Source organism: Eleginops maclovinus, chromosome 14, assembly GCF_036324505.1.
Source record: "Eleginops maclovinus isolate JMC-PN-2008 ecotype Puerto Natales chromosome 14, JC_Emac_rtc_rv5, whole genome shotgun sequence".
Taxonomy (NCBI): Eukaryota; Metazoa; Chordata; class Actinopteri; order Perciformes; family Eleginopidae; genus Eleginops; species Eleginops maclovinus.
The window spans coordinates 14741524-14813612 of NC_086362.1; the positions used below are offsets into that span (position 1 = coordinate 14741524).

General features: G+C 42.3%; 1 protein-coding gene across 2 annotated transcripts; it reads right to left on the minus strand.

Moving 5' to 3' along the window:
* Nucleotides 1-10400: 10400 nt before the first annotated feature.
* lrch4 (leucine-rich repeats and calponin homology (CH) domain containing 4) lies at nucleotides 10401-59484 on the minus strand. 2 transcript variants are annotated; one of them, XM_063900430.1, is made up of 18 exons: nucleotides 59107-59484; nucleotides 30278-30422; nucleotides 28934-29063; nucleotides 28288-28393; nucleotides 26962-27208; nucleotides 25739-25835; nucleotides 23766-23889; nucleotides 23593-23690; nucleotides 23453-23505; nucleotides 20890-21045; nucleotides 20549-20617; nucleotides 20326-20380; nucleotides 20174-20237; nucleotides 19415-19501; nucleotides 19234-19325; nucleotides 18923-19060; nucleotides 18240-18317; nucleotides 10401-10715 (listed from the first exon to the last, which is right to left on the minus strand). In XM_063900430.1, exons 1-18 carry the CDS (start codon nucleotides 59276-59278, stop codon nucleotides 10617-10619), a joined length of 2010 nt encoding a protein of 669 aa, XP_063756500.1. In that variant the 5' UTR covers nucleotides 59279-59484; the 3' UTR covers nucleotides 10401-10616. The 2 variants fall into 2 exon arrangements, with proteins under 2 accessions (XP_063756500.1, XP_063756499.1); XM_063900429.1 differs by having other exon boundaries at nucleotides 10401-17873.
* Nucleotides 59485-72089: the final 12605 nt, after the last annotated feature.

The following is a 72089-nucleotide window of genomic DNA, read 5'->3' on the forward strand; positions in this document are numbered from 1 at the left end:
GTTTCAAGTCTGCTTAAAATCTCAGCCAACAGAATAAGTATGATAAGAGAAGCAACAACAACATCGCAGTGGAACTACATCAACACTAAACTGAATCCAGCAGATTATGCATCTCAGGGACAGCAGAATCATTCTTGGAAGTGTGAGACACGGATGAACGGTCCATTGTTCCTGAAACAACCTGAGGACAAATGGCCTGAGTTTCCGGACGCACTTAAAGTGGTTGATGACAGCTATCCCGATGATCCAGAAGTAAAGAAGGAAAAACTGACAGTAAACACAACCATTGCAACTTACCTCAATGCCACAAGCAAGCTAGTGCATCACTACTCTGATTGGAGGAAGCTGAAAAGAGCAGTTGCATGGCTCCTTCACATAAAACATCTCCTACTGCTTTTGAGTAAGAAGAGGAAGGAAGTATTTACTTCCACTCAAAATCAGACACAACGGATTGAGAAGGAGATGAGAGTGGTTAAAGACTCTATGAGACACTCACACTCTCTAAGGATAACCTGGATAAGGCTGAAGCAGCAGTGTTGTGTTTCTGTCAAAAACAGTCTTTTCCAGAGGAAGTGGAAACTTTGAAAAAGGGAAAACCTATCAAAGGAAATAGTACACTGTATAAATTGGATCCAGTGTACGAAAATGGACTTGTAAAGGTTGGAGGAAGGCTAAATAAAATAGCAATGCCTGAGGAAGCAAAGCACTCAGCCATTCTTAGAAAATCATACTTAGAGATATTCATCAACAAGTTGGTCACAGTGGAAGAAATCACATGTTATCCAGGTTAAGGCAAAAAATACTGGATACCATGTGCTAATGCATTATCCAGAAGTTGTTCATTCGTTCAATACAGATTCATGCATAAATGCCTGTCAACGTTTCATTAGCAGAAGAGGCCAAGTATTGGAGATCAGGTCAGACAATGGGACTAACTTGAAAGGGAGCTCAAGGAATCTAAAAGAGTGGAATCTAAGCCCTCCAGAAAAAGGATGTGAAGTGGACCTTTAATCTCCCTTATGGAGAACATCACGGTGGAGTATGGGATAGATCAATCCAGCTTGTAAAGAAAACTCTGCTATCCATCACAAAACAAGAAACACTTGATGATGAAAGCCTTGCAACAGTTCTGTGTGATGCTGAAGGAATTCTCAACAGCCGACCAATAACTACAGTGTCAAATGATCCAAATGACTTTGAACATCTCACCCCCAACCATTTGCTGCAGCTCAAGGTCAAACCTTCATTGCCCCAAGGCTTATTGCATCAGCAAGACATATACTCAAGACGCCGCTGGTGACAAGTGCAGTACATAGCAAATTTCTTTTGGACCAGATGATCAAAGAGTATCTACCACTTTTACAAGAAAGACAGCAATGGAATTGCGTTAAACGAAACTTCATACCTGGAGACATCGTATTAATTATGGATTCAAATCAACCTCGTAGATCCTGGTTAATGGGAAGATTTATGGAGACGCGACCTGGATCTGGAAGACTGATTCGGAGTGTTCTTCTTAAGACAAAAACCAACTCACTGGAAAGACCAATAAGCCAAATGTGCTTACTGGTGCCTGCCTTAGAATAGGAAAATAACTGAAGATAGGCAGTTAAGACCCCCTGTCTATAACAACTAGAACATGAAGACTGACTTTTGTCTGGCTCTTTTTGGATTTAGTTTATTGTTATTAAAGATGCCCATCGCAATAGGGGCAGGTGTGTTAGAGGCAGTATTTCAATTTTTTTATTTTATAAAAACACCTAATGGTGACATATGTAGTCCAAAAGCTATAAAAGGACTACAATTTCCACGGCGCCACTCTCTAAGCGGTAGATGGGCAATCTATGGAAAATACGCTGTGGAGGAAAAGTTTTTAAGCGTTCTATGTTTCGCAGTTATACTATCCTTTAAGTAGAAGAAGAGAAGGAAGGTGTTTATTATTTCATTAGAGTTTTGCTTCTTTAGTTTGATTGCTTTTTGACTATTGTAAAGGCCTGGTGTCTTTGTTATCTGTGTAAAAAGTTTGTTATTTTATTTGGAACAAACATCACGCAGATATCACCACAATCTGAGGCCAAAACAAGTCAACACAAATGTAAGTAAAATAAATACAAGGAAAGAAAAACGCGTTAGGAAATGTCTGCTTAAAACGTCTAGTGTCTTTAAAGAACAATGGAGCAGGAAGCCACGACAGAAAACATCGCCTTGTTCACCTCAATACTCAGTCCATGTTTAGAAAGATGTAGAGTGTGAGTGTTCCAATGTCATGGGAGTAAATGGGAGACTCCCCTAATGAACTTATCTCAATCGGCAATAAGACGTATAGCAGGTTAAATAAGACGTATAGCAGGTTAAATAAGACGTATAGCAGGTTAAATAAGACGTATAGCAGGTTAAATAAGACGTATAGCAGGTTAAATAAGACGTATAGCAGGTTAAATAAGGTGTATAGCAGGTTAAATAAGACGTATAGCAGGTTAAATAAGACGTATAGCAGGTTAAATAAGATGTATAGCAGGTTAAATAAGACGTATAGCAGGTTAAATAAGACGTATAGCAGGTTAAATAAGATGTATAGCAGGTTAAATAAGACGTATAGCAGGTTAAATAAGACGTATAGCAGGTTAAATAAGACGTATAGCAGGTTAAATAAGACGTATAGCAGGTTAAATAAGACGTATAGCAGGTTAAATAAGACGTATAGCAGGTTAAATAAGACGTATAGCAGGTTAAATAAGACGTATAGCAGGTTAAATAAGATGTATAGCAGGTTAAATAAGACGTATAGCAGGTTAAATAAGACGTATAGCAGGTAAAAAAAAAAAAAGATATTTTAGAATTAGAATTCTTTTGCCTTTTTAAGCGGTGCATCACACAACGATTCCAATCAAGAGGCTTGTTTAATGTTTCCGATGGGCAGAGATCCACACTCTTGTATACACTGTGTTATTTTTGATGTAATATCATTAATTGCATGCTGGTGATGAGCTCATGAATGCAAATGGTCCAGCTGCTAAAAAAAAGGATTGTTGTCTTTTTTTGTCCAGGTGGAGGGTTCAGGTTCCTTCCACATTCCCAGCAAGATGATCGCTGTATGAGGAGGCGGAGGAGGCTTAACTTCAGGAGTCACCAATACATGCACGGATGGTGAGCTACAGACACAGAAACCCATGACAGCAGGGAAGAGGGACTCTGGATTAAGTATTATCTGAGAGATGAACGCAGACGATGTGTATCTGTCGTGAGAGTGAGAACACTGATTAGGAAACAATGCAGATAAGGGTATGAGTATGGGTATGATGCCATCTCCCTCACCCTCCACACTGCCCTCTCCCACCTGGACCAGAGGAACACTTATGTGAGAATGCTGTTCATTGACTACAGTTCAGCATTCAACACCATTGTGCCCTCCAAGCTCATCATTAAGCTCAGGGACCTTGGGCTCAACAGCGCCCTCTGTGACTGGATCATGAGCTTCCTGACGGGCAGATCCCAGGCAGTGCGGATGGGGAACATCACATCCTCCACCTTGACCCTCAACACCGGAGCCCCTCAGGGTTGTGTGCTCAGCCCTCTCCTCTACTCCCTGTTCACGCACGACTGCGTGGCCACACACAGCTCCAACACCATCATCAAGTTTGCTGACGACACGACCGTCATCGGCCTGATCACAGACGGCGACGAGACGGCGTACAGAGAGGAGGTCAGAGCCCTGACATTTTGGTGCCAGGACAACAACCTCCATCTCAACGTCAGCAAAACAAAGGAGCTGATTGTGGACTACAGGAAGAGGCAGAGAGAAGCACACACACCCATCACCATCGACGGGACTCCTGTGGAGAGAGTCAGCAGCTTCAGGTTCCTCGGGGTTAACATCAGTGAGGACCTGACATGGACACATCACACCAGGGTCATATCCAAGACGGCTCGACAGCGGCTCTTCTTCCTCCGCAGGCTGCGGAAGTTCAACATGGACTCCAGGATACTCTGCAACTTCTACAGGTGCACCATCGAGAGTATCCTGACTGGCTGCATCACCGCCTGGTATGGCAGTTGCACCGCCCTCAACCGTAAGACTCTACAGAGGGTGGTGAAAACTGCTCAGCACATCACCAGGACGGAGTTGCCATCCATGGAGGACCTCTACACCCAGCGGTGTAGGAAGAAGGCCGGTAGGATATTAAAGGACCCCCATCACCCCAGCAACAATCTGTTCTGTCTGCTGCCGTCTGGCAGACGGTACCGCAGCATCCGGACCAAGACCACCAGACTCAGAGACAGTTTTATACCACAGGCTATAAGACTACTGAACTCCTGAGCTGTGTGAATGTCTACTCACATCTGTTTATAGTACACACATACATATATATATATATATATTATACACATCTGCCATACATATCTGTTTATAGTACACATATCTATATATTATACATATCTGCCATATACATCTGTTATACATAATATATGCATCTGTCCATACCTCCTCATTCAACAGTGTAAAGTATTTAAATACTCTCAATGTATTCCACATATGTATATATTTCACATCCTCAAATCTGTATTGTTGATATTGTAAATATTCTTCTCTCTTTTTTCACTATTTTATTTATCTTTTGCACCATGTATGTTGAGTTGTTGGAGGAGCATGCGACATAAGATTTTCATTGCCAACATATACGCTGTATCTGCTGTGCATATGACAAATAAAACCTTGAAACCTTGAAACCTTGAAACCTTGAGTGGAAATCGCAGGCTGTTTCTGGACGTCATGAGATTTTTAATTAAGAGTTTCTTGGAAGCACAGTATACCAGCATTAGAATACACGCATCAGTTTTTTCCCTCATCCAATCAAATCTAAATGTTAGATGATGGGATTCATTCATGATGTTTTTACACAAGACTGGCCATGATTAACTTTCTTGCATCCTGTCTGTGTTCACTAATAGGAAATACTCCGTGCCGTAGCACCTCACACACTGAGGCTGTTCGTCGCTACAGAGGGCTCCAGGTCTACGAAATCTAATCTACTGCTCTCCTTATCTAATGCCTCGATCTGTTTATGTCTGGTTATGTTTTTAAATAAAATGATCTGCTAAATACCAACGCTTTCTTACATTTTCAACCTCACACTATTGCTAATAAAGTTGTACAGCTTCCCGCAGTGAGGCGCTGATCATCAGAGCCCCCAGCTGCTGACGGGTCACAGTGAGCAGTGGTCCAGCCCACAGTGAGTCACAGCACTGACTCATGAGCCACCGGCTCACAGAGCATCAACAGACTTCACAATGTGAGCTGCTGTTTTATCAGTGGCTTCCCTATTTAACAGTTGCCTTACAAACCCCCTCTCACCCCCTCCCAGCCTCGTCTCAGCGCCCGCGGATCTGCTTCTTCCTGATATCCATCTCTGTCGGTGCGTGGGGGTTCATACCCATCCTCAATTACAGCCCATAAATGTCAGGCTGCCTCTTCAGACGGTTAGCGTGGGCCTCACAGGGGCAACGGCTCGGACGTGACGGGAATCTGACCGACGACATTTCCATACACAAGTGTGTGCATTCATTAGGTGTGTGTCTTATCAGGAAGTGAGACGATAAGCCGGCAGCAGACGGTCCTCTCAGGCGGAGCGGCGTACAGCTATTAGGATGATAGTCAATTAGGCCGCGCTGCTAATTGACTGTGATTACAGCCAGAGCTGATTATTAAAGCGAAGGCAGCGCTCTTCTCCTCTGCCTCATATCAGGCTGTATGCTGGGTAGGAGCAGATTAGAAGAACCATTACATGTGTAACAGTCAAATTGGCCTGACTCAGCATGTCCCTGCTCTGCAGCACATCAAAAAAACATCATCCCATGACTTTAAATACAAACAGAAACAACCAAACTCTCACTACACACACGTCACTAACGTGGAGTAAGCAGAATAGTTGATCAGATCAAAGTAGAGCATCAACTGTTTTGGGTCTAAAAGTAATAAAATACCCCAGCTACATCATTGGTGTTGTTCTGAAGAATCAGGATGTGATGTGCAAGGGGGGCGGTTGCCATGGATCTGATCAGCTTTCTAGTCTTGCTATTGGTTCAATGGTTCCTTCGTGGTGAGGGGCCACATTGGGGGACAGAAAGATATTGTTGGGGGAATAACTGCATAGAGTGTCAGAGACAGTGTGGTCGGTACATGTTATTATCGCAGAGTATAGTGGAGCCTTTTCCTTAAATGATCAATGAGGTTTTTCTGAGTAAGATATGATTCAAATAATATTTCAGAAGATATTTGTTGATTCTGGGAAGGTTTTTGAATGTGGGTGAATCACCATTTGAGAGACAGGTGGGAGGACGGGTTGTGTTTGACAAAATGTTGAAATGGTAATGAAACCCGAGAGACCAGCACAGCCTGCTTCATGTGGTGCACTCACTGAAAATAAATAAAATATCTTGTTTTCCACCCATCCTAGCAGTGTGTAACACTTTGCAACCGCCTTGCAACAGACCTGTTGGACGGATGAGTCAGAGGTGAGGTAAATTGCTCCTTTCAGACACCGACGCACATTGAATTAGAGCATTTCAGCTCTGTTAATTAAACCTTTTACTGTGTGTGTGTGTGTGTGTGTGTGTGTGTGTGTGTGTGTGTGTGTGTGTGTGTGTGTGTGTGTGTGTGTGTGTGTGTGTGTGTGTATCCATTCCCTGCTGCAGCACAGGATGTTTTAATTCAGCAGCCTGTATATTTAGGACGCTTTGCTGCCCTTTGATAGGGGGGGTGGATAATCATCAAGTTCAAAATTTCAACACACCCATTTGGGACTTGATTAACACTATCAATACAAGAACTTTGACACCAAAAGTAACTCTGTATCTTGAAAATAACCCCCCACCCCTTGAAAATGAAAAAAAGAACCCCAAAAGTGGCATTTTCTGCACATTCCGCCTGGTATGCATAAGCTGTTCTTACTGTTTGCCTATATACTGTTGAATAAATGCTTTCAAACCCATTTGATATTTAATAAACACTATTAATAGAAGAACTGTTACACCTCAAAGTGACCCTGTATCTTGAAAATAATCCCTCTTTAAAATTAAAAAAAGAACACAAAGCGTTTTTTTTAGCCGTTCTGCCCTTTGTATGCATTCACTATTCTTACAGTCTGCCAATACTAAAAGACTAAACTCATTTGGAATTTTTTTATTTCAAATACAAAACAGTTAATTCATTTTTATTCAGTCACATTGACATGGAAAGAACTTGAACTTGTCAGTCTTAAGTAGCACCTCACATTTTTCTTAGCCTTTCAAGACTTTCTTGGAATTTTGCATATTCCAGTGTGGTTCGGTCACTCCTCTTGCCTAGGTACGCCATGAGAGCATCTCCAAACTCCTGTGCTGTTTTCATCCTCCTCTTCCCACTGGGCAGTGTCACCTGGATTCTGAAGATAGGATCGACTTTAGGCAGAAGCGTGGTGCTTTCTCTGGCAAACTGAACCTCAAGCTTCATCCTCTGCAGCTTTGCGTTGTTGTTCAGACTTTCATCCACAAGGAACTTTTCAACTTCCCCACTGTCAGTGAAGGGGCCACCTCTAGATTTCAGTGTGTCCAGCATGTCTAGTCTCTTCCTCTCCTTTCTTTGAGCCATCTCCTGTTTCTCGTCTGCCCCACTCTCGAATTTCGCCTTCATGAGTTTACTCTAGTTGAGTTCAACCTCTCTTTTTGCTTGGGCTGCTGCCTTGAAACCTCTGAAGGACGGAATCTGTCCATCCCTAAGCTCCTGGCTCTTCTGTAAAATTATTGACCTACTGACTGCGTTCAGTGTGCCTAGCTTCTTCAGTCTGTAGTCCACCTTGCCACATTGTCTCTCCATCCCAATGTTGTGCACAGGGGTGCCATCAATGTTACTAGCCTGTTCACTGACAGGGTAGTCCATTGGGAAGGTCTCCTCATCAATCCCATAGTCCCTCCTCTGCCTCTGCCTGGCCAGGACAGTCTTCAGATGGGGCTGCATGAGATCTGTCAGCTTCTTCACTTCATCCAAGTGTTCGGCAGCCACGTCTGACACTGAGTTCAGGACCTCTTCCGTGTAGGTCTTCTTTACGCTACTGAAAAGCTTGTCAGACACTACAGGATACTCAGGTGTTGTGAACGTAGTGTAGTTGTCGCTGATTGGCTGGCCCAAGCCTGTATGCAGTCCCTTGTAGAACTCCCTGAGCTGAGTATGGGTAGCATCTTTCTCTATGGTTCTGGCATAGAAGGGCTCCACCAAGTGCACACCCAGGCAGGCAAACACCAAAAGGGCCACTTTGAGGTAGGGAAGCTCCATCACTTCTCTGACGAGGCAGGCCAGGCGGTTGTTTATGTGAGGGTTCTGGCTCAGGAACTCTGTCAGATGGCCAAAGTGGTATATTAGGACTGCTGCTGCCCTGGAGAGACATCCAAACCTGCTGTCTTTGTAGGAAAACAGCACACTGGATACCTGCCTTTGCTCAAGGAAGAGGAGGAATTCCCTGTAGCGGTTCCAGGGTTTGTTGCACTAAGCTAGCTAGCTAGCTAGTTTGAGCTATGTTCTTAACAGATAGAAAGCTAAAAGTATGACTAATATTGGAACCTGACACAAACCAAGCTAAATTATAGTACAATAAATCATATAATAATACAATTAGAATATAATAATTTTGTTTAAAAGGAAAAAACATACCTGGGACAACTTTGTTTAACTGCTTGTCTGATGGTGTGTTGAATATGACTGTCTGCTTGGGGATTTCAACGGTTTGCTTGCAGTCAACCAGCAGCCACAATGTATTATGTAAATGTACTTTATCACATGAGAACATTGCAACATCTGACAGGTGAACCAAAGTGTTCTCTTAAGATTTTATTTTATTTTTAATGATAAAAGGGGGGAAAAGGGGGCAAAAAACATGTCCGATTTAGTTTTTTGGGTGGGGTGGGGGGTTTATTTCATGATAGGTACCAACTTCCAATACAACATATCTCCCAAATGACCCAATGCACCATCACTGAAGTGGGCGTAATCATTTTCCATTTTTTTTATTTTTAGGCAATTTATCCCCCCCCCCTACCTTTGACAGCACCAAACAAGAAGCAGATTCACCAATCAAATCTGTATTTTAAAGTTCCACCATGTCCACCCTGGTTTCCTGTCTCTAGTTTGGCTTTGTGTCTGCAGCTGATAGCTGCTGTTATTCCACGTGCTGTTAAAAGTGGTACAGAGACATTTCTGTTGCCCCCCCTCACTCATTTCCTGCTATAAATGCCGTATCTGTTATTCTACTTATCCAGGATTAAAGAAAAAAAATCAGAAACCATTTAACTGCATATGGCTTGAGCATACCATTAATTAAGATAGTCATCTGATTTTATTCCAATCATGAACTCAATAGCAACTCCACAATATGATTTGACCACCTGCAGTTCAGTTGAGATTGTGTTATGTTGTGCTATCAGCAGCTGATGTGGATCGGAACCTGCAGAAGAGGAGCTCCAGAGGTCTGGTAAGCTTCTTTTTTATTAAACCTGTAGTCCAACTGAAGCAGACAGACATCACCTGAGGGACATGGTTCCGGCTTCTAACATTCCCTTTTCTGTATTGTAAGTTTGAAGCTGGTGATGGGAACTTGGCCTGAAGAAACAGCTAGCATGACATGTTAAAAGTTCTACCAACAAGGTCCAACAGGTCTACAGCTCCTTGATGTGTTTAACCTATTCACCACCAGAGATCTATACGCTACACTGCAGGGTTGTTTAGGGAGTAATGTGCTGGAACTAATGCTTGCTTGTAAGTCAGTTATTTCCACATTTCAGCTTTTTTACAGAATCAACCAAAAATAATGGTAAGCCGTTAGTGGGCAACTGTGGCTGCGGGGGAGTGCGGTTCGATTCCAGACCCTGCAGTCATGCAGCATGTGGATGTATCCTTGGGCAAGTGTGTGTGTGTGTGTGTGTGTGTGTGTGTGTGTGTGTGTGTGTGTGTGTGTGTGTGTGTGTGTGTGTGTGTGTGTGTGTGTGTGTGTGTGTGTGTGTGTGTGTGAGTGAGAGAGAGAGAGAGAGAGAGAGAGAGAGAGAGAGAGAGAGAGTGAGAGAGAGAGAGAGAGTTTCCCAAGAGCAGGTGGTGCTGCTCTGCATGAAGGAGGTGTGAATGGGGGAATGACTGTATGTAAAGCGCTTTGAGGGGTCCAGAGGACCTGATGAAGAGTTGTATATGTACATTTACCATTTCCTTTAGTTGGTCAGTGTATTTCCGAACTCTGGACCCAGCCAGGCTAGCAGTTTCCCTGATTCTAGTCTTTATGCTAAGCTAAGTTAACTATAACATGCAGAGGGCTGACATTGATTGAACACTAACTAACTTGTGTAATTAAATCCTTACTTGTAAAGATGAAGGAGGCTTTGGATAATTTGCATACTGTAGGTGTTTTTATTGTTGACATTTGTTGTTTGGACACAGTGTGTATAACTGCACTGAACATGTTAAATATGAAGCGTGTTAAAGAAACACTGGCCCTGAGACGGATCTCTTTGGTGATATGTTCAACCTTCGCAGATGCAGCTACGCTGGGTTAGCATTGCGTTGAGCCAGCGGCCTCGGACGTTTCGTGTTTGGGGCCCCGCTAGGAGCTGTCGGCCAGGTCCACCAGTGCCTGGACGGTGTGAGCCAGTCGACTCAGCCCCTCGTCCTCCGTGATGAGTTGGGGGGAACACAAGGAATCCTGGAAAGGGAGGAGAAAGATTAAACAGCTGCAGGTAGGCTGTATACTGTATGTTTCATGCAGCAATTGACATGCACACGTGCACATGCATTAATGGACACTTTGTCATTTATTGAGGGGTAGAATTAGCCGGTTTTACCTGTTGGAACCCCTGCAACCCAAAACACACCTTCTGTGAACATGAGTGTGTGCCTTGTTGCTTCCAAGTTGTTTTCAACATATCATACTAAACATGCTTAATGTAACACCCAAAGTATAATAGTATAATCGAATAATAACAACGGCGGTATTTCTGAGTGTCAGTCAGTTTGATAAACACTAGAAATAAACACAATAAGCCAAAACTAATACGCAAACTTCAATAGGTTTTTAAACAAGACAAGCACACTACATTACAACACAATACCCAGAGTTGCTTTCCCCCCATTTGCTGAGTGTAGCTAAGCTAGGCTAACCATGTAGGCTACTGACTGAAGATTCTTATAAAAAGTCGAAATGAAGCATTGCTTTTTATCTATTTAAACCACATCTGCAGTCATAATACTTGCAATATATACAATTATGCACCAAACAATAAAAGTTTCAAAACATTTCCTGGAATATGATATTTTCTTAATGTTAATGTGTTTACGTAGCCAGTGCCATCAATTCCAACAAACAGTACCAGATTTACATCCACCAATCAGTATCGATCTTTGAGCGATCATTGGGTGTGAAGAGCCACAGTTTAATTATTAAAGGATGCTACATTTACATAAAAATGTTTTACTTGAAAATAATTAAAGAATAAATAATATTAATATTTTCTACATCTCTTATCATCATGCGATCCAATCTGGATCAGCGGCGTGGGGAAGGGTTAACAGCTACAGGACGTGCTCAGTGGCTTTCCCTGGAAAAGCATGTAATTTCCTCCCGTGGATACCACAAACATCTTCCGTGTTGGAGTGTTTATTGCTTTCAGGGCTGAAGTGAAAGGCTATTAAACCCGAGTTACTTCAACTTTGCTTTGAAACAAGAAACCTTGTGCCTCAGAGTAAAAACAACCACACTGTACAATGGAGGGAGGGGGCGGGGGTTGCGTTTAATGGAAAAGAAGGGTTGTGATCTGAATTATAACGTGTGTGTGTGTCATTCAAACCATGAACTCGGTAGCTGTGTATGTGGGCTGTGTAATTGTCCCCTCTTTAATATAACTTTAATAACAAATGTGCCATTTTTTACAATAGGCCTATAGTGAGATTATAACTGTTGTTCCAGTTGGCAGAAACATGTTTCTCTAACTCTCTAAACACCTGAACATGTCTTCATGTTTGTGTCTGGTCACATTTAAAACTCCAGATCAGCTGACCAGGAAAAGTGGCACTTTGCAGGCCATCTTTGAAGCCTTATCAGCAATAACACTATCATATTAACTGGACCTGTGTGTGCCTTAACTGTCGTCACTAAAACCTGAGAGACTTATTCCATCATCAAGCATTATTTAGCTACACAATACAGATGAATATTTATTGGGGCATTTTATAAATTAACCTTTATTTTCTATTTTGCTGTGATGTATTTTATATAAACAGGTAGTAAAGTATCACAAAAAAAGATTGGGTCAGCTCAGGCCTCAATGGTACACTTTTCATCTGATGGTTTATTTGTTGCTTTTCAATAATGCTCAATGGGGGCTAAAACTTTGAAATGAATAGAAATCAATTTCAGATAACAAAAAAAAGGAATTCATAATCTGTGAAAATGTTAAAACATGTATATCATGCTAAATTATCTATAACCTTTTTATGTGACTAAAGATAATGAATGTACTACAGGAAATGCAACTGTCCGTTATTACTATTGATTGAATTATAGTAACAGTAATGTTAGCGTTAGCATCAGGAAATCATGCTAGCTGCAGAATGTAATGCTACTTTCAAGGCAAGGACAAACTTAGTTGTTTAACTAAAGAAACATCACTCTGAATTGAATTAGTCTTATTGTGATAATGAGTAACAGGGTTGAGTGGGTTAGAGTGTTCTAGACTGAAAGAATAAGATAAATGTGAAAAATAAAAGAGTTCCATGGCAGTAGCACATGGCTGGATACTGTTATTTCCTGTATGCTATGTGACACACCTTTAGTTTACAATTTGTGTTATTTAAGGTTTATGATTTAACAAACTGCTAAGACCATTACAAAAGACATGTATTAATACAGAAATAAGTTAGTAAAAAGCCTTATTTAAATGTTGTATTAGACATGCAAGTTGGTCACCAAGAAGTAGGGACAAGAGAGACATGCCATTTAAAGCCATTTGATATTTAAAATAATGTTTCAAAACCACTTTTTCTGCAACTGTATTTACATTTTGTCTAGGAACAAGTATATTTAACACAACAAGTTTTAGCATTTTGGGCATGGATTATTTATAATTTTACAGGTGGGACAGAACATTCCAATTCTGGAATGACCCAAAACTCAGTCCCCATAGCTACCAAGTCTAAAGCTCAAATGATTTTTTCCACATTCGCAGCTATGCAGAGCTACGTCCTGTAGAGTTCCTCACAACATACATTTGTCTTCAGAGTGGGGTCCCCATACTGAGGGCTGTGTGCGGACCTCAGGGAACCTCTTATTAGTTGACAACTCTATCATGATTTGTGATAAGTCCAAGAATCTCAGTTCCTGTTATATGGTCATGTGTCAGTTTGAACGCCTTATATTATATATCATATTATATGTGCAGTTCCTTCTTTACGATATACTGTCTGTGTAGAGTCATGCGTTACAGATGGCACGACTTTTGCGTCGCTTTCAGTTAAACAACTACAATTGTACTGATAGGCGTTATGAGTGGAAGATGGTGCTGATGTTTCAAAGCGGAGACAAAGCACAGCCGCTACAGAGTTTACAAATCCAGATGTTGGCGAACATGAGTAATCTATTGACTGAGTATTCTCATGCCTTTTCAATAATATTTCCCACTTATATTAACAAACGTGTAAGATAAACAGGATGGGAGTAGGCTGTTTTTGAAAATGTAAAGTCAGACTTCTTAAGGGGAAATGTTTCCACTGACCCTCTGGTGTTAGCAGCCGGCGTGGATGGCGTTACACCAAAAGGAGATTGCTATTTCTATATGAATTATCAACTTTGTTGCATTTAGCTAGAACACAGTGGGGCTCTGGTTCACCCAAAAGTAATTCCTAACAATGCTCACATTTATTTATTGTTGATAATTGATGTCATTTGTGGGGGAAATCCACCTCAGTAAAAGGCTTTTGTAGCTTTACCATGATAAGTGAAACATCTCTGGGTTATTGCTAATTTATTCTGGTAGTTGTTTGTTCTCAGCCTTTTTTTTAATTTAACAAACAGTAAGTCAAATTGGCCCCTGGATTGTCCTCAGTGGCCCCTGAAGCTCCCGAGAGGAACATAACCTCTTCCAGGTATGTTTTTTTACTCTACATAATCAGTGCTGCTGACTCCGTGGTGATTACTTTAGCAACTGGTGAACCTTAGACTCTGAGTAGACACATGAAATAATTTGACAGTTCACACACTCTCTAACTCTCTCACACACACACACAATAAAGGCCACAGTAACATTTATCCAGTGTCCTCGCAGTACAAACCGTCAGCTGAGTCCTCCCCTGACCTCGGCTCAGCACACTCACCTGCTCTAACGGGGGGGCAGCTGGAGTTTGTGACGTGAAGCCGCTTCACTAAAGCTGCGGTTTGGAGAGCACACAGCAGCTTTCAGAGAGGTGAGAGCACAGGGCAAAGTGGACATCAGGATATCTGCACGCTGCTCACAGTGTCACCACATTCCAAACTTTCACCGGCTGAGAAACGGACTGAACCCTCCTGAAACCAGAGCTGCGGATCCTCAGATCAGGGTAGAGCTCACACAATGAGTGTACTGGTTTCCAATCCCAACAATTACTGTTATAAACTGTTGTTCATTTATAGAATAAGTCTGGTGTTATTCTATGTTTCTGTTTGTCTCGAAATCTCATGAAAAGACCAAAACCAACCGGTCTGTCTCTTACTTCTGAGAGGAGACACATTTACAACTCTGGGAGAGTCTGCCACTGAGGCTTTTTGACATCACAATTTAGTGTTTGAAACCCAAATCTCATCTTTGTGTGTATCATTTTATTGAAAGTGTTGGGCTGGCTCCATGCTGCAACCTTGTGGCTAGTGTGGAGAACAGCTGCTACATCTGTAACCAAACCAGAGGTCATTATGAAAGGGAGTCCCTTCTTCTCTACATGCCAGATATTACCCAAGCCCTGTGGAGCTCCTCTGAGGTTATGCTTTGCAATATGGGACAGTTTAAGTTGTGCAATTTGGATACATTCAACTGGTCTGACTTTAAACATTCTGATCTCATAATGGTGCTCCAGCTGACGTATAGGACTGGATAGCCCAGAACACGTGTTGGTAGATCCATAAACTGTCGTTTCTGCACATGTAGAATCTCACCAGACTCATCCTTTGACAAACATGAGCTTGAAGTTAAAATCCAACTTATCTTAACATGAAATATGTTTATTCTTAGGGAGCTGATGTACACGACATCATGATTCAGAAAGCATGAGATCCCTCAGAGGCTGGATAAAGAGCCGGTGAGGGGACCCTGTGTTCGGTGAGGCAGCTGCAGAGACCCTGATGATGTCCCAGTGTTTCTGCTGAGTAAGCAAAAGGCACAGCAGCAGGCGAGCAGACAGACAGCACACGGGCAAAGTTCATCTTTTAATAATTTCTTTACAGCGAAGGGAAAAAACCTTTACATATAGCTTTATATAAACTCAAAAATGAATCTCAATAATACAAGGGTATCGTATAAATATAAAATACAACTGCAATTCTGTTCCGCTAACATATCGAAGAATATAGCTCGGTTTAAGCCAGTGAAAGATTACCGTGCTCATCCAGTTTCATTTACAAAATCTACATTTGAATTGAAACAGTAAAACATTTCATTTAACAGCAGGCTAGTAAAAAACTTGAGACATGTGACGGGAGCAAAGAGATCAGTGTGCTGAAGGACAAGTACAAAATAATATCAACAGAATAGATTTCTATCTGGGGCCCCAAAGTGTTTAATATTAAATAAAATTACTATACGAAATTATAAATGTATTGGGTAAAAAAAGAAAAATCTAAATCAAAACTTGTAAGATGTTTTTTCACGATTCTTACAAGTTTATACTTGTAGACATTTATTTCAAAAGCTGGTTTTATGGTAATGTTTCCAGTGATACTGCCCTGCCTCTTCAGCAAACTAACTTGATACGATTAAAGATCTATATCCAGATTTCTTTCCTGCGTGAGTCCTAATATTTCACTATTGATAGAAGCTCTGAAGCTCAGTCATCAGCATCAGGTATATCCTGTCTGTGTGGATGCAGGCTTCGCCCTTCTCTGAGCAGAAGATGCAGAAGAGGCCTCTGAGGCCCAGTGTAATGTGGAGCCTCCAGGGAATCAATCATTTACCAATCAAATGAAGGGGAAACTTTTAAACAATCAATGTTATTTTAACACTGAATAATTAAATATTGATCACATTAAATTGGTCTGTGTGATTTAAAGCACATACATTGATTTCACAAAGGCCTTTTAACTGTTGAGACTGACGTTTCTCCTCAAACAAAAATCACCAAGAACAGAATTCCAAATAAATAAAAAGAAATAATTTAATAGCCTGTTTACATTTATACAAATCACCCAGTCAAACTAACCAGTGACAACGATAAAAAACTTTACACTCACACACCCTCCTGCAGGGGTTAGTACCGTTTGGACATGTAGTCCCACATCGCCCCCTGCTGCTCACACTGAGCATTTAAAAGGGCCACTGCAAGAAGAGTGTTCAGTGAGAGGCACTGCATCATCTGTCTCATGGGAACAGCCAGCTTCCACATTTACCCAACATGCATTTGTTTCAAGGCCAAAAGTCACATTCACATTTCAGTTTTTTTGAGGGGGGGTCTGACTACCAACACACAGAGAGATGGAGCTGCTCTGAACACACAAATAATCTCAAGTGGAACCTGGTTGGAGTGGAGGAACCACATCTTTAATGTACCGGACTGATCCGTTTAACTGATGGTCTGACCCCCTGCACTTGGGGAGTGCAAAGCCGTCATATACGGTAACACTGATAGCCAGGATTTCTCTTAAGACCCAGCCAATACACTTAAACAGTTTTAGTGTAAAGCCTGCATGCTCAGCCTCTTTAGCTCGTGCTGCTAGCTGCTGACCACAGCTGAGCAGTGGGTGGAGACCAGACCAGAGCTATGGCTTATATCACTTCACAAGGTGATAATATGTCACAGGTTTTGTTTACAGCTTGATGCAGTGCCAACAAGTGGCCAAGAAAGTCACCTGCGCCCCTGTAAATAGCTGTGCTAAGAAATCAACAGTGCACGTTAGGAGAGCAGCGGATACTTAGAATTTAACACTAAGGCAGCACCTCAGGTCTCACCATGTTTATTTATTTATAAAATGTGCCAAATAAAAACATTAAAATATGGAGGTGTATTGCTAATGGCTGCTGTTTTAAAGCATCTACACACAGAAGTGGTCTGGTAAAAAGACGCAGGTCATAGCAGGTGACAGACTCAGTGGCTGTGGCTCCTCTGCTCCACCCATCCCTCTCTGTGGAGCAGCTCCACCTCAGGCTGCTGTAGACTTGCTGTGTGTTACAGAGTGAAGGCTAACCGGGGCTAAGGCCCCTCCCTGCTCCCCTGCTCCTGTGTAAGTTATTCTGTGTTTCTGAAGCTGCGCGCTACATCCACCCAGTGCAGCTGTGACACACACTCTCAGGACGTGTGTGTACTGAAACACACACTGTGGCGTACTGTCTGAGAGGCCAACTGTGGCAGCAGCTGTGTGTGTGCAGAACAGCAGTGAATATAAAGTGTGTGTGCTGCTGCTCTAGGTGAGCAGGTAGCAGTACAGGACGTAGAGGAGGGCCATGGCGGCACAGTAGAAGAGCAGAAAGTCTGTGGACAGCAGCGAGGAGGAGGACGACGAAGGTGAGGAGTGGCGGGGGGACAGGTCCTCCCCTGTCTCCCCCACCTCAGCAGCCAGAAGGGCCATCACACAGCGCAGTACAGCGGGCAGCTTACACAGAAGCACATCAGAGCACACACACACGTCCCTCTGCACAGGGGACGAGGACACAGGAGGAAAAAAATACAGGAAGTTATTTTGTTAAAATTAGGAGACAAGAGAAGGACACAACAGAGTAGATCACACAGAACCAGAGTTCGGGGTGGACTGATGCGTGGGCCGGGATCGACATTGGATTGCAAACGTTATTTACTTTATTTCAAAAAAACGTTCCAACGCATCAGTCCAGCCCTGCCAGGAGTAACTTAGCAACACAACTGAGCGTAAAGCACATGAACCATTCTGTTTCACTATTTTTAAAACATTTTGTCATTTGGAAGCACGCTTCATTGAAACATATGCAAAACAGAGAGGCATAATGAAAGGGCAATGAGGTCAGAGACAGACGGGTCCTACCTCAGAGACTCCCAGCTTCCTACACGCAGAGAGGAAGTTTTCCACGTTCAGTCGACATTTTGCTGAGCTCAGTTTTGGCTGAAAGTGATTAGGAAAAAATAATGTATTAGTATATGGGGAGAAAAATAGTCACATGTATTTAGAGCCCTCCCTGTGTCCTCTGCGTGTAGCAGTCATCTTTAGAAAGAAGCTGTCACTAGTGAACAGTCCCCTCCTGTAACAGCTGCTGATGGACATTACACTGAACTCAGGCAGGTGAGATTATAGCAGCACAGATCATGCTAACCATCCTCTCTCCATCTCTTGCCATGCTCTTCAGTTTGAGACCTCTGTTTGAATCCTGCTTGTTATTCGAGAATCAACAATAGTTCAAATGGGCTTTAATATGACTTAATGCTCACTAAATATTCATGTTAGTTCAACAGTTATAAGAGCATGACTACATCTTTTTTAAACGTTGACCACTGCAGGATAAAGGCCCATTGTCCCACCACTCTCTTGAATTTCAGTTGCTGCAAACACATGGAATGAAGCTGCTTCAACACGGTATAAAGAAGTCAGCTAACATTAGCCACCATGAGCTAGCAGCAAAAGTGTACTACACTCAGAAGCTGTGTGTTATCACAGTTATCCAACAAACAGGTGAGAGGAGCTGCTGTGGGAACTACAGGCTGATCACTCACCACTGCTGGGGAGGGAATGTGGATGATGGACACGGAGCGCGCTCTGATCTGGTTGACCAGCTGGCAGAGCACCGTGCCGTTAGATAAGGCCTCGCCAAGATCATCCGGCAGGGAGACCTTCAGACGGGACTCCAGAGTCTGAGGTGGAGGGAGAAGATCTTTAATAAAGAGACTGGCACAGCATCCAAACCCGGGACTCTCCAGGTAAATATTACACTGCCCTCAGACAGCTGGTTTAGTATTGATACTTTACAATAAATATATTAAAGGTCATAACCTTTATTAAAAAGAAGTGTTTATTATGCGTTTACCTTGCGTAGTTGTGTGACATCGGCCCTCTCCTCTTTAGGAGAACGCAGCATGGTTCGAGACTCGCTCCTGCCAGACTCCCCCAGAGTGAACACTGACCCCACAAACAGAGAGTTCACAGTGTTGGAATGTTCCAGAGCGCTGAGTGAAGGTGTGAAGAGTGTGTGTGGTGTTGTTGTGTACCTGTGGGTTTGACGTTGGTGCGGGAGGAGGCGCGGAACAGGAAGCTGTTGGGTCTCTGGGTCTGACCGGGCGGGGAGGACGGGACATCTGACACAAACAAGCTCAAGGTCACATGTTGTATGAAGCACATGTTTACACCAACCATCAGAAGTGCTTTTCAGAATGACACCAGCGCAGCGACAGGAGAGGAGGACGCACCATGGGGCGGAAGGCTCTGGAAAAAGCCTCTGAAGTTCACTGTGGGTTTAGCAAACTATGGATTTTAATATCAAGTATCAGAATAATCTGAATGAAAAAGACTGATCAATAGCTTCAGTAACAGAGTTTTGCTATGAGACTTTTCTCTCCTCTCTATAGCCAATGATATCTCAGTGTTATGCTAGTCTCACCAGTAAGATGACTGGTAAGTTAATGGGAATAGTTAATGAATATTTAAGTTTGTAACAGCACCAGCCTCTGCACTTTTATAAATCCTAAATATCTGTAGATCTCCTAGTGACCAGATCTCACTTTGAAGAGTCCTTGACTAAAATTGTATGCAGTTAATAATACAGGAGCTACGTCGAATCATTTAGCTTGTGAAAAATATATTGAAATGCATTTCTTTTTTTTCCTCTCTAATGCCGGTTTATTTCTATTTCTATTTTAGAATTGTCTATTTGTACTTGCAATGCCTTGTTTGTTTTATGCTGCTGCAACATTTTTTTCCAGTTTGGGTTTAATAAGGTACTTGCTATCTTAATGAAAGTTTGTGTGTACCGGATCTGCTGCTGGAGCGCTGCAGGAGTGCTGAAGGAGCCGCTGCACTCATCTGATCAGCACTCTGTGGAAAAGGAACAGGGTTGAGTTTCTAAACAATCATCGGTCCAGCTGCTGCTCGGTTTACTGAAGGAACGTGGGTCAGTACTCACTGCACAGCGTTGCCGGAGCCCTGTCAGCGAGCTGCTGTTCTCTGGAGAGCCACCACTAGGGGGAGACACACACCATGGTTGATCACTACAGGAAACACTTCCAACACCCTCAACCCTTCCTCCATCTGTACTCCAGCAGACTGAGATTGAGAGGATGGATGGAAGAGTCTCTAAAACCAGCCTTCTCTTTATTTAGTTCACCAATTCTTCAGGGTTTACTTACGCTGACATACTTCCTGTCTGAGGTGCAGGGGCCACATGACTTCCTGTTTTGGTGGATGACTTCAGCAAACTGCAAATGTAGAGGTTGGACATGGGGAGCGTGTAATTAGAGAGCACAGACAGAAGGGAGTCGCCTCTGACAGAAGTTCACCACTGATCACCGCTCATATCCACACTGTCAGCAGGAATACAGTCTCATTTATGTTGCTAGGGTCATTTGATATATCTGTGTCATGTATTCAGACACTTGTACCCTGTGTAGGATGGCATAATAAAGGGCTCACACCCCAGAGGGAACTACTGACTAACACTGTAATATCATCACAGAGAGGTAGTATCCACCTGGCCTTCTCCCTCTGCTGCTGCTGCAGACGCTCTCGCTCCTGCCAGATGAACAGGGTGCCCGGCCTCCGGCGCTCCTCCAGGGTGGGGCTGGAGGGGGACAGGGGGGAGGGGGAGGTCGAGGATGGGGGGCACACGTCCACATGGAGGCTCGACCTGGGGGGGAGAAAGAGTTAGAGAAAACCAAGTCAATATTTTGATCTATGACACACAATTATTTAAAAAAGAAAAACATATCATATCAGCTGCAGGGAGGAGATGAGCATGAGGAGATCCAGAAATACATTTAGAGGTACTGTTGCCAGATTTGAATGACAGCTAATCGTCCAATCACAGCCTCAAATCCAACGACTTTTAGAGAAGCCCAAATGTGTGTTTCTTTATTTAGTTTGGTAGACACGTTTCCTTATAATCTGAACTATGAGTGTGATAACCAGCTGTAGTCATTTTTAAACAACTTGATAAAAAATGATGTAGGTGTGAATATATTATGTATCACAGAGTGTGAGGGTGTACCTAGGCTGGATCCATTTTATGTCCAGTGTTAGAAGTAGAAATGTGATCAGGAAACCAAACCCAATAAGCGCCAGTCTAGTGATTTGCTCCTTTATTCTGGAGGTGGGTTTGCATGGAATCATTTTATAATCATTTCAATATAAAGCTGGGTTGGAGCAGTGTGTGTTCAGCTTCCATTTTAAGACTCAGTACTCTATTTTTAGCGGTCCCAAAGGAAGTGTTGGAAGTCAAAATCGGGAACATCCGTTAGTTTGAGGCGATTGTAAAGTGTTTGAGAAGGACATGCAGGATAGAAAACTCCATCTTCCTCAGACCATCAGGCACGTAAGCACATTGTTTCCCGTATTCTGTACAAGGTTTAATGAGGGTTTAAGTTGTGGAGATTGAACAAGATGCAGTTTATTTAGAAAGGTAATAAAGCATGCTGCTCCAGAAGCTGGGAACATATTGATATGCAGCCAATAAGGCTGCCACATCCCAACAATGAGGTCATGGTGTAACGGAGCAGCGTGATGAAGCGACTGCTGACAACTATATTTACAGAGGATAAATGATGTATTATGAGGAGCCTGGGAGCAATCCCCAGTGGGACAGAGTTCCACAGCAACATAACAACATCAGGTGTGTGTTCGTGATAAAAAGCAGCAATTATTCCAATGTGTCATCTAATAGTCAGCCATTTTTCTCCACTTTATTCCTTTTCTCTGATTCCATACTCTTCATTTCAAAGTCTTCAGCAGATATGTGGACATAAAGACACGCTGCAGCCACACTTTAATAACTGTCTGGGAGTCGGCATGTCACGATGTGAACCTCCCCAGATAACAAACACCCAACATGCAGAGCTAGAAAGGGGGTTGTAACAAATGGGAACAGAGGACTGTTGACTTTTCCCAGCTCTTCAAATACTCTGTGAAGTGAACTTGTAAAACAAGGAAAGAAGAGAGAGGAAAAGTGATAAAGCCTGTCTTTCTCTGTCACTGGGGGGGCCTGAGAGACACAGCTGAGCTGAGTTGAAGAATCGTCACAGAAACAGGCTGATAGAATTAAAGATTCCAGGGAAATGTGTTTCTGATCAACTGGAATACCTTGGCTCAGGAACTGTAAACAAGCTGCTACATTCCTCTGACAGTTTTCCAGTTTGGCTCTTAGCATGTTACCGTGTTGCACCTCATACTAATATTTCAGTTATTTAATTTAACAATAATTCAGGTTTCTGCTTCAAACCTGAATGAATACTTTGTGCTTGAATAATAAACCTGTTTGCCCCTTCTATAAGTATTTTTAGTTTTGGGATGAAAAAAAAAGAAATCCTTTGGTTATGCTTTAAAGTTTAAACCACTATTGCCGTTGAATTGGATTAATTCACTGGATGAACTGCAGTGTAACAGACCTGAGTGTGTGTCTATTTTTATGGCAGAAAAAACCCTCTAAAAGGCAAACACCTCACATCTGTAACGGCAGGAACACGCTGGCATGGCACTGAAAAGCAGGTGAGTGTTGTCTCTACGACCATATCTCGACAACAGATGACCTCTCTCTGAGACACTAGCGTTGTGCCCGTGTTTTCTGATTGGTTTGGGCTTATATCTATTAGTTTGAAAGGTTTTGTTCAGCATGAAAAAACAGAGAGTGGCAACACCATGCCAATCGAGAAACTTGAGATCTTCTGGCAGTGCAAACACTCCCGACCGAACAGCAGAAAATGACATAATGTTATTTATCTAGTTAACACCTTTTAATCTTTTCTTTCCTTTGTCTTTTTTTATTTACCTATCTATCTTTGCTTTTTCATTTGTTTCTCACAGTTTTCTTGTTTGGCATGGAATCATTGAGCTTCTGTGATTAAACTGGAATATCTATGTGTTTCCAAGGCAGGGGAGGGAGGGGATGGTTAGGGATAAGAAAACAAAATGAATATGGAACGAGGATCTTTGTCTCAACTGTGAAAATTGTACACAAAAAAAATGTAAAAAACGAAATTCTGAGATCTTCAACTAAAGTAACAGAACAGCACTGAAGAACAGACGCTGGCTTGGGGTCTTACCTGCACGTTGTTGAGTCGTGGGTCTGGGGCGGTGAAGCGCTCTCCCTCTGCTCCTGTCAATCAATGACACAATCAATAACACTGCTCTCAGATCTCAGAGGTACAGGACAACTGCTGATCAATGTGTGAATGTGTGCTACCAGAGGAGGAGCTGTGAGGGGGGGTGTGGGGGGGTCCATCCTCATCTCCTCTGTCACAATGCTGTCAACGAAGTCCACATGCCCAGCATCTCCATTCACTGCAGAGAGCATCAAGGAGTCTTAGCATCGTTCCACATGTGAAAACAATCCTCCATCTGCAAATCTCTCCTCACCTTTGCTAGCTTCCACAGGAGATCTATCCCCCTCTTCCTCCTCCTCCTCCTCCTCCTCCAGGTTTCTCTGGTCTCTGCTGACCTCAGCCATCCGAAGGGAACGCTCTGAGAAGTCGTCTGCTGACTGGACACATTTACAGCTCAGAGTCATTGATCCGTCGCTGCTGGCTAACACCATTAGATGGGCAGGCTAGATTTGTATATTTTACAGTACCTTCATGTGTATAAATTGATGTTTTTCTCAGGGTTATTGACATTTATGTGTATACATCCACTAATAGTAGTGGCTTTTGCCAACGAGGCCATCATGATTTTACTTTGCTTTGCTATTTATGAAATATTTTGGCTGACACTTTGATACTCCTCACTGTATATTTAGTTATTTTATTATTTTATGGAATTGCTTCACTGTCAAATATGTCCTTTACATGTTCACCAGGGTCATCAGATCTTAAAGGCAACATTGACGCATGTTAATAGGTGCCTATAAATTCTATTATTCCTATTGGCCAGCAGGGGCTGACTGCACTGGCTGCCAATAATAAAGCTTTATAGAAGTCAATTAGAAAATAACCCTTATTTTATCATGATAAGTTAGCTCAGTGAACATTAAGTTAAGGTCTTCTTCAATATACAGTGGCTTGCAAAAGTGTTCACCCCCCCCCCCCTTGGCTTTTTATCTATTTTGTTACATTACAACCTGTAATTTAAATGTTTTTTAATCTGAATTGTATGTGATGGATCTGCACAAAATAGTCTAAGTTGGTGAAGTGAAAGAAGCCACATAATTAGTGAAATTAAGTCCACCTGTGTGCAATCTAAGTGTCACATGATCTGTCAGTATAAACACACCTTGTCTGAAAGGACCCATAGGCTGCAACACCACTAAAGAATAGGCATCACACCATGAAGAACAAGGAGCTCTCCAAACAAGTCAGGGACAAAGTTATTGAGGAATACAAGTCAGGGTTGGGTTATAAAAAAATATCCACATATTTGATGATCCCCCGGAGCACCATCAAATCCATAATCTTCAACTGGAAAGAACATGGGACCACAACAAACCTGCCAAGACAGGGCCGCCCACCAAAACACACAGACCGGGCAAGGGGGGCATTAATCAGAGAGGCAACAGAGAGACCAAAGGTAACCCTGAAGGAGCTGCAGAGTTCCACAGCAGAGACTGGAGTGTCTGTGCATAGGACCACAATAAGCCGTACACTCCATAGAGCTGGGCTTTATGGAAGAGTGGCCAGAAAACCATTACTTAGTGTTAAAAATAAGGAGGCACGTTTTGAGTTTGCCAAAAGGCATGTGGCCGACTCCCTAAATGTATGGCGGAAGGTGCTCTGGTCCGGTGAGACTAAAATTGAACTTTTGGGCCACCAAGGGAAACGCTATGTCTGGCGGAAACCCAACACATCCCATCTCCCAAAGAACACCATCCCCACAGTGAAACATGGTGGTGGCAGCATCATGCTGTGGGGATGTTTTTCAGCAGCAGGGACTGGGAAACTGGTCGGAGTCGAGGGAAAGTTTCAGTCTGTTTCAGTCTGCCTGTGATTTGAGACCGGGACGGAGGTTCACCTTCCAGCAGGACAATGACCCGAAGCATACTGCTAAAGAAACACTCAAATGGTTTAACCGGAAGAATTTAAATGTGTTGGAATGGACTAGTCAAAGCCCAGAACTCAATCCAATTGAGAATCTGTGGTTTGACTTGAAGACTGCTGTGCGCAAACCATCCAACATCAAGGAGCTGGAGAAGTTTTGCCATGAGGAATGGGCAAAAATACCAGTGGCAAGATGTGGAGCCAAAAAGCTAAATCTGAGGCTTCAAAACTGTAGTCCACAAGCCAATGGGTGATGTCCCCATGTCCCCTGATTATTTAGTGTAAGGCGCATTTCTTACAATGAACATCAGCACATTGTGTTCAACATGTAATGCCTCGTGTCAGTGAGAGTAGTTTTACCTCATTCCCAGACCAGCGTTTGCTGCCACTGTCCACACTGTTGAAGCCAGAGTCCAGCCCTCCAAACTGACCTGTGAACAGCTCCTGGTCTGACAGACTGCACACACACACACACACACACACACACACACACACACACACACACACACACACACACACACACACACACACACACACACACACACACACACACACACACACACACACACACACACACACACACACACACACACACACACACACACACACACACACACACACACACACACACACACACACACACACACACACACACACACACACACACACACACACACACACACACACACACACACACACACACACACACACACACACACACACACACACACACACACACACACACACACACACACACACACACACACACACAGTTAGCATAGTGGTTCATTGTTCTAAAGGGCAGTGACTGATGCTCTCCAGATCAGACTCAGAGCTAAAAATACTGTCTCATCTCTGTCCTTGATCCTGTCTATTTCATGGAGACAGCTCACTGGGCAGCTGAAAGGGTTTTCATTCAGGTTAATAAATATTTGATATTGATTCTGTGCTTCCTCTTAGTTCACATACCCTGCCATCAACTATCCATTTCCTTATTCTTCAGTTACCGTAGCTCCAGCAATCCATCCTCTCGCCTCATGTTCAGATTGTTCCTACTGTATTTTGGAAGGAGTGGCGTGCTAAAAGGATGGGTTTAACTGTCACTTCAATAGGACAGCAACTCCAGGCACACTTTCCACATTTAGATTGTCATCTTTTTTGACTGTGAAACACTTTTCAACCATGCATTACTGTGAGAAATCACAACTTGGAAACAGCAGAATAGAAGAGCACCTACTGTAATATTCCAGGACTAAAAGACTTCAAAAGTGCCTACCTAAAATGCTCTTTTCTACTACTTTGCTTTGTGATATCAGACCATTAATATGGATGTATGCTCAGTAAAGCAGGACAAGGTTAGTTTAGCTTAGCATAAAGACTGTAAACAAAGAGATAGAGAACACCTTCTGGAGGGAATACAGGGACACTGCAGACCATTTCCCCTTTAGGGCCTCTTTAATCTGTAGCTGTAGTCCGAGTTAAGTGCAAGAACTAATTCTTGACAGCAACACGTTAGTACCACATCTCCAGCTTCATCCTCCCTAACCCTCTCCTTTTCTCTGTCTCCCCCTCGTCCTCCTCACCAGCTGTTGAACCCGGTGGGCCTCAGGTGTCTCTCCAGCTCCTCCTGGCTCCTCTTGCAGGCCTCCATATTGAGATACTTGAAGATGTGGTATTTGCCCTTGGAGCAGATCTGCGCCGGTGGCATTTGCAGTGGGTTGTTGTCCAGCAAGACGGTCTGGAGATGCCGGAGGTGGCGATAGCACAGGGGAACGTGGGAAATACGGTTGCAGGACACATCTAGCCGGACTAGAGGGAGCTCGGATATTTCTGGATGGTACAGAGAGATATATCGTAATATATAAAATATCATATCATAAATATCATATACATTTCAGTATATTATATAAAGAAAAACATGTTCAGCCACATGTCCAAGGCCAGCGTCCTTTCGTCTCTATTCTTACTATTCATTTTACATTTGCGTACATCACCAATAAAATGAAACTTAGACCTCTTAGCACTTTTTTTTATTTCTCATTGCAACTTCCTATAGGTTTTTTACTGCTTCTTCAGCTGCAAATATTTAGCAACTCCTTCACACATGTTTCACATTAAAGTGTTATTTCCTGGTCTGGTGTTTGAGGTGGAAAACCTAAAGGAAGTGTTGAGTTTTATTGAAGGTAGCTGAACAGCAAACCGGGGGCAATGAGAAATAATGAAGGGATATTTGCTGTCAGAGAGTGAGAGCAGCGGAGGCGAGTACGACTGTTTTTGTTTGCTGATGGAAAAACATCTGTTCAAATGTTCATCTTCATGACCCTACCATATGAGCGGTCAAAATAATGTCTATTCCAGCTACCTATAGTTTTGTTTTTTTAGCCCTCCATTATTCATGTTTAGGTCCCGTTAACGTGAACAGGAAAGGTCATTTACACTAAATCAATCAAATGCCAGCTCATATGTCCACCATCTTCAACAACTCTGATGACTAACACCTGTGCACAGATTACCAGGCTACTTTTAACTACTTATATGGCTGAATTGATAAGCTAAATTCCAAGCTTGTAGAAGTTGCGTTCACGTTTGACTTTCGAAAAAGGTCTGTTAACTTCCAGGAGTGTATTCATTCACATTTCCTCCTAATGAGCCAGAGAACGAGGCCCTGATTGAGTCAGAGTCATTAGTCTGTCAGTAAGTCGGAAGCTGGTCAATACTTGTACAGGAAAACAATCAATAGCTCACAATAACGATGCAATTATCCCTTTACATTACCATCCATTGTGTTAGAGAGCTATGATTTGATCAGGGTGGAGATACTTTGCAGGCTCAAGAAAGCTCAGTGGTTAAATCTCTTTAGAATCTTCTGGATGCTATATCGATGCGTCTGTTCAAATCACTCCGTGTACCTTCAGGCAGGGTGGTGAGCTGGTTCCTCCTCAGGTTCAGATCCCTCAGAGACTCCAGCTGTCCAAGCTCTGCTGGCAAACCCTGCAGCTCATTACAGCTCACATCCTGAGAGACAAGAACACAGAAAAATATAGGAAACCATTTCAAAACTGACCACTATAGAAAGTAAGTGTTTGTTTTTAAGTCTAGAAGACACAAATACTGTGTCCTGAAATGGGAGAATCAGACCTGCTGCACCAGCTCTCACATTTTATTGTTATTATCTTTTTAATGTTTTATATATGAATTTTCTATCAGCAGTACCCTGCACCATAATCAAACATTCACCTTCACTTTTTCTAAATATTTCTTTTAGTTCATGTTTAAAAGGTGTCTTGTTTTCCCTGTGAAGAAAAAGATTGCATTTGTTCAAAATGTTTCTGAACATAACCGTACATTCCACATGTATAATAAGATGACATGTACGAAGCTTTGGCAATACTGCATGTCAGTATGGTCATGCTAATAAAGCTATTCGAATTGAAAGAATCCTAGGAATGGGCTTGTGTGTGTGTGTGTGTGTGTGTGTGTGTGTGTGTGTGTGTGTGTGTGTGTGTGTGTGTGTGTGTGTGTGTGTGTGTGTGTGTGTGTGTGTGTGTGTCGTACCAGCTGCCGGAGGTGTGTGAGGGAGTATATGGAGGCGGGCAGTGAACACAGCTTGTTGTTGCTCACTATGAGCACTCGCAGGAGGGGGAGCTGGAACACCGACGGGGGTAAACTGGACAGGAGATTACGACTGTGGAGGAACACACACTCAAAGGATTACATTAGATCCATGGCAAGACTATATCATACAACCGTCATGACAGTTTGGTGAATCAGCAAGCACTGACACACACACACACACACACACACACACACACACACACACACACACACACACACACACACACACACACACACACACACACACACACACACACACACACACACACACACACACACACACACACACACACACACACACACACACACACACACACAACACACACCTGATCAGTGATACATTCTTGTTTTAATTAGCTTACCAACAATTCATACATTAGATAAAAGTCTTACAGTTAGAATATACAGTAGCTGGCGTATTGCCAGTGTGCAGCTACATTTCATCTTTTCTATTGTTTTTTTCAGTAGATTTGCATTGAGACTACACTCTTGCTGCCTGTATTAATAGCCACCGTCTCCTAGCAACAGTAAATTATAGTTTTGAGGAGTGTCGGTGTGGTTGTGTTGTAAGAAGGTTTGCACAGTAACGGTGTGGCCTCTCTTCATCTCCAGGATAAACACACACTGAGGTCCAAACACCAGCTGCACCTGCACCCTGCTGACTGAGTGTGGACTGGGGGAGTTTTAAGAGAAACTTTAAAGGTTAATAACAATGTACGACCATTCTGTATTTTTTTCATGAATTTGAAGACCAACTTCCTGGTTAAACTCTGACCCAAATTAGTAATTGGGCTTTTTTTAATCAACTAAGATTTATGAGAAAATGTTTTCAACTTTAATTGACTGAATTTATTTGTAAACTGGGCTTGTTAACATTATACTTTTAGAATTTGCTGAGGGCCGATTCAAAATGGACGGTCCACATTTGGACCCAGGGCCGTAGTTTGGATACCCCTGCATTAGAGGAAAACGCTGGATAATAAATCCCATAACTTTATAGGTTGTTATAGGTTCTTTCTATGTTATTTACACTTAACTTCAGTCTGGTGCTTTCCAAATCATTTCCCATCCAAACAAGTTTTTAACTGCAGTGCTGATAGACGTATGAGTCTTTGAAAACATGAGGTCTAACAAACGCAAAGGATTTCCTTTAAGTGGAGGTGTCAAGACTGGAGGCGATGGAGCCATACATTTTAACTTCTTGAGAGCTGTATGACCAGTGCGACGGTAACACCAACAACAATAGAGTGAGGGGATTGGATGTGGACCGTGGTGTCGAGTTACCTGAGGTTGAGGTAGGTGAGGGCCTGCAGGTTGCCCAGGCTGGAGGACAGTGAACGCATCCCATTGTGGTAAAGACTCAGCGTCTCCACAGAGATGAACTGACACAGCTCCTCCGGTAGCTCACACAGGCGGTTCTTGGACAGATCTGACAACAGACAAGAAGACCAAACATCAGACTGGGCCGTCAGAGATTACCCAGTGTTCATGCAGTCAAAGAACAGTGAGACAGTCATGAACAAAGTTTCTATTAGCTTTTAAACTTGGGATGGAATTTCAGCAGTAGCAAAAATATCTCTCGATTGTCTCAGGACAGAATTCGTTTTGATTTCTTCAGTGGAAGGTCAGGAAAGAGAGGATCTTCTTCAAGTAAGCTGAAGCATTTCCTTGTTCTCAAAAACTGACATCTATGAATCAGCTGAAGCAAACTAAGACGTAGAGAAGAGAGCTTTGGGGGATCCTGGAGATTCAGTGGTTTAAAACACACACCATGAACAGCACACAGTACAGTAGCGTCCTACTTTGAACCCATTTCTAAATTGTGTTCCATGTCAGTTCATGACATGTCAGTTTCCTGTCACTGTCATTTTTGAAATCGTGGCATTATGCCATTCAAAATAATAATAAAGAAGGAGAGCCTTCACTCAAATCTGCAAGAGAAGATGAACTTGTTTGCCCTCAAGACACTCAACAAGGATGGAATCAAAAACAAATGTTTCCAACCAAGACGAAAAGACTTGGGAAAGCAAATGTGGGTAAAGAATTTAGATGGGTACATACAGTAAGTCAGGTGGAATAGTGCTACCATATAAGGCTGAGTCTTCACAGGAAAGAGAAATGGCCCAGAAATCCTGACCCTTGGTCCAAAGTCTGGGGATAGACAGAATCCTGAAGCTCCCATGACAGCACCTCATGATATCTTTTGTGACACTCCTCCAGCCCCCGGCATGTAACGCTAGCTTTCTGTGATGATGTTGTCGTATCTAACCGCTAACAGAAATCTCAACCCAGATGCCATCAATCAAACTCATACTTTGGTTTTATGTTGTGCAGCTTTGTGCCAAACAACACCATCGGCACTATTTTCTAAAACCGCCAGCGTCAGGAACCCACACTGATCTGACAGAATCCTGGCAAAGCCCCACACTCATCCACTTCTGACCGAACTGGGTGAGCAATCCCAAAAGGAGCTGCTCCAGGCGGCTTCCTGCTTTCTGTTCACACAGTCACTGCGCATACTTTCATTTTAATGCTCGGAATATTGCCATCCATTTAAGAGATTCTCTTTTTGGGATGGATGTCAAAATCAGGAATTTAGTTCCATCAATAATACTACAATTGTTCAAGTTTTATCACAGATACAGTATCACGTTACGTTTGGATGAGGAGTTGACCCAAATTAAGAAAAATGAACCAGTGATTGTTTTGAGACTTATGATAATGTAAGATGTTGGGATTCGCCTGCCCTGGAAAATTATGAAATTACGTTTATTTTTCTGCCATTTAATACCATATGAAAACAACAGATTAATGTCTCAACTTAAATAATCATTAGTTGCTTATTTAATTATCCTTTTGCGCAAATTTCCTTGATTTAAAAAATAAATCACTTAAGACGAAGTAAAAGTACCAAAGAAACAACACACATTCTTAAACCTCTCCTACAATAAATGTGTTTTTACTACGATTGCAGCCAAATGAATGCATGAGTTCATCAAATTCCTCAAAAAGAAAAACCCACCAAGAAAACATCACATTATCAACAATGAAGATTATTGGGGGGCTTTAAAATCCCTGTAAATGGCCGATTCATTATCATCCCCCACCATGGTCTGAATATTTTGCGTCTCCTTAACATCTACCTTTGGGTGGCGTCTGTTCTTCCAGACCTCCCCCCCTCCTAATGACAGTAGAGCTGGGCGTGCTCAGTATTGACCCTGTCATTAACATATCCTCTCCTCTGGGTGGCCTGAGCTCTACACCAGGCTGTGAGCATGCAGCAGACACATAAAGCACCAATAGATGGTGTGTAGCAGCCATCCCAAACAGCAGCAGGAGCAGACAGAAGCCTGTCAATGGCAGACGGCCCAATGGCTCTTTATTGATTATTGTCGGGGGCAGCACGGCTTCCTCTCTGTGTGAGGCTTCTATGGGGGTTTTTATTTTGGAAGTCTTAAAAATCTGATTGAAAGAACGCAGCAGACACTGTAAGATGGGATACAGTAACACTGGGGCCTGGTCTACTGAGTATAATTCACCAATATAACACACACTGTGCTGCTTCATTGCAATATATTTCTTTTACAGTTAACAGTGTTTTTATCATGGATTCAGAGCTTATTTAAAACAGTAGTGTCACAAATGACAGCAATCTGAAGACATTTTAGGGCAACATTCTAATATCCAGACAATTGGAATGCTTTACCTGCTACCACACCTTGCATCATTGGGTGCATTTCATTTAAATATTACAAAATTTCCCTCAAACTTACAAAAATGTAAAAAATGTGAAAACTCTTTCATTGCTGCACCAGAGGCTTCCTAAACAACATCTGAAAGGTAAAAAATGTTGTTCTATATTTGGGTTTTACAGGGTTTAGCATGCATTATCCCCTTATTTTCAGCGGCTCTTGTTATTCATGAAACCAATCTCTTACACACTGCTGTGCATCAAACTGCAAGGATTGTATGTATTCATTCATTTCATTTAACAGACATGTACTACATGGTTTGTCCTTGTTTGTTGCTTTTTGCTTTCTGTTATTTTTGTTTGTTTTCTTATCTGTATGACGTTGCTATTGTCGGGACCCCCTTTTAAAATGAGATGGTTCATGCTAATAAATGCATTTCTAAAAAATACAGAAACATTTCAAATAAATAAAAACAAAATAAATATTTCTCTGATATCTAAAATGTGCGAATAACTTATAATAAGTATAAATGGACAAAATAAGAAAGGAAGTGAATACTAACTATTTGTTTCTACTACATACTTTACCAATAAACCACGTTCTGTATTTTAGAAACAACGTGAGAGTGAACAAAGGCCGTCTCATTATCAGGCCATTTCACACGGCCTTATAAATACAGCCCCGTGGTTCAGTGTGAGTGTATGTGTGTATGTGTGTATGTGTGTATGTGTGTATGTGTGTATGTGTGTATGTGTGTATGTGTGTATGTGTGTATGTGTATGTGTGTATGTGTGTGTGTGTATGTGTGTATGTGTGTGTGTGGCTACATGATAAAGTACAGTAGCTCTAAAGCCTGAGCTCTCCCCATATTCACTGTCCCATAGCTAGAGGGGGGCTGTCTGAACAATAGATGGGGGTGGAAATAGCAGTGAAACGTGTGTGTGAGTGTTTCTGCTCTGGGGGATGGAGGGGTTGTCTAACCTCCATTTTTTTTTGTTGGAGAAAACTACTCATCTGAGAGCTTTAGTTTGGTCTGAGAACAGAGAAAGGGTTTGGAAGGAACTTATTTCTGCTGCTGCACAAAACATGCATACACACAGTACAGTAACACTCTACTTGTGAGCACCTTGCAATGACTGCATGTAATCCCTAAATAGATTCCAGCTCTTAATCTCAAACCTTTGCATTATTTCAGAAACGGCCCATATTTGGTCTTAAAGTACAAAAATAAAAGATAATGCACACACACATCCCGACACAGCCTTCTGTTTTTATTCCTCAGAAGGACTTTCTACAGAGCGTCCTGGAAGCTGTTGTAACAAAGCCAGATTTACTCACCACGAGCATCATGGGAAAAGCATGTGCTGTGGAATGGGCATGCCATGGCTCAGACGGCAGGACACTGAACAGACGTGAACAAGAGGAGGGCAGCATGTCAGGATGACATGAGAAGATCCTTCCGGTTAAAGAGCTGACTCACACTGGCCTTGCATTTTCTTTACACTGTCAAAATCCACAGCTGGCATTAAAGGGGGTATGGGTAAGGGGGGACAGATGTATTTTAAGCTCCTTGTGTAACTAAATTATTAGGCTTTTTAAATCAACTAAGATTTGTTGGAAAATGTTTTCATCTTTAATTTTTTGTTTCATGTGTATTCCATTAAACATTTTGAATTTGCTGCAAGTCAGTCAAACATGGATCACGGGATGTAGTTTGGTCATTTGTCTTCGTCAAATCAACTCAGGCAGGGAAATGCAAATAGAAAGGCTAACTGTTATTGGCCTAATCTATGGCCGATACACTTTTGTAGCATATTTAAAAAGACAAACATGAGACCCCCTTGGTTTTTAGTGGTTAAACACAACAACATTAAAATATTTCCCAAGCTTTCAACGAATGACAGTGATCAAAACAACAGAACAGAACAATGGTGACAAGCTGCAGCTGCATTGCTCGTAAGACCAACATTTAATAAACATTGCTTCTATTATCCTGAAAATTGAAATAGTAAATGGTAAAATGCTGAGCAAACCACTCTAATAATTTATTAGGGCAAACCTAAGGATCCCAAACAGAAGAAACTAAGGTGAAAGGATCAGGTTGGATTAAATGAAGTGAAATAAATGGTAAATGATACATTAAAGTCTTGGCTTCATCAAGTTTTCCCCAAAACTCAAAGCACAACAAACAAAAATACCTTGGGCAGTCAAAAGACTCAAAAGTCTACTCACATTCTGAGAGCTGAATGGCTTTGTATTTTTAGCTGACAGCTAACAGAAAACACCTGCTATGAAATCACTGATGTGGTGATGCCAGAAGCGTTGGAACAGCGGTCTGCTTTTGATGTGCTTATTTGTTGGCCATGCACCACGACTTGAAACTGAGTTTAAAGGTGTTACGTAAAAGTCTTTATTGGGAAATTGCTTGTGAAATCTTGCCCTGACTGTTGTTACTAAAAGGCTGTGAGTCAAGGTCTAACCGATTCTAACTAAACGGCTCTGCATCATGCATGATCTTTTATTTAAAGGTCCCCTATTATGCAAAATGCACTTTTCAATGTATTTTATAAATAAATATGTGTCCATGGTGTGTAAGGAGACTCACATCTCTAAAATCGGGGGTACAAACGAGCTGATCCAGATTTGCTTCAGTTATGACGTCATATCAGAAATGAGGGCTGGCTTTAGATTGAACTCCTGGCGCCCATGTGACACGTCTCAACCTATCGTCCCCCATATACAGTCGCGAGCTGAATCCCCTCCGCAGCACTCTGCAGTCTCTGTGTGTGTGTGTGTGTGTGTGTGTGTGTGTGTGTGTGTGTGTGTGTGTGTGTGTGTGTGTGTGTGTGTGTGTGTGTGTGTGTGTGTGTGTGTGTGTGTGTGTGTGTGTGTGTTCAGCAGGATGTCTGCAGGAGGGACTTAGAGTTGTTGTATATATAATACATATAATGTCTCTGTTCTAGTGGTAAACACTGAGAAGTGTTTCAAAAATAATGCTGGATGTGGTTTGGAACATAATGTGGGGTTTAATCACGGCAGAGTTTAGCTGAGTTTCTCCGTTAGAAACTTCTCTCTTCACAGAGAGCTGCATGATGCTCCAAAGGGGCGTAGCCAGCTTCAGCTCAGCTCAGATTTAAAGCAACAGTCACAGAATCAGCACTTCAGGAACAGGACTCAATTTCCATGACAACTGAGCAAACAAAACTAAATCAGATATGACCTGAAAGCTCCAGAAAAAGCTGTTTAAATTACCTTTATTTTTTTTAAGTTGGGTCAGAAATACGCATTTGTAATATATACTTTTTCTTCACTGATTGACCTGCAGCTATAACTACCTCCTTTAAAAAGCTGTTTAACATTACTTTAGGTTCAACACCTTTCCAAACTTTGAACAAAGAAGTGATAGCTGTAACAATGAAAGAAGACCTAACAGCCTAAAAGAGTCCTGCAGGATTTCAAAGGATAACCTCAGAGGATTGGCCAGTCAAAGCACAGCACTGTGTCTAATTACAGGTCTTGATGCAGTGGAGGAGGATCCACTTTAGACCCTGACGTCACTACTGACCCACTGACCTCTCAAACTAACCGCTGATAAGCAGGGCTTCAGGAAAGTCTCTCAACACTTGAAGAAAAACTCACTAGAACATAAAAGCAGGTTGGTTAATACATTGTTAAAAGAAGAAAAGTCCAGGCTGGCAACAACAGTCTCATATTCCAGTTTGTATTGCGTAACAGGGGGGGGCCTCACGCAGGCCCCACTCAACACTGACATCATCAGTCATTCTTTATTGGAAGTGAGACTATGCGTTTACAAAACTGTTTCTTCTTTGTTCAGTTTCCTCCCGGTTCAGATGATTTTTGGTGTTTGTAATAAATGGAAAGCACCCATTTATGATCAATAAAAGCAGGTGTCAATATAAGTCAATAGAACTTACCCACCTGCTGTATTGTTTAATCTGTTTTGCAAATGTTCTTACCCACAGACACTCGACTAATCAAATTATGTTGCTATGATTTAAACCACAAGTGTCTCTGATTGTTTGGTGCATCCACATATCAGGCATAATGTGGGAGTCATGCTGAAGCTACAAATCACATCACTGACACATTTTGGTGCTAGTCAAGACATGCTAATGGACACAGACATGTTCTCAGTGCAAGCTACAACTTAAAAAGGTTCAACAGAAATAAAACAAATTAGTGTAGCATTCTAAATCTGAAGAAAGCAACTTGACCTTGCCAGGTTCAACGCTATTCAGTTAAGATAAAATAACAGATGCTTTATGAATTGAAGTTCAACTGGAACACCTGGACTGAATGAGACGCAGTCAGCTGGAGAGAAGATGTATCACTCTGTTTGATAGTTTGGGACCACAGCACTCTGACTACTGAGTGGCTGCAGACAGATCTTTGACTTGACAACTGTTTACCGTTTCTCACACTACTGAGATGAACAAGCAGCTGACAAGGAAGTGAAGAAAGATACAGATATAAGGTTCTATCACAATCTCAAATGCATTAAAATGCTCACACAAAGGCTGTTGGTAAGGAGGCAGCTTTGCCACAGCCAGCTGAAGTCGAAAAACCACAGAAGGGTACAGTAAATAAAAAATATTTAGCCAATGCCAATCCATTTAAATATGCCTGGATCTGCACAGATCTGTAGGAGGCTTCGAAGCGCGCTCATATTACCACACATTTACATGTCAGAGGGAGCGTCAAACGCTTTTTTCTAACAGCCATCAGACTGATTTCCAAGGTGTGACAGCAGGCAGTTACATTGGGCCTTAAATATGGGTTGTTGGAATGTATTGTAAAATACTTAGAGATGTCCCGGTTATTGTATCCACCTCCTGTGTTTCCAGGTGTTTTGTCACGGTTTCCCAAGAAAAACCTTCAGCAATAAGAGGATATCTGGTTTCTGAATGCTTACACTGCTTTAGGGTTGGTGCTCAGTTCTAAGGAACATGATGAAGGCCTTAAGAATCTGTATTTTTCCATGAAAACAAAAGTAAAAGTCTAGCTGTTTGGAACACCCAAACCACATTTAGCTACTGAAAGTTGATGAAGGAGAATGTTTTCACACCAGACTCGCTCTCTTTTATGATTTACCTGAAATATGTTTGATTGTTTTCTAATTAATGTGTTTATCCGGGTAAAAAAGAGGGACCCTGGGCCTTCCTGTGTGTTTGTGTGTTCACAAAACGAGACTCTACTCAGATCACGTTCTGAAGAGGTGAGGTGAGGTGCATAGGAAAAATAAAAACAGGAGGGGGGGTGGGGGGGAATGAGTAACAGGCAGATAATACCAGCAGGACAGCATGGACAAAGAAGCTGAGGAGAAGCCAAAAAGAGGAGGAGAAACACAAAGAGGCAAAGCATGAGGATGCAGCAGCAACAAATCCCCGAGAGGAGTGACTCAACGAGAAGAAAAGCTCTTCACGGTGTTAATCCACCAGGCTGAAGGGACTGCCAGGGCAGACCTGTCTCTGCAAACCAGAAATAACTGAGTCACAGGAGAGCTGTTTGGGTGGTAATCACTCTGATGTTTACTTTGTTAATAAAATGCTGCTTTACCCATAAAACCTTTACTTTAGGGGTCCACAGCATATCCCCACAAAGCAATGCCTGCCACCACCAATCAGTGGCCATAGTCAGCAATGCAACTATTTATATTTAGGTAAAAACATTTATTTTCAAAACAAGAGGTTTGATGGAATACAACAAGCAGCTACTTGTGGTTAATGCTCACACAAGTTGAATTCCTCTTGATGAAATTGAATATTAATCGTCTTGTAGCTCTCCCTTAGCTTTTGACCGACTCCTGACAGTCATTAGCTGCCAAACGTTTCACTGCTCACATAGTTGCTAAGTTAGTGTGAGAAGTGTGAACCAGGAACATAAATTGTTGTTTGAATTAGAAAATAGGGGTGTAACCGTATACATATTCGCACCAAAAATATTCGGTAAGGGCCCTTCGGTTCGGTACACGTGTGTACCAAAGTGTACCGAACGAATATGTGACCCGCTCTATCGAAATCAGTCGCAACGGTTCATTTCCAGATAGACGTGGATTTGTGAAAAAAAAACTTGGGTTCAGGTGTTTTGTTGTTTCAAATAAACAAAGTATTGGCCAACTTTTAGTACCAAATTCACACGATAAATACATTTTTGAAGCTTGTAAAAGGGAAGATGACAAGCACCTGTCAACTCGCACTACTCAGCACGCTATAATTTCCGCTACACCCCGTTGCCAAGCAACGCTTATTGTTTAGGTGTCCTTTGGTAAGCAGGCAGTCATACCATTAGCTATAACTAGCTACATCTGACCGATATGGACATAAACGCGAGTGAAGTATAATCTGACGTGAGAAAGAGGGATCGGTGATCCGGATCAATTGCTGCTGACGGAGAACACGCAGCTCTGCCCGATCACCTGCAGCTCCGCCGCGGTACGGACCGGTGAGCGGAGCAAAACACACATTTCAAGTTAGACCATACACCAGTGGCGGTGCGTCAATAGTGGGCGCTTGGGCGCCGCCCACCCTGACTTTTTGAGTTAAAAAACGTTATATATACAACATAATTGAAATAAGAAATGTACCGTGTTTATGGGTTAAATGTGTATGGGAGACCACTGTCAAGAACCGCTAAAATGTGTCCGGACATAATATATTGCCATTCGCCTTTTCTGAGAATAGGCAGGTCGGCTACCGTCCGTGGGCGCCGATAACATGGGAGTCTATAGGAGAGCTTATACTTTTCTCAGTCATTTTAGCAAGGATAGCTTTTCATTGGGGGATGAAACTTAGATCTGTGGGCGCAAATCTTTGCGCCCACAGCCAATGGCATTGTTTCTTAGTTCAATGTGACATTCTTAGATACGCGATTGGACTATTTCGGCGAATCAGCATCGTTATCATTCCCTAACCACAAGCGTAAAGAGCAGCACCGTAGCTAGCTGAAACTTAGATTGAGTGAATATGGCGACATGATGGCTGAGAACTCCGTGCAAGCTCTACTTAAAACACCGTTTCATCGACTATCAGATGTCGAAAAGAAGAAATTGAAAGACTTGGGACCCGAGCGTCCGGATTTAAACATTCAACAGACGACCACTGATCGCGGGAGAACCTACACTCGGACTTTCTCCTCAAACTTGTATGCTAAGCGGAATTGGTTAGCTGGTTGTACAGTGAGCAATGCCTTTTTTTGTTTCCCTTGTCTGTTATTTCAAAGTCCTGGGACTGAAACACTTTGGACTACAACCGGGATGAAGGATCTAAAGCACTTCACACAAAAATGTAAGAAGCACGAATGTGGCCGCAGCCACCTAACCAACTGTCTTAATAAGTGCTATTTAAACCGTGCCGCCCAACTGCGCCCCCCCCCAAAAAATGTTCACCAGCCGCCACTGCCATACACATGTAGCTTTTTTATCTACCTTTTCAACAAAATGAACTAGCTATGAATACATTTATTGTCTGTAGTCTGTCGGGTCACTCATTACTGGATTAGCGAGCTGCATGACCGAGAGTTATTTAACAGTAACGGCGCACTACATTACACCTGACTGCCACTGGAACATCCAAAGCCACGTCCTGCAAACTCCCCCCATTTACGAACAGCACACAAGTGTTGGGAATGCCAGAACACAATTCCAGTCACAACAGACATCTGCCCTTTCTGCAAGCAATGTGGACAAGTGCATTTTTCTAGAAAAAAATCTGAAAATACAATGAATGTACAAACTGACAACAAGCCCTAATGTCAAGCTGCTTATGAGAATAGTACAGTACAGTTCATATTCAAAATGCTGCACCTTTATTTTATTATATTTATTTGAGAGACTATTCACAGTTTAATAATAATTAACCCCCCCCCCCCCCCAAAAAAAAAATGTGTGATCATTTTTTCTGCTGTACCGAAAACGTACCGAACCGTGACCTAAAAACCTAGGTACATACCGAACCGAAATGTTTGTGAACGTTACACCCATATTAGAAAACATAAATAATCAGCTGCTGGAGAAAGAATAGGATAATTCTCCGTGGCTTTTGTCACTAGGAGTGATCACTTTAATTGAACATAGCTATTAAATCCATTGGTAACTTAAAAATATTGATAAGCAGCTTTAAGGTGTGACCTAATTTTATTGGATTGACATTCAAGAAAAGAAAGACATCACATTTGCTAGCCAATTATGTGGATTAAGTTTGGAATTGGTAGCTTTGTCTATGTGCTGTGAGAACCCCTCTGACCCAGAAGACATGAGGCAGAAGGAAGGGATCCATCCTGAGCATCACCTAAGGTCATTCAGCTCGAGGGACGGAGCTTCTGTTTGTTTGAAAATCCAGGGACTTGACCTTTATTCGGTGTATTCAGAGTTTGATCTAAGTCAAAATCAATAGACTACATTTAAAAGTCTTCATTGTTTCAAGTGAGCTTTTTGTTTTGTTACCAGCCACACCTTAATCTCAACCCTGACAACACTCGGTGTGACGCTGTTTGGGTTTATTTCACAATGTTGCCAATGACAACACAACGCAGTCTGCTGTAAGACAGGATGTGGTGGTGTTGATTCCTGTGACAGTGTTAGCTACAGCGAGTTCAGGAGCAGAACTGCAGAGAGACGCTGTACCACGGCCTGTACTCTGTCAGTATACAGTATGTGGGTGAGAATGGAACAGGACTAGGCCTGAGTGTGAAAACGGTGTTCTGTAGTGATGGAGCTGTAACTGGTGCTGGTTACTGAGAGTGAGATACAATGTCACAGTCTTCCTTCTGTATATTATTCTATTCTTTCATTTTGATTGGCTCATTTACCCAATCAGTTCAAACATTTTTGGGTGAAAAATAGCTGTTGACATGCCTCGCCCTGGTTGTGGCAATCAATATGATCTTCATTGGAATACACACGTTCATTCTTAATCATTGAAACACATTCTGCAGTCAAAATTAATTTACTAGCTCTTTAAGGATTTTAAGGAATTATGCCTAGCCTAACATAACAGACTGAAACCAGGGCAGAACTGTTAGCTTAGCTTCGTTAAAGTGAATCAAAAAAGACTTCAATAGCTCCAAAGCGGTTTTTACATGCTGTGTGACTTGGGAAATACTCAAATGTGATTTATTGTTAATGAAAACTGGTTTATGAAGAGTGTTTTCTTTTTTCTTGACACAGCAGCTGGGAGCAGTGATTGTGTGCACCAGGGTGGGAATTTCACGGCGGCCATGACGGCCATGGCCTTCATTGCCCTTCGGTCTGGCCGTGATGCCCCGAAAATAATTGTACGTCCTACGGCCACCATGGCCGTTGTGCCCTGATACTGTTAAAATCTCGAAGTTGCTTTAAAAGTGTCAGAGCAGTGGTCTGGGCTCGGAACTGCATTAGTGCTTGTAGCTTGGATTGGTTGTGCGCACCTCACATGTCATCATCCCATCATTCAATCATCATTGTAGCGTCTCGCTATAAGAATACAAGGAGGCCTCGTGTCTCTTTTTGTCCGTGAGTTTATTCACTTCTGAGACAGGTTACTGTCGTCCGTAACCACGGCAAAACAACAAAGAAGTATGTTAATTATCACTCGCACACACATATACCGTTAGCTCTCCCATAGCATTCCCCCGTCTCTCTCTCTCTCTAGGAACCTCCCTTCTCCTCACCCAGTGGCGTTTTTATATGTACAAAACTGGTGGGGCACGAAAAACTTCGATATATAAAGGCTTTTTGTACCTTAATACATGGAGTAAAGAGCGCTACCACAAAGCAAAACTTAACAATAACAACAACAACCGTGATGCCTCAGCATGAAAACATCAGACTGTAGGAAAACACAGACACTCGTCACCGTGGTTACAATAGCAATCGATCCATCGATACATAAACTATACTTTCCCTCACCAAAGCTCCAGTACATGGTCAACTTCTTTCGTGTTCTGTTTGTATTATTTACCGCTGGTGATGTAGTCTAAGCTCTCTCGTCTCCTCTGCATAACTACACTTTTCGCACACACACTTACAGCCAATCAGCTCTGACTTTATGAGATGATGTTTCAGTGGGGCTGCGAGCGCTTTGCTCCACTTGTGATTTCTTTTTTGCCGCACACATTGAATGAAAAACTACTTTCTTCAATGCGCAGTGTAGTAAAAAAGTCATTTGTTTTCCATGTCATTCATGTGTTTTTATTATCAGAAAGTTAAGTTGTTTATTTGTAAGCTCCAAATCCTAATTTTTCCCTAAATGGCCTTTGTGCCCTGGCATGTGGCCTTTGTGGCCTAAAAAAAATTGTGACACAAAAGGCCAAATGGCTGTGCCCCTAAAATGACGAAATTCCAAGCCTGGTGTGCACACACTCGGATGACTAGCCAAAGCTCAGGTGACTCAGCGAGATAACAAGGCACAAGATGTAAATACGTTTTGGACTCGTCTGAAGGCAATCCTTTTAGTTTAGTGGAGCTACGCTGGCAGATCCCAGTCTTTGTGGTTTTAAAGTTGCACACACTCATTATCTATAACGCAGGGGTGTTCCTTTATTGCTTTAGGCATATTATTGTCCAGCTGTTTTTGTTATTATTGTTGACACCTTTATTCGCAATGTTTTTCTCCACACTATTTTGGTGAAAAACAGGCTACAGAAAGAGGGACTCTTTTACTCCCACAGCATGTCAAGTGAGTAAAGCTGGTGGTTACACTTTGTGAGGGATTAATCTACTGTATACGACTATTATAGCATGTTTCCTTCCTTTTCTGAGGCATTATACTGGGCAAATTAAGTCACAACTTATTCACTTCAGTCCGCCTTCTTCCTCCTACACTCTCCTCTTCTCCTCAATCCTTCAACCTTACTGCTTTCCACTTCCTCCTCCCTTTCTTGTTCCCCTCCCACAGACTGCAGGGTTAGCTAATCTCTTGTATGCAAAGCTCAGTGTGTGCATGCAAAAAAAGGGGAACTACACAACAAGCACACCTAACAAGTGCACGGAAAACCAGACTTGCACGGACAGAGAGTGAATAACTAGTGATTTAAGCATTGCAAGGCGCCTGAAATAGAATGGAATGATTTTAAATATAACTGTAAGCTAAAGGAAAAAAAAAAGAAAATGTAGCTTTTCATTTCGAGGAAATCAAACAGGGGTATTGTTTGTAGGGCAAACTTCTCGAACTCCGAGTGCTACAGATTGAAAAAGGGACAAACAGGCAAACAGATTAAGCAGAGAGTAGAAGTATGCACGTCGTCATGGCAACGGCATGCACAGTGCAGTGGTGTCAAAACCAGTCACAGCACAGAAAAGAAAAATACAGTAAGTGAAACATTTGCAGCATGGTTCCTCGAACTCAAACAGGCTGACATGTCAAGCTGATTTGCAAAGGATCTGTTGTTTGAAGGTTTGTGTAAGAATCTATGAGGGACACTGGGATCCATGATTATATTTGAGATAATTAATGGAGTTTAAGACTTTATAATTACAAGGAAAATACATTTGCATGAACATTTGGGAGGTGTAATTTCTCTCCTAGATTAAAAATAGACTTTGAAATGTGATAACATGAAGGAGGGGGCTAACAATATGAAGCTGACTATTCTATCATGATATGTCAGATATTGAAGAGTTTAGAATTGAGTCCATTAGAGATGTGCGTTTTATTTCAGGGACACTAGACACTGTGAAGGACAGTTTGGTTTAATCGTGTAGACTTAAAGCTAGGGCTGGAAGAATATTGCCCAAATCTTATCATGGTATTTAAATGATAACGATTTCAAATATGCTATAGCCTGTTTTCTGGTAATTCAATAAATAGTTATTCACCACAAGCTGAAGAAAAATAAATAATGTTGAATCAGGATAATGTGAGAGGAATGTGGTGTTTGTTAGAAGCCTGGCAGATTTTTGGTAAAGCTGGTGTCATTTCATTCAAATGTGAGATAAACCGACAGAACAGATGTTCAAGTCTTGGCTTCTGCTGAGACTCTGGGAGACTTATTCCAAAAGCACTCTAGCATTGATTTGGCTGTATACTTTGGATCATGGTTGTCCTTAAATTGCCCTACTTGCACCAAGTGTGCTTTTATATGCCTTTCATTTAAACGTGTCCGTTGTATTGAGTCAAAGGCAGGAACTAAATCAGGTTAGTAAATGAATGCGGCAACTGTTACACTCCAACAATCTAAAATTGTAATCTAAAAAGAGCCACATTTGATTACTACTGCTACTAGTAGAAAAATCCAAGAGCAAGTGCTTCATACAACTCCCACACACAATGTAGGACAGTGAACATGCACTCGTTTGACCCATTTTAGCCAGACTTCCGAGGTCACCACAGTTCCCACAGCTCTGTTCCTCACACCCTGTAAAGATCTGTAATAAAAGTCTTTAAGTCCATTAAATAAAGTCTCTGGATTTCTGTTTTTTTTCTTGTATCCTAATGAAAGGTTACAGCAAATGTATAATACAACACATCCTCTCCTAAGGAGAGCAGATTTTATTAAATAATGGAGCATCTATGATAACTGTACAGTCCATTTAAATACAACCTTGCCATGTCGACCCCTCTAGGCCCCATGCCCTCTCTATCATGTACCAGCTTCCTGAGTGAATGGGCCATCTGGACAGCAAACACTGAGGGAGTTAATGGATCTACCGGGTTACATAAGACAAGCAGGGCCTGGGCTTTCATTATTCACCAGGCAGTCTATTCCACCCCGTAAGATTATTTGCACACACTCTTACAGTGTTACATTGTGTTGCAGGACAAACACACAGCCAGGAGGAAGGGAAGGGGCCATTAACTAATGGCTGAGCCCGCAGGAGATGCTAGCTACAGCAGATAAAGGAAAAATAGAGCAGAGTCGCTTCGTGCAACCACCGTGTCCTGGTTTCAAACCCGGCCTGGGACCTTGGTGTGGGTTAGCTCTCTATCATCCTATCTGAATTTCCTATGAACTGCCAAAAGTTTTGAACTAAACTGGCTGGATTTCCACCGGTAGTTTGCGCATGCCAGTTAAATTATTCTTGAGATAGATGTGATGCAAGTGTGGGACAGGAGGGTGGTGGAACAAATGAAGGACTGCTTTGCACGCCGTCAAATGCTGCTTGCAGATAAAGGATAATACAATTCTACAGTGTTATTGATAAAATATCGTGCTAACAAAAGAATATATTTGTGTCCAAAAACTATAAACAACACATCAATGAGCCACACCAATGGACTGGGGATGTATTCTTCACCATGAACACATACATATTTTGACATACTTACTAAAGCAACCATTTGATACAAACTATTGCAGGGAGCTAAAGCTCACCTATTCTTTCAGTTTTATTAGCCATGCGACCACACGCAGCTTTTTGCTGATGTGGAGCAGCATTGTGGGTTTTCTGGTTTTCGCTTTGCATGTCGAAGTTGTTCCTCTGCTAGTAGCAGAGAATAAGCTAGCTTTTTCACAAGAGGACCAGTTGAGATTGCAGAGGTAACTATGGTTCTATGAATTGATTGTTTTTTATTGACTTGATTTTATCGTCGGGCCTATTTTTATATGTTTTGCTGTGAAAGAAATTTTAAAATCCCTTATTGACCTTAAATAAAAGTTTTTCATGCTTTAAAATAGAGCTTTTTAGAATCGTCAATCAAAAGAAAATGAAGGTACAGCATTTTCGGAATGTATTTGCCTTTTAGCTAGCTTTCACAGTATGCAGAAATGGTAAAAATGCAGTCTACCTAACCTCTCGAACAATATTCTCTGTTTTTAAGTTTATTCAAAACAACATTTTTAAAAATCACAACGCGCTCTTGTGTGATGTGCCTTTCTCACAATTTACTGACATATTAAAGACCAACACATCAATGAACTAATTAACTGAGAAATGATTTGGTGTAGTCAATATTACCAATGAGCAGTAGTTGCAGTCTTTATGCGGTTGGTTTCATGTAACCCGGTGTGAGCAGAGACAGACTCCAGCTCCCTACAACCATAAACAGAGGTAAGAAAATGGATGGAAATAAAATGTAATGGGTTAGCCCATGTGTGGATCATGGCACCATGGCTGATTCCAACTGGTCCAACCAGTTTGAAAACACGGCTTTAGAACTTGCAGTTCAATAAAGAACAAACATCAAAGCTGGAAAGAGTGTCTTACCTATTCAGACTCAAAACATTTCATTTTAAAGCCCTCGACTAGAACGTCAAATATTAAAGCAGCTTCATGACAACAGGATATTCACCGCTTGACTCCAGAGAAACAATAGCTATAGCAACCATGGAGCAGTCGTGGACACACACACACACACACACACACACACACACACACACACACACACACACACACACACACACACACACACACACACACACACACACACACACACACACACACACACACACACACACACACACACACACACACACACACACACACACACACACACACACACACACACACACACACACACACACACACACCTCGTGCTATCCTCAAGCATCCCTTCCCTGTCTCTCAGCCTTTTCTCTGGTTACCTCCCATGAGACAGGGGAGGGATTCCCCATCCCCAGCAGCTGCTGCTCCGAGAGAAAAAACACCAGCAGCTTTCAGACACAGACAGAGGTACATGCTTTAGACATTAACCTACAAATACTGTCAATAGAGCATGACAAAAGAAATGAGCATAGTGAATCACCTTACACTCCAAGTGAGTAAATAACTTGTCCATGTTAGAGCAACAATGAGGGGAGGAAGTGTGGAATTTCACTCTATAACTACACAAGCCGTGGCATTCATTAGCCGACATTAAGGTCATGAAGGATTCCTTCCAGTTTCCCCATGAATATCTTTGAGGAAGTCTGTCGGCATCTCATTCTTCGGTGACATTTACAACAGACGTTCTTTACTGGGCTGAATTGTTGGCCGACAGAAAAGTGTGGGGCAATCGGAGAGAAGACGGAGAAAAGCAGAAGTGAAGACTGAGGGAACCGGCAGCCCACATCCGCAGTACAGAGGAAATAAAACGCAGGGGGGTGAACACACACAGTCGCACACAAGGCACCAACATGTACGCACGCATTTACTGACACAGAACAGATGTAAACAACTGAGAGAAGGATACAGCCATATGACACACACACACACACACACACACACACACACACACACACACACACACACACACACACACACACACACACACACACACACACACACACACACACACACACACACACACACACACACACACACACACACACACACACACACACACACACACACACACACACACACACACACACACACACACACACACACACACACACACACACACACACACACACACACACACACACACACACACACACGGCTCTGTAGTTTCTGGCAGCTTGAATCCAGAGTGTAAAGCTTGAATCCAGGCCATTGGGCTAAAGGGGCAGGTTATTTACTCACTCTTAATTATGTCAACTTTTTTCATTCATGGGAAAACTGATTCTGGACACAACAGAAGTAGTACTCAGCAACAGCAGTTATTTTTACTTTCGGGGTATTTGTAAAATTTAAAAAGCAACAAGCAGGAATAATCAGGAATTTAGGATGTTCGTCCACATACACTAGGTCGTATTGATTTTTTAAACAGCCTGAATGATGACTGTAACAGAGCTACAGTCCTGACCTTAAAACTGCAACACAAACTGAAGGGTCAGAGTGACAGGACAACTGAACAATGAAGTATTTCACTTACATTTAAAGAAATAAGAATATTCCCCTGGGTGTTTAGACTGATGGATATAATCAGTAGCTTTCTAACTTCAATCCATTAAATAAAACAACGTGGAAAACGAGAAAGGGCTGTAACCGTTATTGCAAGTCCTCTTACAGGAACATGGCATGGAAGGAACACACCCCTCCTTTTCTCATTCATTATTTCTCTTAGTCAGCTGCTGGCCTTCTCAGTTATGGTATGGAGTGTGTGTGTGTGTGTGTGTGTGTGTGTGTGTGTGTGTGTGTGTGTGTGTGTGTGTGTGTGTGTGTGTGTACTCTCTCAACAACAAGCTCTTGTCCCTCACCCTAGAGGTCATATGAGATTGGAGGTCAATTTATTAACTTGGTTCCCATGCAACAACATTTCCATTGCTTCAGCGACTGAACACACTGCACTAACATGAGCTGCAGTTGGTCCCAACGGTTCCTTTTTAATAAATTAATAAGAACTCAATATATCATTTATTAATAACAGGGATGTGTCTGCAGGATTGCTTTGCTTGAATTCAAATCAGCAGCAAAACACAGGGCGGGGTGCACCTGCAAAATGTTACTGACAAACAGGGAGAGGGATCCTTCTTTTATTGCTTTTTAAGAGTCTGCTTGCGTTACTCCCTACGCGTGTTACCATATCATTAACTGAGAAGCTTTGTGAACTGTTTACTTAAAATCATTCCCAATGTGTCTCTACAGCTGAGGTTCCCAGTTCAGATAATCAAGGGATTAATTATCATACATGAGTTTAGATACTAAGCTGGCAACACGTCACCGGGTCCTGCAAGTGAGCTTCAAACAAACTAGGCCATACAGAACATACAGAACAGGGTATAGAGTTTGGACAGTCTGTCTTTGAAGGCCTTTAAAGTGTCCCTCACAATAAAAGTGTTATGTTAAAAGGGGCCCTATTAAGCTTTTGGGGGGGTTTCTTTTTCCTGTAGTGTTATATACGTTTGTGTGCATTTAAAAGGGTCTGCAAAGGCTGTTGACTAATCACAACAGAGCCGACCAGCTAACCAATCAGAGCAGACTGGGCTCTGGTTTCAGACAGAGGGTGAAAAGAGGTGCTGCAGCACAGGCAGTATGAGAAAAATAAAGAGCTTTCTGAACATTAAAGCATGGAGACATGTCCCAGGAGAGACGCTACATACTGATATACACCTGAACATCAGCAGGAGAGGACTCTTTAAAGTAGAGACACTACATACTGATATACACCTGAACATCAGCAGGAGAAGACTCTTTAAAGTAGAGACACTACATACTGATATACACCTGAACATCAGCAGGAGAGGACTCTTTAAAGTAGAGACGCTACATACTGATATACACCTGAACATCAGCAGGAGAGGAGTCTTTAAAGTACAGACTCTACATACTGATATACACCTGAACATCAGCAGGAGAGGACTCTTTAAAGTAGAGACGCTACATACTGTTATACCCCTGAACATCAGCAGGAGAGGACTCTTTAAAGTAGAGACGCTACATACTGATATACACCTGAACATCAGCAGGACAGGACTCTTTAAAGTAGAGACACTACATACTGATATACACCTGAACATCCGCAGGAGAGGACTCTTTAAAGTAGAGACACTACATACTGATATACACCTGAACATCAGCAGGAGAGGACTCTTTAAAGTAGAGACACTACATACTGATATACACCTGGAGATTAGAATAACAATAATAAATAGAGAGAAGTTTAACCCCAACTACTTTTATATAACCTGTCCCTTGACTGCAAAAGTGGGCGTGGCTAGCATACTGTGCGTTTTGGAAAATCCTAACAAAAATGTGTAGGACGCTGCCTGCCCCAATTCTGTTGTTGGAAAGTGGATTTCCGATGGTTTTAGATAATCTGTCAAGCACTGCACTTGAAGCCTACTGGGGCCTTCACACATGCTGCCGTGCTATTGAAGCATCCCTTGATGGGTTTGAATTTGCTTCTTCTCTAAATGGACCTGCATCATCAGCAGGAGCTAACCTCCTGAATTTGCAGCTCCAGTGCTATGAAAGCTCTCATTAATCACTTCCACTGCAGGCTCATCATTTTCCACTTAGAAAAGAGCAAAGCACAAAAAACTAAATCAAATCTAGGCTCAAACAAAGAATGGTAAAAAAAATAATCTGTAGGTAATTTGCAGATGACCTGATTTTTAGATTATAGCAGAATACATTAACCAATAACTATAATAGCTTAAATAGTCAATTAAAAGTTTAAATCATGTCAGAAAATGCCAACATGCTGCCGTGTCCAGCTTCTTAAGTGATGCTTTTCCTAATAATACATATAAAAAGTCCTTCTTAAACTCCAACCTATAAAAACAGACTACCTCTGCAATTATTACAAATCACAAAAGGTCACCAGGTAATACTAGTCCCATGCAAACAGTGCCCTTGCCTCTCTGGTGACCTATCAGATTTACCGTAATTACAAGTTTCCAATGTGTAAATGCTATTTACTTCACCATCAAGTTGTATTTATAAATGCAAAACAAACTATGGTCCTGACAGCTTCGATACCACAGATTTGACACTAGATATTAAGAAAAAGTGCCTAAAAACTGAACAAATATGTTTGCAAATAATTATCCAACTATTTTAACCATTGATTTTAAGTTTAAAAAAAAAAAACATAACAAAAAGTAATGTATTTTATAGTTTTGTCATAAATAGAATTTCAATATTTTGGACCATAGAAGAAAAAAGACATTTAGTGACATCATTTGGGCTAGTAAATTCTAATGGATCATTATAAGTGCTTTCTGATGTTGTATCTAGATGATAAATCAATAAAACGAAGAAAGTGTCTGCGTATTAATCAGATAGTTTTGGCGTTTTGGGGGCTTTATTATAAACAGACATCACCCTTATGAATATATACCATTGGATTTTTTTTAGCGGTTTTGATTTTTCTCAATTACATTATTGGTAAGGTTGTCAACAAAAAAAAGTGATTGTAATTTTCTTTACATTTCATTTTATATCTGCACACTCATGTTAGAAAAAAATACAAATACACACACCCTTTTTAAACATTCTTTTGAGATGAAAGCCATCATACTTAAAGATACAATATAATGGCACTAAACATGGTTCATTCCACACATATCCTAATTGTATGACCCATACGCCTTTTTGCCCTGTGTGTGTTCACTGTGGATCTACAAGGTGCACACATCATACAAAAGCTGGGCTTTGTTCCCGGCAACCGCTCCGAGCTAACGGGAAACACTCTGGGGGAGGCTAGCCAAGCAAGGCTCCTTTTGTGTGTGTGTGTGTGTGTGTGTGTGTGTGTGTGTGTGTGTGTGTGTGTGTGTGTGTGTGTGTGTGTGTGTGTGTGTGTGTGTGAACCTCTGACCTTCCTGAGGCTGAGGGAAGCTGCTTCAGGGGGACGGGGGGACGGGGGTTATTATAAACACTGCTGGGTCTTATCCTAGTTCCACCACCATATTCAATATCTGCAATATCCTGTCTGCTACAGCTCACAATGGAGTTGATGCGAGCTGCATTTTTACACGTGAAAATGCCTGGTTAAACAAATATAAGCGAATGCGCCTGCATCTCCTATTGACTGTATGACAACTTCAAACATGGTGAAATTATGCTGTGAACTTTGGGTTGGTTGAACTCCAGGTGAGCTGAAATTGATAGTTGTAGCTACTCTCTGATTTATTTAATTGATAAGTTAAATATGACATTTCTAGTACTAAACAAGTAAGGTAGAACGTACAAAGAATAACCAGCAAACTCCTTAGCTCTACACATATTTAGGCTCATAGATGATGCTTACAGAGTGTCACTCTAATCATCTACCCTAACCCATGGACGACATGTTTCAGTAAACCAGTTTAAACTGCTGACTGTAGGCTCCCTGTACATCCCTCAACAACAGAGGCAAAGTGTCTGCTGGTGAAAAAACATAAGCTATGAGACATATCGGTGAGTCGGTGGAGACCAAAACAGAGTTGCAGTAAAATAAGAAGTACGACTGCACACTAATACTAGTCAGGTAGCAGTACTGACATGAGTAGCCGAACCTGTTATTTTCAGCTGTCAGTTCCTAAGCAGGCACCATTGGCAAATTATATCCCTAAACAACTTCCTCAGCTTCAGCGTTACTACATTTACTGCAGTGCAAACCATTATTTAAGGCTATCTGCAGCATTGGGGAGGTGAGCGCCCCATGAAGAGAGTCGGGACAAAAATGAGGCTAGCCTGTCCCTCTACCCAGCCTGATCCTGGTTGATGTACAGTAGCAGGAAAGTGGAATCATGAATTAAATAGGACTCTGGCTGACCCAGCAATGGGAGATCCAAAGCTTTTGTGCCACATCTTGAGACCTGGCTCCATCATGGCATCCCGGATCGAGCTGTTAAATGAGCAGACCATGTTCTGCATCAACAAAGCACAGGAAAAAGCATCCCGCTGGGCAATCCTGTGACGATTAGGGCCTCAAACCTGTGTGGAGCTCTTCATTATACCGTAGCTTAATTCTGGCTGCAGTGTTCTGTCCGGATGTCATTTACAGACCAAATATACATTGTTTAGGAATCACTAGTGAATTAGCAGATGTTGTCTTGTGTTCAATCTAAAAGTGGAAGCATTTTTCTTATGAAAGTAAACTAGCAGATGCGTATTAGCTTGTTATGTTATGCTAGAGTGAAGCCACAGATTCCACACATCTACCTTGTTTAAGGATTATATTAGATCCATGGCAAGACTATATCGACAACCGTCATGACAGTTTGGTGAATCAACACACACACACACCTTCTTGTTTAAAGGTTTTATTGGTCATATGCACAGCATATACAACGTATATGTTGGCAATGAAAATCTTATGTCCCATGCTCCTCCAACAACTCAACATACATGGTGCAAATAAGATAAATAAAATAGTGCAAAAAGAGAGAAGAATATTTACAATAACAACAATACAGATTTGAGGATGTGAAATATATATGTGGAATACATTGAGTGTATTTAAATACTTTACACTGTTGAATGAGGAGGTATGGACAGATGCATATATTACGTATAACAGATGTATATGGCAGATGTGTATAATATATATATCGTCGCTGTCCGATGAAAACCTCGTATGTCCATTTTTGCCGATTTTGAGATTTTACGATGGATACAATGTCCAGGTTCATTTCCGTATACAGTATGCGTCATGTACCTAAGTGACCAATGAAAAGTTGTGAAATCGTGTCATCTGATTTTCAAGTATATCCATTTGGTGTCAAAGCTGTCAATCACGCCGCGTATCTCCCGCTCTGTGGAGCCATCTCAGCTGTCTCGTGTCATCTCATTAGCGTCTCTGGAAGCGCATCATCGGGTAGCTGAATAACACTTTGAAGGTAAGGTATTTCGTTTTTTTGTCAACTGTACTCAAGTTTAATCTAGTTGCAATATATTCACAACTGTTATTTACCGGTAGGCCTAAATTATCTAGATTAAGTAATTGTCATCTAATTAAGTAATTGTCATCTAATATTTTTATTGTGAACCTGGCTGACGAACGTAAGATAATAACTAAGCTCTCCACAGTTGCTATTTTATAATTCCACCTGTAGTAGCAGTAGTGAGCCTAATTAGTCGTGCTTGAATCACCTGAAGAAGAAAGGGGAATAAACAGGAACGGGCTAACTGGAGTTTAGTGAAATGGCAGCTTCATTTTTCATTTTCTTTTCTGCAATACAGTGCCAAATAAATATCATTTTGATGATAGCCTGGTGAGACAATAGCTTTCCTTTACAGTGGGCCTAACTTTATCGCTAGAAAAAGTTTTCCCCTTGTCGCCTGAGACGTAGGTCTAGGAGTGGAGGAGTATATATATATATATATGTATGTGTGTACTATAAACAGATGTGAGTAGACATTCACAGAGCTCAGGAGTTCAGCAGTCTTATAGCCTGTGGTATAAAACTGTCTCTGAGTCTGGTGGTCTTGGTCCGGATGCTGCGGTACCGTCTGCCAGACGGCAGCAGACAGAACAGATTGTTGCTGGGGTGATGGGGGTCCTTTAATATCCTACCGGCCTTCTTCCTACACCGCTGGGTGTAGAGGTCCTCCATGGATGGCAGCTCCGTCCTGGTGATGTGCTGAGCAGTTTTCACCACCCTCTGTAGAGTCTTACGGTTGAGGGCGGTGCAACTGCCATACCAGGCAGTGATGCCGCCAGTCAGGATACTCTCGATGGTGCACCTGTAGAAGTTGCAGAGTATCCTGGAGTCCATGTAGAACTTCCGCAGCCTGCGGAGGAAGTAGAGCCGCTGTCGAGCTGTCTTGGATATGACCCTGGTGTGATGTGTCCATGTCAGGTCCTCACTGATGTTTACCCCGAGGAACCTGAAGCTGCTGACTCTCTCCACAGGAGTCCCGTCGATGATGTGGGTGTGTGTGCCTCTCTCTGCCTCTTCCTGTAGTCCACAATCAGCTCCTTTGTTTTGCTGACGTTGAGATGGAGATTGTTGTCCTGGCACCAAGATGTCAGGGCTCTGACCTCCTCTCTGTACGCCGTCTCGTCACCGTCTGTGATCAGGCCGATGACGGTTGTGTCGTCAGCAAACTTGATGATGGTGTTGGAGCTGTGTGTAGCCACGCAGTCGTGCGTGAACAGGGAGTAGAGGAGAGGGCTGAGCACACAACCCTGAGGGGCTCCGGTGTTGAGGGTCAAGGTGGAGGATGTGATGTTCCCCATCCGCACTGCCTGGGATCTGCCCGTCAGGAAGCTCAGGATCCAGTCACAGAGGGCGCTGTTGAGCCCGAGGTCCCTGAGCTTAATGATGAGCTTGGAGGGCACAATGGTGTTGAATGCTGAACTGTAGTCAATGAACAGCATTCTCACATAAGTGTTCCTCCGGTCCAGGTGGGAGAGGGCAGTGTGGAGGGTGAGGGAGATTGCATCATCCGTGGACCTGTTTTGCCCTGTAGGCAAGCTGCAGGGGGTCCAGTGAGTCAGGGAGGGAGGAGGTGATAAAGGTTTTGACTAACCGCTCAAAGCACTTCATGATGATGGAGGTGAGTGCAACTGGGCGGTAGTCATTGAGGCAGATGGGTTTTGTCTTTTTGGGGACAGGGACAATGATGGACTCTTTAAAACATGTGGGGACTACAGACTGGAGCAGTGACCTATTGAAAATGTCTGTGAACACATCTGCCAGCTGAACTGCACACACCTTGAGAGCACGGCCAGGGATGCCATCAGGTCCAGGAGCCCTGTGTGTGTTGATCCTTTTCAGAGATCTACACACATCTGCACTGGTTAAAACCAGTGAGCAGGGATCCTGGGCCTTCTGTGCCCCCACAGCCGGGGGCCTCTCAAAGCATGCATAAAATGTGTTCAGTTCATCTGGGAGAGATGCAGACACTTCCTCAGCACCACTCGTTGTCCTTTTGTAGTCTGATATTGTTTTTAGTCCAGACCACATGTTTCTGGCGTTGGAGCCCTTGTAGTTCGACTCCACCTTGTCCCTGTATTGTCTTTTCGCACTGCTAATAGCTCTCCGGAGTGCATACCTGGAATTCCTGTACTCATCCAAATCACCGCCGCTGTGCGCGATGGCCCGTGCTTTATGTTCTCATAGCTGATATAATGTCTGTCTGGCATAACTACCAGGTGTTTCAGTGAAACCGAGAGCACCTCATTACTCACCTACCAGACATTACCACAATTATACCCACCTAGGTGCTGCAAAAACATGTATTCAAGATCTACAATTGGGCCTATAGAAGAGCTAACCCAACAATTAAAGCTAAATGAGCAACAAAAGGTCACCATGAGCCAAGGTGTCAGCAGCTGTTCAATGGGGCCATGACTCAAAGGCTGGTGCAAACCATGATCTCATCCTTTCTATGATACATTTTTTGACATCCCGTAGAATGTATGACTTTTTCTTAATTAGCATTAAATACTTCAGAATATGCATGTCCCTAGAAAAGCCTATAAAAACTTTAACTGATTTTTGTTACCTTTTTCCGTTTCAAAAAAATAAACAGAAATTCCAAATGTTTACTGTTTCAAGCATCTTAATGGTTCTTAAGTCCTCTGGACTAATAAACCTTATACAGCTCCAGTCATGCAAGATGCAGTTGAAAGCTCCAAAAGAGCCAGGAAGTACAACACTGTGTTTCTGTCAGATACACAGTTTCAAAGGTTAGTACTTCCATGATCTAACATCTGTGTGTTCAGTAATGTCTGAAACACTTGGACTTATTTGAAGCATAGGTTATTATTAGTGATTGAGGTTCTGAATTAAAATAGTTCAAAACAGAAAAAAGGATATGTACATGGAAGTAATCAAGCATTGACCACAGAGAGGAAAGACCCTGGAACTGGAACACAAAAAAGGAAATGCAGCCATCATTCATGTAATTATGAACACATTTGCATTCTGTTATGTCATCTCAACATTTCTGCCATGGAAACCACTGTCCGAGTGGCAGGGGGAACTATAGCATTGATGAGGGCTCTGTTCCTTTAAAGAACAACTGTACGTGTGCCAGTGAGCCAGTTTGTACAACACCAGGGCACTAACAATGGCACGTCTGAATGAAAAGCAGCCATACTGGATTTATGGTATTATTAGTGTGTTGTGTTTGACAAACCAAAATGTCTATTGTGCCCAAGGTGTCATACAGCTTGACACTATCCGGTTCCTCATTCTTGTGGGGACTCCTTCAGCAAACTCTGAAATCCACTAGGACCCCTATAAGATAACAGTCTCCAAACCATGAACTGAATTCCTATATAAGGAGTGGACGTGGTCGGCATGACACCCGAGGATCACCCATGGGTCTGTGTTTTTTTACAGCCTCCAGTTTGACATTTTGGCCATAGCCATCTTGGTTTTTGGAACCATAAGTAACACGAGATGCAGCTTAGTAAAACTGAAAGCTGAACAACAACACTGACACAGCCACCAAAGACATTTAACATCTATTTTCCCACACATTCTTGAGTACATATACGAGTGCCCCTTTAAACCTAACAACGTCAACCACAGTTGTATCTTTTACTGACCTGCCAAGCCTGATAACATGAGTTTATCCAAGAACCTGTGCTTGAATAATCAAGCGGCATTACCAAAGGATTGTATTCATCACCTCCATAGTCATTAGGGTTGGGTTGCTCCCGTGGCAGGTGCCTATGTGTGTGTTTATGTGTGTTCAAGGCCTTGTCTTCCCACTGGGCCTATACCTGGGTTGTTATGAGCAGATGGTCATAATTACCAGAGCACAGAGAACAGTGACAGAGGATAGGGAGTGCTGCTTTAAATCCCTACGAAGCCAGATTGATTTCAGCAACCTGGATGGGGTAATCCTATTTTCTACAAGGCGAGGGCAAGGTAGTTCTCTTTAATCCACAGTGTGATCCACACCTACTTCACTCTTCAGTTTTACTCTGTTGCTGTTATCAAGCTCTCTCTACAATTGCCTGGGCAATTTGGCTCAACTACAATACAGTTTATTATCATCAAGTACGTTTACACATACAAGGAATTTGCCTTAGTGTATGGTTGTGCAAAAATAACATAAGGAAATAAGTAGTAAGAGGTCAAAATATATGGATTTTAAGAAGAAAATATATATTTTAAACTATTTAACATTCAAAATGGAATTAAGACAAGTATTTATACCAAAGTTAAATAACAAAAGAATCAAAAAAGACGTAATAAAATCAATACATGACAACTGCAGTATATTATATTTCGAGTGGAGGGCTATGCAGAGTTTTAGAGAGTAAGCGATATAAAGAAATGTCCTAATAATAACAACTGATGCATCAACAAGGCTCACAGTGTTAAGAAAAAGTAACACTCTATTGTTTACATGATGTGCATTAATGAAATGCTTAATGTTGGTAGGCTTGGTTACTGTCAGAGGGGATGAAGTGAATGGCACACATTGGGCTGGTTGCTAGAAGGTTGCCATGTGGTTTAACTATTGGCTCAGAAAATACTGAAAAACTACCAAAAGCATTGTAAAAGCAAAGAAAGTAGAACTGTGAATAACACTATTTCTATTGGATTATGCTTTTGTTAAAAAATAAAATTAAAAAAGAACCTGGCCGTCACACATTAGCAATGTAGACATGTTTCAGAGGCTAAGAGGAGGCTGTTTGTGAGGAAGAGGAACTCGCGTGTCTGACGAGTTTTTCTTTTCAGTCCACTTTAAGAGTACGATACGCTTTTTCAAAAGCTGGAACTTTATGAGATTTCAAAGAGAGTCGTTAATATGCTGCCTTATATATAAACCTTTAACGACACCTCCAAGCAGGGGCAATTCTTTGAAAAATGAGGCACATGCTAACACTGAGCTAAATCTGCAGTTTGCTGAAAGAAGACTCATGGGGCGTTTTTTAAAGGTTCTTACTGATTTAACAACAGTTTGACAGTATCTAAATAGGAGGGCGGTTGTGGTATATTGAAAAAAGACGTGATTCATAATTTACGAGGTGTACGGTTGTGACAGTCAGCAGGGTAACATAAAGCTGCGGAGTTACAGAGGCGGTCTTGTGAAACGTGTCGGGCTGAGGAAGGATTCTCGGTTAGCAGAAAGAAGCAGGTGGCGATAAAACAAAAGACGGTCCTCATTATAACAGCTAGCTCGCTTGTGCTGCTTTGTAAGTTGAATTAAACAATGCAAAGCAAACTGACCTGCATGTGTAATGTCGGACAGGTCGTAGTTCCTGGCACTCCGGGGAAACTCCTTCAGTTTTCGGTTGGACAAGTTAAGAGCCCCGCTAGCAGCAGCCTCCTCGAGCGCCTTCTCCACGCTCCGGCTGGCCGCTACTGTGGCAGGCAGCTGGGCTCCATCCCCAGCAGCCATCAAACCTCCTCTTTTACTTTGTTTCAAGCGTCCGCTCCACTTTCATTCCCCGACTATTGTCATAAACTCCAAACGGAGACGGCTTCTTGTAAAGTTCTTTTAAAGTACAACACAAAATCCGAGGAAAATCAGGTGGCGACGTGAGTTGTGATAGCGGATCTCACACAACGGGAGCTATCGTTTCCACTCGTAAAGGCGAGCGGTTCAAGCTGTCAATCTTTCAGGAAGTTGCGTCAAGTTGGCACATTTCGCAACAACATTACAGGAACACCATGTTGCTCCTTCAGAGTAAATGTCCAACATTTGCCATTTAAAAAGAGAACAAGAAAATCAGTCCTTTGATGATTATAAGTTTTCACACTTTTTCTCAAAATGGCTTTGTCGTTCGACAAAGCCAAGAAAAGCAAATAAAAAATATATAAAGATAAACAACTGAAATAAACCTACCTAAACCATTTTATATAAGTCATGTTTTATGCAATAAATACAAATCAACATTATTATTACTGTCTGTCATTTTCAGCAAAATACAGATACATTTCATTGGCCTGTGGTTTGGCAAATAATGTCTGAGTTTCAATATTCTAAGTTCCTGTTTACATTTTATAATGAAAAATGTACATATTTTTAGATTTTTTTAGACAGTTTTTTGTCCGCCAGGTTTCAGAATTTCCCACCAGATTGTTAATCCTAACTGCAGGAAAGACCAATGTTGGTTTACAAAATGGTAACACTTTATTTTATAGACACCAAACAGGGCGCATCCATCCATGGGGGGCGCTGAAAATGTAGGGGAAGAAAAAAAAAACACCAAAAAAAATTAACAGTATTAAAGACAATTGATCACAACAACAGAACTACATCTACATTGCATACAGCGCCCATAAACTAAGCAGGAGGTGGGGCGCCAGCTAAAATCTTGTCAAAATTGTTCCTGACTCCAAAGTAACCATAATTAATCGGGTCCTAATTCTAATGACGCATTTTTCTTAAGAAGTAATTTCTTTATGAAGATAATAAATGTATATACATATATAGAAAATATAAATCACCAACTTACACAATTAATAAAACATGATGATTTTTCCTTACTATCTCCTCAAAGCATTGTCCCCTATTTTGAATTTTATTTTGAAAGTTACAATCGGAAGTTGATTGAAACTATTTTTGTTCTACCTGGTTTTCGGAAGGGTGTAGCCATGGGGACAGCCAGCGCGAGGCAGCGACGCTGGGCGTCTTCCTAATGCGAGTATTTTTGACTGACACCAATGGGGGCGGGGTCTGTGCTTGCATATTGAATGCATAATGTCTCCTTTTCTTTTTGGAATTTCAGGATAAACATTGTTATATTAATTGTAATACGCAACAATCGGAATGAGCATCACAGGCCCCTTTTGTGCCTTTAATTAGAACACTAACCATCACAAAGAGCAGGTGATCGAATCAGCTTCCCATTAATCATCAATGGAATTCATGTCACGTTAATTGAATTTGTTCAATTGAAACTTGATCCTTATTAATAATTGCAGTAATATTAACTACAAGATTACTTTCCAAAAATGAAGTGCCACACCATAGTGTACTTCAAGTGTGTGTCTGTATGCACATTTCTGAAATCCCATGTAAGTGCAAATACAGCGTCAGCAGGACTTGCTTGGTCCCCCCCACGCCCCTCGTGAGGTTTATAACCCTTATTCTTATGCTTCCATTCTTTCAGGGGCAGATGACTCCCCTCCTACACACACACACACACACACACACACACACACACATACACACATACACACACACACACACACACACACACACACACACACACACACACACACACACACACACACACACACACACGTCTGCACCCATTACCATTTTCCCCTCCTCTCCAGCCTCCATCCATCCTTTTCTTTAGCTTCTGTGTCCTCCTCCCTCCCTCTCCAGCGTCCCATTGGACCATCTGTCAAAGTCCTGTCGGACGTCCAGCTGCGCCCAGTGTCAATGTGTGTGTGTGTGTGTGTGTGTGTGTGTGTGCGTGTGTGTGTGTGTGTGTGTGTGTGTGTGTGTGTGTGTGTGTGTGTGTGTGTGTGTGTGTGTGTGTGTGTGTGTGTGTGTGTTTGTGTGTGTTGGGTGGGGGGATAATTCACTACATGCACTTGTAAAATCCATTAACAGTCAGTAGTTTACTCATTCTGCCCACTGTAATACCCCCGCCACCACCACCACCCCACCCTTGGGGATGTTGTGATATTGCTCGGACTACTGTTTGGAGTTCTCCTTTGTTGGAATGTTTCCACCATATGAACCTATAAAGTCTAGATAGAAGCAAATAGGCCATTGAATTAAAGGCCTTTTTTATGTTTGATTAACTGATTATGCATATTAATAATACATTATCTTACAAAATACATTATTAAATACTCTGAATAATAAATTAACCAATCAGTGCAAACATTTGTGTCCATATTTGGTAATGCAGAAATATAATGCTTTGCCACATAACAGAGGAAGTTGGAAGCAGTTGTGATTTATTTGTCATAGTGGCACAGAGTTGTAAAGTAGCTAACATCGACTCAAGTACTGAACAATTTGAGTTACTGTATTTGTAGTTTACTTGATTTTTACTTGTTGTTTGCTACTTTGTACTCCTACTCCACTACAGTTCAGAGGTAAATGATGTACTGTTACTCCACTACATGTATTTAATCCCTTTAGTTACTTTACAGATTTGGATTAATGATGTGAAATATAATCACCACTTAAATCAGACTTTAGTTCACCTGGAGTAAATTCAGCAGCTGCCCTGCAGTATACAAAGCCATTCAAACTAGCCGCACCTTTACCAGCTTTGAGAACACTTTAATGATCAATAATTATAAAACATACTTTTCTACTTTTACTTGAGGAACATTTTGAATGCAGAACTTTTACTGTAACAGAGTATTCCTACACTCTGGAACTTGTAATTTGACTCCAGTACAAGATCTGAGTACTTCTTCCAGCTGTGTTGTGGCAGTGGTGTTAAGAAAACGGACAACCAAGGGTAAGTCGAGTGGAGCATTGAAGTACCAATCAGTTGAAATATGTTTCTCTCGAACCATTATTTTCTGTGTCCCCGGCTCACATCACTGGGTTGGGACTGAAGGGTGATTAGAGCTAGTTGTGGTGGGCTTTCTGCAGCAGTGCTGAGATTAAGTGGCTGAATGTATGCTACCATTGTTGTAGCAGCACGTGTCTGTTCTGAGTGGTATGTCATAGTTGGTTATGGGTATGTGGCTGTATGAACAAATGCAGACTAAATCCAAAATGGGGTCAACCCTAATGCAACAGGATGATGCATGAATTAAAAATCAGGCCCCGCAAAAAAGAGCAGAAATTGATGTTTCCTGTTCTTCCACACTTTCACATAAACCCCAGGTCAGCACAAAGAGACCCCCCCTTCAAAGGATCAGACTGAAAGAGAGCAGACTCACTCAACACCAGTGCTTTGTTGCTTGTCAGCAGTATTGGGAGAAGTTCTCAGATAATTGTTTGAGTAAAAGTACAAATACAATGGTCTTAAAATATTCCACTACAAGTTAAAGTCCTGATTTCAAAATTTGTGAAAGTACAACAGTATTTGTGTCAAAATGTACTTAAAAAACAAAAAGTGAAAGTACTTATTGTGCACAATGACTTATTTCAGAATGATATAAGGTACTCAGTATTATCAGCTCAATGTACTTCAAGTAGCAAAGGTACTAGTTGCAGAAAGTATCTTTTCACAGTATTATATTATTGTGGGGTTTTATTCATGTAAGAGCATTTTAGAGTTGTAGTTATTTAATGTGGACCAAATTTAAATACTTAAAATACTGTGTATATTAGTACTACAGTAATGTTGTTTACCGTTTCAGCATAACATGTGTTTTTATATGCACAAAAGTAACTGTGAGTGTTAAAATAAATGTAGAGGAGTAAAAAGTAATGGATTAGAAGTATAAAGTAGCATTAAATGGAAATACTTAAGCATAGTACTTAAGTAAATGTACTCACTTATTTTCCACCACAGCCTGTCACAATGTATTTTCCGCAACAACAAAAAAAAGATATATTGGTTTCATATCAAATAAAAGCCTACATCTCTATCTTAAGTTAGTGGTGTTAGCAGCCTGGCTAACCGGTTGGTATATCAGACACCGTTTTATCAGGTTAATAAAGCTGTTAAGAGGGACATCTTTGGTTTTTAAGCTATTTCAGTAGTTCAGAAAAGGAAAAAAATCTCTTTTCCATGCTGGACATGTTTGATCAAACTTTTTTTTACAGTAAATGCTATAAAAAACACTTATTGAGATCAAAAGGTTGATCAACTGCCTGTGCGTTAAGAGCTGGAGTCTAGATTTAGCATCAATTCCAGTAAATATGGAAATCAGCTAGTCCAAAGTGAAAGAATATACTCATCCACAGCTCTAAAGCTCACCTTTTAACACACTGGTTACAATTTGTGACTATAGTAAGGTGCTGTAACTATTTATTGACAAAAGATTTGAATGACAGCTTGCATATCCTTGACAGATGACAAAAATCAAACAATAAAGTAGTTTCATGGGAGAGCTAAGGTTTTTCTAACAAACTACACCTGTGAACAGTATGACAGCACAGAATGAAGCATGCATCGATGTAAACAAGGACAACATGGTCTTGGGATTATCTTGTGTCATGATTCCCGGAAGGAGACATTTTTTTTACAATTGTTTTTGCTGCTTTGAGCACCAATAGCCTACCACTACATTGGTATAAAGCAGGAATCTTTGCGGTCAATACGTGCAACACTTGGCAACTCACTAAAACAGTATGCATAATTATCACTACCGGTAAGAATATGTATTTGTGGGGGGGCTTTTCCCTGGAACCCTGGTAAGGCTTTGAGTTTGTCAAAAGCTTAGCTACGCAGTTGGTCAGATCCAACACTCTGACACTGCGGGGTATAATCAAAATATTTTCTCCGAGGATCTCTTTGTGTGGGTTTCCCACTGCTAGTTTTCCTCTGTGGTCTGGTTGCCAGCATAGTGAACCTGGAAATGTTGAGTACTCCAAAGTTTTACAGTATGTTAGAAATGTATAGTACGGGCCGCCAATAATAGCAAAACTGCTGGATGCTAACTCGCTAACTCACATGTTGAGAAGTGTGCACAACTAGCATAGCATAATTAGCACAAGTTGCGTGGTTTAGTATTAATGGCATTATAGTGGAAAATTCTTACAAAATGGCTAAGCCGATAGCAACTTATGCTAATTATTCTATGCTAATTGTGCAAATTGCCCAACATATGCAAGTTAGCATCTGGCAGTTTTTATGTGCTGGGGACCCCTACTATACATTTCATAAAACTTTGGGGGGGGTTCAATCTGCAGGCAACAAGGCTACTCTGGTGAATCATATTGTTAAAAGCCTCCCCATGCGGATCATCTCAGGAGACAAGAGGTCAGAAAGAGCTAAAACACACACCAAAACACACATGAATATCCTCTCTGAGAGTTAACAACATGAGTGGACAACAAAAGAGGCAGAGCCTGCTAATGAGAGGGCATATTCATTCTCTTCATTGACCCACATGCTTTAGGAACAATGGAATCAGATTTTGATATAAATGAGTTCACTGAATGTTGTCTCAAAGTATTTTTTAAAGAGCCAATGACTCCCCTTGTTTTTCAGGTCGGTGCATACCAGTGACCCATTCGACCCCAGTGAAACAGCTTGGGAATTTTTTCCCACCAACATTTGTTCTTCTGTTTTTGTTTCTTGCAGAGTTCCAGCAGGCAGAGTGACATCACAGTTTCTCACGCTCTCTGTCCATCCCTTCATCCCCTCAGCTCCCACTCTCTTCCTTCCCATCCTCCTGTTGTTCCCCAAGTGAGTTGTTGAGAAATTGAGAGTTTCCTGTCACACATCCCCTGATTTTCTCTCACTGTATAAACCATTAAACTGAGTGATGTGTTTTTATTATCCGTAACTATACGTTTAAAGGGTTACAACTACTGTGGAGCAAGATGGTCCAATATGCAATCCAATAATATTGTTATTGTTATTATTCTCTCTCTCTCTCTCTTCCTTTTTTATTCATGCAGTTTGCGTCAACGTCCCCAGGTAGTTTTTTCATTGTCTGTACCTCGCTTTGTCAAAACGTCTTTTGTCTTTAAATGTCTGTTTTTGAATTCCACTACCCTGTACAGTAATTACTTAACACTCAATAAAAATACAAACAAATAAATAAGATCCAATATGCAAATAAAAGTATAGCCTTCATGTGTGAAGCAGTTAAACTTTCAAAATCAACAAATAGGGCATATGGTTTCTGGGTTTTTAGGATCAATCAATCAATTAGTATTTCGAAAAAGGTAGTTGTTGCTCTATTTTAGAGTAGAGTCTATATGATAATAATGACTCAACAGAATCTTATGTTAAGCATATGTTAATAAACTGGGATAGAATGGTATCAGGATTAGCCCACAAGGGAACAGATCTGTGAAGCAACATGGCTAAAGAAAATCAACTCTGTGTCCTGGTTAATGTGTGGATATCACATGCTGCAACACATCAAACATCCCATTAGTTTTGTGAGAAAACTTTTCAGTCATTAGTTCAAATCTGTTGAAATATCAGGAAACAGTTCAATGAAGTTAGACTTTGAAGGTCAATCTCTGGTGTGGCATTGAAATCTTTATCGCAACAATACTTTTCAGGTCAAGAAACATCCATCCATCCATCTTCTCCCGCTTTTCCGTCAGGGTCGCGGAGGTAACAGCTCCAGCAGAGAGCCCCAAACTTCTCTTTCCCTGGCCACATCAACCAACTCTGACTGGGGGATTCCAAGGCGCTCCCAGGCCAGCGAAGAGATATAATCCCTCCACCTGGTCCTAGGTCTACCCCTCGGTCTCTTCCCAGCTGGACGTGCCTGGAACACCTCCCTAGGGAGGCGCCCAGGTGGCATCCTCACTAGGTGCCCGAACCACCTCAACTGGCTCCTTTCAACGCAAAGGAGCAGTGGTTCTACTCCGAGTCCCCCCCTGGATGACTGAACTTCTCACATTATCCCTAAGGGAGATGCCAGCCACCCTGCAGAGAAATCCCATTTCTGCCGCTTGTATCCGCGATCTCGTTCTTTCGGTCAAGATCCCATCCTTCATGAACATAGGAAAGGGTAGGAACGAAAATGACCCGGTAGACAGAGAGCTTTGCCTTCTGGCTCAGCTCTCTTTTCGTCACAACGGAGCGGTAAAGCGACTGCAGTACCGCTCCAGCTGCATCGATTCTCCGGCCCGTCTCACGCTCCATTGTTCCCTCACTCGAGAACAAGACCCCGAGATACTTGAACTCCTTCACTTGGGGTAAGGCTTCATTCCCTACCTGGAGTGGACAGTCCATCGGTTTCCTGCTGAGAACCATGGCCTCAGATTTGGAGGTGCTGATCCTCATCCCAGCTGCTTCACACTCAGCCGCGAACCGATCCAGTGAGTGCTGCAGGTCACAGACCGATGAAGCCATTAGGACCACACCATCTGCAAAAAGCAGTGGTGCAATCCTTAGCCCACCGAACTGCAGACCCCCTCCCCCACGACTACGCCTCGAAATCCTGTCCATGAATATCACAAACAGGATTGGTGACAAAGCGCAGCCCTGGTCCACGGATGATGCCATCTCCCTCACCCTCCACACTGCCCTCTCCCACCTGGACCAGAGGAACACTTATGTGAGAATGCTGTTCATTGACTACAGTTCAGCATTCAACACCATTGTGCCCTCCAAGCTCATCATTAAGCTCAGGGACCTTGGGCTCAACAGCGCCCTCTGTGACTGGATCATGAGCTTCCTGACGGGCAGATCCCAGGCAGTGCGGATGGGGAACATCACATCCTCCACCTTGACCCTCAACACCGGAGCCCCTCAGGGTTGTGTGCTCAGCCCTCTCCTCTACTCCCTGTTCACGCACGACTGCGTGGCCACACACAGCTCCAACACCATCATCAAGTTTGCTGACGACACGACCGTCATCGGCCTGATCACAGACGGCGACGAGACGGCGTACAGAGAGGAGGTCAGAGCCCTGACATCTTGGTGCCAGGACAACAACCTCCATCTCAACGTCAGCAAAACAAAGGAGCTGATTGTGGACTACAGGAAGAGGCAGAGAGAGGCACACACACCCATCACCATCGACGGGACTCCTGTGGAGAGAGTCAGCAGCTTCAGGTTCCTCGGGGTAAACATCAGTGAGGACCTGACATGGACACATCACACCAGGGTCATATCCAAGACGGCTCGACAGCGGCTCTTCTTCCTCCGCAGGCTGCGGAAGTTCAACATGGACTCCAGGATACTCTGCAACTTCTACAGGTGCACCATCGAGAGTATCCTGACTGGCTGCATCACCGCCTGGTATGGCAGTTGCACCGCCCTCAACCGTAAGACTCTACAGAGGGTGGTGAAAACTGCTCAGCACATCACCAGGACGGAGCTGCCATCCATGGAGGACCTCTACACCCAGCGGTGTAGGAAGAAGGCCGGTAGGATATTAAAGGACCCCAATCACCCCAGCAACAGTCTGTTCTGTCTGCTGCCGTCTGGCAGACGGTACCGCAGCATCCGGACCAAGACTACCAGACTCAGAGACAGTTTTATACCACAGGCTATAAGACTGCTGAACTCCTGAGCTGTGTGAATGTCTACTCACATCTTTTTATAGTACACACATACATATATATATATATACACATCTGCCATACATATCTGTTTATAGTACACATATCTATATATTATACATATCTGCCATATACATCTGTTATACATAATATATGCATCTGCCCATACCTCCTCATTCAACAGTGTAAAGTGTTTAAATACTTTCAATGTATTCCAAATATGTATATATTTCACATCCTCAAATCTTTATTGTTGATATTGTAAATATTCTTCTCTCTTTTTGCACTATTTTATTTATCTTATTTGCACCATGTATGTGGAGTTGTTGGAGGAGCACGCGACATAAGATTTTCATTGCCAACATATACGTTGTATCTGCTGTGCATATGACAAATAAAACCTTGAAACCTTGAAACCTTGGTGGAGGCCAACCCTCACCGGAAATCGGTCCCACGTGCTACTGAGGACCCGGAACCAGCTCTCGCTTTGGGAGTACAGAGATTGGATGGCCCTGAGTAGAGAACCCCTCACCTCATACTCCCGCAGCACCTCCCACAGTATCTCCCTGGGAACCCGGTCATACACCTTCTCCAAATCCACAAAGCACATGTAGACTGGATGAGCGTACTCCCAGGCCCCCTCCAGGATCCTTGCGAGAGTGAAAAGCTGCTCCGTCGTTCCACGACCAGGATGAAAACCGCATTGTTCCTCTTCAATCTGAGGTTCGACAATCGGCCGGACCCTCCTTTCTACCACCTTAGAGTAAACTTTCCCGGGGAGGCTGAGTAATGTGATGCCTCTGTAATTGGCACACACCCTCTGATCCCCCTTTTTAAAAAGGGGGACCGCCACTCCGGTCTGCCACTCCTTCGATACTGATTCCGACTTCCACGCAATGTTGATGAGACATGTCAACCATGACAGTCCATCAACACCCAGAGCCTTGAGCATTTCTGGGCGGATCTCATTTAGTTTAACTACCTCAGTGACTTCCCCCCGTGAGATTGGAGTTGATCCCCCTTCATACTCCAGCTCCGCCTCTAACATAGAGGGCGGAGCTGTCGGATTCAGGAGTTCCTCAAAGTGTTCCTTCCACCACCCTAACACACTATCAGTTGAGGTCAACAGCGTCCCATCCTTACTGTACACAGCTTGGATGGTTCCCTGCTTCCCCCTCCTGAGGTGTCAGACGGTTTTCCAGCACAACTTTGGTGCCGACCAAAAGTCCTTCTCCATGGCTTCTCCGAACTTCTCCCACACCCGCTGCTTTGCCTCGGCCACGGCTGAGGCTGCTGCCCTTCGCGCCTGTCGATACCTTGCAACTGCATCAGGATTACCCAGGGATAACACATCCCGAAAGGCCTCCTTCTTCAGTCGAACGGCTTCCCTGACCACCGATGTCCACCAGGAGGTTCGAGGGTTACCGCCCCTTGAGGCACCTAAGACCTTGAGACCACAGCTCCCTGCCGCAGCTTCAGCAATGGAAGCTTTGAACACCGCCCACTGTGGTTCAATGTCCCCAGCCTCCACAGGGATGCCTGAAAAGCTCCGCCGGAGGGGTGAGTTGAAGGCCTCCTGGACTTGGGATTCCTCCAGACGTTCTCAGTTCACCCGCACTACACGTTTGGGCTTACCAGGTCTGTCCAGAGGCTTCCCTTGCCACTCGACCCAACTCACCACCAGATGGTGATCAGTTGAGAACTCCACCCCTCTCTTCACCCGAGTGTCCAAAACATGCGGCCTCACGTCCGATGATACGATAACAAAATCGATCATGGACCTTCTGCCTAGGGTACTCTGGTACCACGTACACTTATGAGCATCCTTATGTTCGAACATGGTGTTTGTTATGGCCAATCCATGACCAGCACAGAAGTCCAGTAACAAACCACCACTCCGGTTAAGATCAGGGGGGCCGTTCCTCCCAATCACGCCCCTCCAAGTGTCTCCATCATTGCCAACGTGTGCGTTGCAGAGATGGGGGACTCGAGTCTAGTGACTTGACTCGAGTCAGACTTAAGTCGCCAGATTGAGGACTTGTGACTTGCTTGATCAACAGTGAGAAAAGACTCGACTTGACTTGGACTTGCTACTCATGACTTGAGACTTGACTTAGACTTGCATGCAATGACTCGACAAGTCATTGCTGTCTTGGTTAATTGGTGAATAATAATAATAAAAAATATTTTCGATTGGATGTTTCCTGTTGCATGTGGGCGAACCTGGCAACCAGTAATCTCTACTAGGTGATGCGCCAGCCATCTACAGTAGAGCGGTCGGGGTTTGGAAGATGGAAGGTGCTACCAGTTCTGCTGCTACTGCAGCCAGTGTTCCCAAAATCATAAAATTTGGATTTAAAGACTATTCAACTCAACAAAAGAAACGATTCGCCGTGTGCAAGGTGTGTAGCGCAAAGAAAAGTACTACACAAAGAAAAGTAAGTAATGTCTCTAGCTAATTTCACATTATTGTTAATCTAACGTTAGCTGGCAGCTAACATCCCATCTCCATCAGTCAAACGTGACAAGAGCTTACTGTTTGCATCACATTAAGTTTTAATCATGTTGACTTAGTTTCACATTGATCCCGCCTATCAAATAACAGACAATTTGACTGAAATACGGCAGTTTATCTGAAATTGCCAGATTGATTCACTTGGCAGATCAGGCCTAGCTAGCGCTAGTTGCTAGTCCAAAGTCTACCACATCAATGTAGCTGTTAGCTTGTTAGCGCTAGCTGCTTTTTATTTGTTAAATCATATATAAAGTATAACAGCCAAACAACATGCACAAACCCTATTACTGTAAATGTATGTATAAGTATATGATATATGAGAGATGTATGACATAAATGAGAAATGGGCCACTTTCAAGAGTAAATCGTAGTATATAAGTGTCTCCATTTCATTTCCGTATGGTATTTATTAATGGAATATTATGCAATGAAAGCATGAGCTAAAAGTAGTTTTTTTGCACTTCTCCCCTCTGTCTAGATTTGAAGAGTACATCACTACTAAGGACACAGAGAGAGTGAGGCCTTTTTGAAGGAGTAGTGGACATAGAAGTTGTATTTGTTCAAGTTCATTCCTTCTTGCACTTCTTTGTCTTCTGTCTTTTGCAACACATTAAAAAAAAGGACTGTCTTTTGCAACATATTGAAAAAATGGTTGTAAATAAAAGGAAGTGGTTTGCTGCTGTTCCCAAGATAAACTACTGTGTTGAGTACTCTGTCTGGTAATTATTGTTTGGTACACCAGGCCCTGTAGTCGTTCCTAGTAATTCTGATCCTGCTGGTCCTAGTGAGTATTTATAATTATTCTTTAGCCTTATATCTCCTTCCTCTATTTGTTAGCCCTTTTTTGCAAATGAGGGCTACATAAAACTTAGGCTGCAGTCTCTTAAAGTTTTAAGATGGTTGTCTTCCAGCTTATTATATTTCTATGACTTGACTTGTGACTTGCTTGACCTAAGCTATGACTTGACTTGACTTGACTCGACTCTCACAAAAATGACTTGAGACTTGCTTGAGACTTGAAGGTTAAGACTTGAGACTTGCTTGAGACTTGCATATGTGTGACTTACTCCCATCTCTGGTGCGTTGAAGTCTCCCAGCAAGACTAAGGAGTCCCCTTCAGGAGCCCAATACAGGAATTCTTTCAGCGTCTCCAAGACGGCAGAAAACTCTGAACTGCTGTTTGGTGCATAAGCACACACAACAGTCAGAGTATTCCCCCCCATGACCCGCAGGCGTAGGGAGGCGACCCTCTCGTCCACTGGGGTAAACTCCAACAAAGCAGCACTCAACCGGGGGCTTGTGAGTATCCCCATCTTACTTCTTGATAGGGGTTGGACTCTATTCTTATTCCTTGGGAAACTCCGGAGAAGAATAGAGTCCAACCCCTATCAAGAAGTAAGGTTCCAGAGCCGACGTTATGCGTAAAGGTGAGCCCCACCAGATCCAACTGGTAACGCTCCACCTCCCGCACAAGCTCTGGCTCCTTCCCCCCCGGAGAGGTGACATTCCACGTCCCCAAAGCCATCTTCTGTCGCCTGAGTCTGGTCCGTCGAGACCCTCTGCTTTCACTGCCTGGTCTTCTGAACCAATCTTAGTTTGGCCCCTTACCTGAGACCAATTTGC

What these genes read in the sequence shown, in the direction of transcription:
- lrch4 (XM_063900429.1), bottom strand. Translation starts at nt 59,278, where the DNA reads ATGGCTGCTGGGGATGGAGCCCAGCTGCCTGCCACAGTAGCGGCCAGC. An exon ending in AACGCTGGTCTGGGAATGAG is followed by an intron (nt 23,890 to 25,738) that starts GTAAAACTACTC and finishes AAATGTGTCCAG; the next exon opens with TCAGCAGACGACTTCTCAGA. An exon ending in GCGCTCCAGCAGCAGATCCG is followed by an intron (nt 19,502 to 20,173) that starts GTACACACAAAC and finishes TGTTTGTGTCAG; the next exon opens with ATGTCCCGTCCTCCCCGCCC.